Source organism: Amblyomma americanum, chromosome 4 (genome assembly GCF_052857255.1).
Source record: "Amblyomma americanum isolate KBUSLIRL-KWMA chromosome 4, ASM5285725v1, whole genome shotgun sequence".
NCBI lineage: Eukaryota > Metazoa > Arthropoda > Arachnida > Ixodida > Ixodidae > Amblyomma > Amblyomma americanum.
Window position 1 is genome coordinate 198,930,931 of NC_135500.1, and position 72,089 is coordinate 199,003,019.

Genomic DNA, 72,089 nt, shown 5'->3' on the forward strand with positions numbered 1-72,089 from the left:
CTTTAAGAAAGGAGACAGCACCTCTGCTCAAAATTTCCTCTATACCTATTTCCTTGAAGGGACACTGAGGACAAATCGAAATTGGCGTGTATCGATATAAGGCACCGTGTTTTAATCAGTGTTCTAAACAACGAAATGCAGGCGGTGCCATCATCGGCCGATTTTGCAAGTAAAAGGTATTCATCAACACCAAATTTTTTACGCGGATCTCAGAGGCTACGCTAGATCACTATTAACTTCAATATGGTGGCAACCTGTCCTTTTCGGTAAGGACGTCACGAATATGAATCGGCTGGCGGGAATGTTTTGAAACCTGTCTTTCTCGGCGATAAACCTGTCTTTCTCGGTGATAAATGCGAGATTTGGTGCGGGGCAAACGTTAACACATCTAGAAAGAACTATAACGAGTCAATTTTTACTGATAACAATAATCGCATCGAGTTGCACTCAGTATCCCTTGCCTACAATTAATTCCTTTTCAAAACGTTTCATTTCCTGCACGTAAAGCCCACGTCCCTTATTCAGTTGCTCATCAATCTCACAGCAATCTGCTCGTTAATAAACTTAATAATTCAGTCTCCTCTTTTCAATTATATTACTGCAGGACACTTATGAGCATTAGGACGTCCCTGTCCGTGTCTTGCAAATCCCCTACGGTTGATATGTAGTATTTTCTATACGAGAAAAACAGCATTACCACTTTGTGCCTGACCGCCTCAGCAAACTAACCCGCACTGCACGCACCCGAAATGTTGACGACTCAGTCAACTGCATAACGTGTTCCCCTCCTTCAGCGATAAGCTTCCTTCATCGTTCCAATGTTTTGTCTTTCTAAAGGCAGTCGCTGGCCTGCTTTCTTTTCTCAGTTTTTTTTTTCGTTTTATTGGACTCTCATATTTTTTCATAACCCTGTTTTGAGGGTTGCACAAATGAGCCGGCAGCTTGCTTTGCCAAAGTACGTGCCAGTTGACGCTGTACCAAAGCAACTTTCGTCCCGCAAAAAATAAAGTTTCTGAATTCCGCGACAGAGATGAGGAAACCATTGATGAGTCTTTTCATTCAGAAACTGCACTGTAACTTTACTGAGGTTCAACACCTGATCATGGTTTCAGTGCGTTTCTCTTATACCACAGTCGCTATGATTAAAGCCACCAACCATTAAACGCCGAGGCACTGTGCGTCTCAAGGTCATACTCTGGGAGAGCGGGCCTGTTAAATACCTTCTCGTAGCATCAAGTTCTAGTGCACGCACCTTACGTAACCGAGGTTCGCGCATTCCCGAAAAATGTCCCTGTCTCCGTAGCTGATCGCAGGACTATTTCCGCATCCCGTCAATCACGCTAATGAAGTTCGTCGTCTTTGCGCAGCGCTACCAAAACAGTGGCAGGAGGGACTGATTTTCTGCTCAAATACGCGTCTTTTTGTTTTCTTGGGTTTACAGCGAGAGCTGTTAGGCGCCCGTCCCTGGCTTTCTCGTCCCCATCGACGTCGTCACCGTCAGCGTAACTGGAAGGTTCTAGCGCACCTACCGGTTGCGCCGGTCAACATGGTTCGCATAAGCCCACGGGTGGCTTTGTTTGGAACAGCCGCCTGCCAATGCAGGGGTGCATCACGTGACCACTACACCAGTGGCCACGTGACTAAACGCCTAGACAGCTATCGCTGAATCTCGCGTTACATAGTCGTGACCGTCCTGTATGTTTATTTTCCCCCGCAATGAGTCATTAACAGTGAGGACTCTTAAATAAAAAGCACTGATGAGTTGCGGCGAAAAAAGATGTTTCCTTAAAGGGACACTGAGGAGAACTCTATCATTTTTTTTGTTAGCAAAATCTGATAGTTCGGCATTTCATGGCTTTGTTGCCGCTTGTCCGGGCGCAAAAGATGCATTTATTTCAAAGAAATTTGGATTCGAAGATGAAAAAGTTTTTCCCGCCGCTCTGATTCAAACTCAGGGAACTCTTATGACGCCACGGCAACTCTTATGACGTCTCAGAACGGAGTGACGTGATACGTGACGTAAACGCAGACTCCGTGATTTCTGACGGCTAGCGGTGCGGTGCGCAACCTTCTTTTGCCAGCCTCAGAGATTCGTGGCTCCCATGAAGTAAGGAAAATTCCTTCAAGATGGCGCCTCTTGTCCTAGGAAGTCATCACGCTTGTACTTGCGAGATTGGCCTGTGGCGGCGACACCTGTATTTTGGTTCTTGCTATTTTCTACATTACAAGAGCTTTGTTTTCAGGAAGAGTGGCGTTTTTGTGATCAGGAGCTGCTATTCTATCGATACAAGCCAACTTCAATTTCTCCTCAGTGTCCCTTTAATGGAGACATCGTGCACTTCCACACTCTTCCTCCCTTCAGTGCTTAACACTTGCAGGTGAAGACGGTCGGGCGCAAGCAATTATGGCTCGTGGGTTGTTCCGCGCAGGGCCCACGGCGATAGGGGCGGCCGACCAGAGCCGCATGGACGATACCCTCCTGGGCAGGCCGGGCCCCCTGGCTCCGCCGACGTATGGCATCGGGCTCAGGGGATACCTGGACGGGCACGAAATGGCGTCCAGGGTGCCGCCTCCGCCACCAGGGACCGCCAGCGACCGATGTAGGTCCCTCGCTCTGCCTTCGAATCCGATACACTTGGCTGGTTCTTCTACAGCGAAGCGATGGTTACGTCAACTCCATACTGTCTTATCAGTTGTGCGACGACAAGCAGTGAACAAGTGAATGGGAAGCTTACCTGGCTAATGGTATTATTAAGCAACTAAGGTGGCTTGCGCATTGCTGAAACCGTTTCTGTTTGCATCGTTCCGGGAAGGGCACCGAAATTTGCATCCCAAGCCCCATTTTGTTGTGGTAGGCGGTGTAGCCTAGGCCCGTGTATGGCAAGCCGTACCTCCTTACGGTGTTACGATTTTCATATTAGGGCAGCTATTACAGTTCGCATTGACGCGATGCTGCATCGTAACTACAGTAGGGCTGCAGAGTAAGGAGCACTCGTCAGCTGATTCTCGCAAACGAAGTAAAACTGAAAAATAAAATAAAGCAATACGTAAGGGAAGGGATAAAGGAGGGAGTGAACGAAGAAAGGAAGAAAGAGGTGCCATAGTGGAGGGCTCCGGGATAATTTCGACCACCTGGGGATCTTTAACGTGCACTGAAATCGCACAGCACACGGGCGCCTTAGCGTTTTTATGGAAGCAAGACGCTAAGGCGCCCGTGTGCTGTGCGATGTCAGTGCACGTTAAAGATCCCCAGGTGGTCGAAATTATTCCGGAGCCCTCCACTATGGTACCTCTTTCTTCCTTTCTTCTTTCCCTCCCTCCTTTATCCCTTCCCTTACGGCGCGGTTGAGGTGTCCGCCGATATATGAGACAGATACTGCGCCATTTCCTTTGCCTAAAAACCAATTATTATTATTATTATTATTATTATTATTATTATTATTATTATTATTATTATTATTATTATTATTATTATTATTATTATTATTATTATTATTATTATTATTATTATTATTATTATTATTAATTCGTATTAACCCAATCAGCGCTGAATAACAGCGAACATTTCCCTGGGCAGTACAAAGTTCCTTCTGAGCGAAAAACAGCCCGAAAGTAAAGCCACTGTCCTAATTTGGTGTATTCACTTTTCGTGCTTTCTCTATCTCCTCCTCACCCTCCCATTTTTGGGGTCGCTCCATCGGAATAGTAGCGACTGTCTCCGGATAAATTATGCTAATAGGTGGCATACACGTAATCAGGACACGATAGCGATCCTGACAGAAAGAAAGGTCGTAGTCAAAATGGCCTCCGCTAATTCCCACTGGGTGCTTACTGCTGCAAGCAGCGACAACCACGGCGGCATCTTGAGTTTTAATGCGAAAACATTATATGGCTCATGAGGCGGAAAATCCGGCATTGTCGCAGTCGTCCACGTCAGTCAGTCCAAAAATTCACGTGACCTGATGGCAAAATTTCTCCCGAAGTGGATTTCGAACCCCAGCCGGCGCGAATAGATAATCTTCGCTGACCACTTCATTAGAGCACTGCGCCATCACCGCAGCACAACACCTCACACGCTAAACCGCCACTTGTTGTTGTTGTTGGTGGTGTCCTCATACTATGGCACATGCCCACATAGGGGGATTGGCCACGAATTGGGGGGCACAGAGAATTTTTGAGGTAAATAATTCCTGAACGAAATTAAAATGAATGGTGAGGTCGGAAGAAGTAAACAAAAAGGAACAACGAAATGAAACGGGAAATGCAGAACGCAACTTTCTCGCGCTTGGTTTGGGTGTCGTCGTCTTCACCGACTTCCATTCGGGCGACGCAACAGATCAGCTTCGTTGGCCACTGCATTAGAGCAGTACGCCATCACCGCAACCGAACACCCCGCGTGCATGCTTTCGCATTCACAGGCATTCACAGTACGTAAGTAGACTTAAGTGCCCACCGTAATTTTTATTAGCAAGCTTAGGGAACTGTAGGATAATTCCGCCTTTCACAGTAATAATGTTAAAGGAAGCTGAAGAAGAAACATTTGTTTGATTGTTGGGGTTACGAGAGGCCCTGCGTTCACGGTCTTAAAGTGCCCAGTAGTTGTTAGTCTTCGTGTATCTTCACTGATTGTTTTATGCCATTGAGAGATATTAGCCCGTCGGCTGAAGTTGTCGCCACAGTCAGCCTCACAGGTCTGAAGGCAGAGTTATGTCCTCTCTTCCTGCAAAGGAACTTTTTGCGCAGAAAGGGGCATAACACTGGCGCCATACAGGCAATTCCTTTCTGTTACATAGATACATATAGTACGCGCATTGCGCGTGCCGTGCTTCCCTGGAACACAGACGGACGCTCGGGATAGAAAAGCCTTTATTCGTACTGACCAGCCAGCTTATATAGCGTGACCGGTCGAGGGTGAGGGGAGGAAGGAAGGAGGGAAAGCGTGAGAGACACGCGCTTGGCGTTCGCCACAGTGGTAAGGCAGAGCGTTTACAACACTCTCCGTGTAAGTCGGTCTATTGTCCTCAATTTAAGTTAAGTTGAACCCTGAGCCCTTTTCGTTGGCCTCCGCGTTTATGCCTCATAGGGGAGTACCGTTAAAATACGGCTATTATATAATTTTCTCTCGGGAGATACTGGTAAGCTGCTAACAGGGAATGTTTTCCTTATTTCTTGTTTTAATTCTTACGCTTCTTACAATACCGCAATCCAAGACAGGATTCAAGCAGCACAGGCACGTAACAACGAAAATTCAAAACAAATCAAAACAGGGTACAGGCACTGGCATTACGGGGAGGAGGGGGTTGGGCACGCTTACTTTACACTCAGTAGCCGTGTTTATTTTTACTTCTTCGTGGAATTTAAAAAAATATAATATTGGGGATAATATTTTTCAAGAGGAGAGCAAAACGCTTGCTGTTCCCTCCTGCTTGCAGCAGAAAGATTAATATAAGTATTAATATGCGCACAACTAAAGCCTGGTCCTACAGTATTGGAAGAAAATAGCAGTTTGCGGTAGGCAGACAAACGTTGGAAGTTGTAAGGGAATACGTTTACATAGGGCAGGTAGTGACCGCAGATCCAGACGACGAAAGTAAAATAACTACGAGAATAAGCATGGGGGAGTGCATTTGGTAGGTACTCTCAGATAATTAATAGCATCTTACCAGCAGCTCTCGAGAGAAAATTATATTATAGCTGTATTTTAACAGTACTCCCTTATGGGGAAGAAACGTGGAGGCTAACGAAAAGGGTTCAGCTTAAGTTAAGGACAACACTGCGAGCTATATGGAAAGGAAAATGATAGATGCAACGTTAAGAGAAAAGGAGAGGGCGTAGTCGGTCAGGGAAAAAATGCGGGTGAATGACACCCTAGTCGAAATCAAGAAGATATGAGTACGGGCAGGGATCTAATGCGCAGGCAACGTAACTGATGGTCGTTGAAGGTAACGGACTGGATTCCAAGTGAAGGCAAGCGAAGTGGGGGGTGGCAGAAGGTAAGGCGGGCGAATGAGATTATGAAGTTAGCGGGGATAAGGTGGCCGCAGCTGGCAAAGGACAGGGTGATTGGAGAGATATGGGAGGGACCTTTGTCCTGGAAGGGGTATGGGTAGGCTGATGATGATGATAGCGATGGGAGCAATTGTGGTCACGTGAAAATCAGGACTAACCGGAATGTATGGAGTAAGGGTCGATGACCGACTCCACTCAGATATCACGCACCCAAACATAAAAAAATGGCAGTGGCTTAGCTCGGCTATGCTAGGCTATACGTAGCGAAAGCTAAGGCATAGTTTGGTTAGCCTTGGTTAATCTTGATTGCAAGTCTAGGTTAGTCTGGTTGTCTGGCTAGTTGTTGTCACGTGGTTCGTCACGTGGTTGGTCCCGTGGCGCGGTGCGACCACGGTGGGAATGCGAGCACGGTGGGAATGCGAACACGGCGAAACTGCGAGTTCGTCGGCAATGTAGCTTTCGTTACAAAAAAAGTCATATAGGTGGGCCTAGGCTTCTTCAGTACGGGATGGCGGCAATTTTTGTAGCGAAAGCTACATTAGCCACGAACTCGCATTCCCACCGTGCTCGCACCGCACCACGTGACCAACCACGTGACGAACCACGTGACAACAACTAGCCAGACAACCAGACTAACCTGGACTTGCCATCAAGATTAACCAAGGCTAGCCAAGCTATGCCTTAGCTTTCGCTACGTATATACTGGCATAGCCGAGCTAAGCCACTGCTAATTTTTTTAAGGTGCGTGTGTGTGGGGGAGAGAAGAAAGAAGGTACCTCTCGGTCAATCACGTCCTCAGTTTTCTATCCATCATAAGCAAATTTAAAAACATAACTCTAATGTCAACAAAATTCCGATTTCTGGCAACTAGGATCCGGAGAACGGATGTTTACATTCTGCTGTGCACGCACACCGGGCATTGTGCTATCAAATTAGAGTGGAAGTGTTGTCAATTGAATACAATGTGAGGTTAGAGACTTTATACCCTCCGCAACATGTAAACAGCCAACCCATTAATATCACTGGCACTGTCAAGTTATTTGTTTGCCAACAGATAGACAAAATTCAATTCCTTAGATTTGACTGGCTGCCTTACCGAGCATCAGGCTGCTAGCCATACACGCTGTTTATTCGTGAATGATTGTTTACAGCAGATTGAATAGAACGTTCATCGGAACATGCCGGATAATTAAACAAATATTATTCAGAAATATGTTTGAACACGGTATCCGCAAGATCAGATACCGCAACCTCGAAAGCGGTGCTGTGTAGCGATTATAGCGCTTTTGTAAAAATTTTGCACTATTTAAAATGAAACAGGTTATATATAGCAGCACTAGAGGCGCTTGAGAGGGACGCGCAGAGCGCACAAAAAAATTAGCGTCACTTTTATGCGCCCATGAAATCCGAAACCATTGCCCGAACCCGGCGAATCTCGATGTCCGCCGTCATGTAAGATACGATCGATGTTTCGGCAAGACGCCGACCGAAAAATAGTGTAGCCCCAGCTCAGGAGGAACAAGGCTAGGCCATGAGGAGTGTCAAGGCAAAGGCTGCCGATAAAATTAAACAACAAGTGCTTCGACGAAGAGGATTGGGGATACGTAGCTTCTTCGATTTCCCACTGACGAATCCCTGGAATGAAACACACGAAATGAACAAGTAAGGAGAAAGCCTCGGAGCGCTTGCCTACGTTTCGACAACAGGGCTTGTCTTCGTCTGGGCAAAGCGTTCATCACTGGCGGGCTTTAAATAGGCCCTTCTCTCCGAGGAGGAAAGCCCGGTGAGGGGGGTGCTAGGATGGCGTTCAGAAACACGAGCTTTCTAGAAAGTTGGCTGCTTTCTTGAGACATAAATGCAGCGCAAACCACGAACACATAAGCATGAGACACCAACCAGCAGCGATTGTCCTTGTCTATTGGTGTTTCTTCCTTAAGTGTTCGTGGTTTGCGCTGCAGTTGTGACCCCAGTTAGGATGGGAAGTGTGAATCTTGTCCAGGCATGATGGCAGCTAAGGAGGAGTAACCAGCTGCCCTGCAAAACTGTGAAAAATACTTCAGCTCAGTACAAAGGAATCCGAGGGGTGGGGAGGGCGGGGAGATAGCGAATATGGGCTTGAAGGGCTGTGTGTCCACACATGGGGAGCTGCGACAGGTGACATGACTGATTTGGCTGACCTGGAATAACCAGATCGCAATTGAACAGCAAGGCCGAAATAAATAGCTGGTAGCGAAGAAAAAGAAAGGGGGTGCAGAGAAAGGGCGGAAGGAGAAGAGGGGTGGGGGGGGGGGGGGAGTTTGAAAGCAAAGGATTCCTGAGAAATGGTAGCACGTGGTGCTGTGCTTAACAGGGATATGCAGCACTAAAAAAAATGGGGTATTCGTTGTTGTTTTTTTTACCCTGACCACGTGCAAGACCTTTTTTTAAAGAAATCTGTCAGCGCCGGAATGTACCGAAGAGATTCTATGTTTCCTTTGGAGGTGCTGATCCCTGTTGGTTGTAAGATTCTGAAATTGTGGATTAGGAATGACTCCCTGTATTTTCTATCCCTTTCAGATTTAAAGCCTGGTTTTAGAATGTATAATTTTATGAAACAGGTTATATATAGCAGCATTAGAGGCGCTTGAAATAGACGCGTAGTGCGCACAGGGGAATTAGTGTCATTCTTATGCGCCCATGGATTCAATCAAATTTTACTTCAGTATTGCGGATACTGAGCAAAACGCAGAAAAAAAGCCAAACCAGGCTTGACGAGGTCTGCGCTCCCTTACAAGGCAGACGGTTCACATAAAGGATAATTGTAGCTGACAAATACCCGGCAACGCTATATATATATACTGACATTTATGGTACGATACAAACATATGAAAGCAGTTATACAGCAGGAGAATTCAGCGGTGTTGGTAATATGTAGGACAGCATTTGGTGCCCATAGTTAGTGCGGGCTCTTGGACCTTGCCAGTGTGCATTCATTCGCAAAGAGCGGACATGTTCTTTCGCACTCAAGCATGAAAGATGCTGTAGGAATCTGTCGCTGTGTTTAGGAGATGCCTGATAACGGTTTAGCAGCGTATTGTCGTGCATACATAGCATTTACGGGTGTCAGATATAATACTTTTAAAATGGGCTCAGTGTTGGCGTCGTAGGGTTTATTGGCGACAATACGTACCGCTTTCTTTTGCAGCTTGTATAGTTTGTCTTTGCTTGCTTGTGTCGTGGTGCCCCACACCAGGAAACAATAACTCAGCTGTTGAGGCCCCCCTGCCTCTGGCCTGGAGGTGCTAGTGCTGTGTCGTTCGGGCTAAAGGTAGCGGACTCACTCGACGGGCTCAAGGTCTCGCAGGGGCAGGATCTCCGACGGACAAGAAGGATAAGCTTGACGCCAAGGACCCAACGGCAGCCGTGGCGTACGACGGCGGAGCCGGCGCGGGTGGCGGAATGCTGTGGGACCGCACCCTGAACGAGCTGAAGCTCGAGTACATGGACCTGGACGAGTTCCTCAGCGAGAACGGCGTGGCCGGCGGCAAAGGCGGCGCCGCGCTCTCGCCACGCCACAACCCGTTCAGGCAGTCCACCGTCGCCCTGGCAGACCCACACAGGCTCGTCCCGGATCCCGGAGGCCTGCAGCAGCCTGATGAGCCAGGGCTAGCAGCGGCACCCCCCAACGGAGAGCTCGGCTGCGCCCAGCAGAGGCTCACCCATAACTCCAGCAAGTGAAACGCCTTTCTCCACCTTAACCCTTTGTCGCGTATTACCTAAGGTTTCCAGAGCTCGGAGCGCTTGTTGACATGCTACTTTTAATGTGCTCGAGACGAAATCCGGACGCTCACTGCCAAACAGGCTCGTATCAAAGCCACCCTTCCTGTTCTTTTGGCAGCGCTCAGCACTGCGTCCCTCACCACCAACCAGAAGTTACCTTGGACCCTCCCCCCCCCCCCCCCCCCCCCAAAAAAAGAAAAAAAAAATCCTGGCTACGTGCCTGCTGCCCAAAGTGGCGTTTGTTTCACGCGCCATTTCCGCCTTCCTTCCCTTAACAGGCGGGGGATTTGACGCGACAGATTCTGGTGAAGGGTTGGGGTTTTGGGGGGTTTTGTTATTTATTGCAGTGATTTCTCATACAGCTCCGCACAGAACGATGCAGGGCTGTGGCGAAGCTGATGCTGGTGCTTTGGAATAACTTTTTCGCCAGTCCTAATACGAGGGTTGATGAATGTGCTTAGCCTCCCGGGCTGACTTTTGAATTTAGCCACGAGATTGAAAGGAGTTGCAGTGAAATGAAGGTCTGGAAAGTTCTCTTTCCCAGGAGCACAACCCATTCTTGACATACTGTCGACCAGAGTAGCACTTAAAATTGTCCTCAGAATTGTACCTTAAGATAACATGTCACACACTGATTCGTGTAAATGAAATGAAAGCAGGCTTTCCCATATGTGTCAGAAGTCAGAAACAATATTACGGCCGTTAATTTCTGTCAGCGGCGAATGCATTTATGCGTTAATGTAACATATATCCACCGTAAATCTCTAGTTACGGAAACGCGAGATCAACACTGCCATACATACATTTCCAGCGTTATTATCTATTCACCATTATTAAATAGTGTTAAGGGCAGGAGGGAGCGGTGCGCACCACTTCCTTCAGGAGAGAGGTTCGAATGCCACTGCATATTCGGTCCAGGAGCGGAGGCCACGGGGGTCAGGACATATCTACGAGTCGCTGAGACTTTACTGACTCCTTCCCCAAAAGCACATTTCACATTAGGGTTTCAATAAGTATCGTGACATGCAAAAATGGCGGTGTTGCCTCATCATTCCCCTACTGAAAAATTTCATACGAATTCATATGTGTCTCGAATTAATTCAGTTGTGTTAAACATGAGCTGTATGTGTCACAAATGCATCTCGTATGAGTTCATATATGGGTTGCATACGAGTTACTATATGTGTCAAGAAATATGCCTCGTATGAACTCATATGGACTCCATATGAACTCATATGGAGCCGTTGTAAAGCTGCGTAACGAATAACGTCAGGTGTCTTCGGTGCCCAGCTCCGGATGCAGCACGCATATGAAACGTATATGACACGTATTCCATAATCTCGTAAGGACTAGACGAACGTGTACGTACATATGCGATTTTTGGATAGGCTCCTGAGCCAGGCTTCGCGGGGCACGTCACGACTCGCAGCCATGAGGCTTGTTTGGTAATTGAGCCCAGCTGGCACCCCCTAAACATTTGCTGTGCATATGTTGGTGCACAGCGGAAGAAGTTGAAGGGTATACTCACAAACTACAAGTGGCGGCGGTAAGTGAATCCCTGCTCCAGAAGTTGAAAGGAAAAGAGCGCAAAAGGGCTACAAACAATGCTACGAAACCTGTTGCGATGCCTTACGTACGCAAGATCGAGCACGACCTGAAGAAAGTGGCCAGCAGGTGCGAGGTACCGATGGTGTTCTCGGCGCCAAAAAGGCTAGGCCAGCTGTGTGCTCACGCACGGCAAATCATAAAGCCCTTTGTAAAATGCGGGACAGGAGTTGGTCACAAAATACTAGCGACACGTGGAAAGGCCTATACAGGCCAGACAAGGCGCTGCGTAAATGATCGCGCGGGTGAGCATGAGCGTTTATTAGGCGATAAGGATAGCAGGGCAAATTTGTCTGAACATTGCAGAGTTTGCAAATGTCTACCGTGTCTTCAGGAGATATTCTTGGCAGGGGCAGTATTGCCAATGCACGCGAAATTTTAGAAGCGTTTCTTGTAAATAACGGTAGCAATTGTGTAAGTGATGTGTCAGTAGGCTTGTACAATAACGAGTTGGCATTTATGGGCTCTGTCTTTTAGGGTATGATGAGTGCACACGTGTATCAGGGCTTGTCGTGAATGTACCGTGCGCACATGCGCGTGTTTTTTTCTATATTTAGGGGCTCGGCCCCTGAATAAATAAGTTGATAGTTAGCGCTCGTCCTGTGCTATGCTTTCTTCTCCTTTGTGTCGTAGTTTTAGCGCAACATAACATGGCTTATGCGGATGATCACCAACTAGCCCGACAACAGCTCTTGTTAAAGAATAAGCGTACGCCAGACGAGGCGCAAGGTAGTGGCGAGTCCTTAAGGAGTTTAAGGTCTAGGAGGCCCACGAACCGGGGTCTAACGTCGTTTAGGAGGCCTGTGTCGAGCTCCCTCCCTCGCTTTCTCCAACGCAGCGGAGGGCGCCTGCTACTCGATGCAGTCTCTGGCGGAGCACTTCCGGGGCGAAGAGTCGGCTGCCAGGAGGCCCGCGTGCGACCCCATGGCCGCGCGGCGCCCGGGCTCACCGAGCACAGGGTCCGTGGTGCCCATCGACTGCGGCTTCACCAAGACGGACCTGGCGCTCGCCAACCTCCCGGGCCACGACGACTTCGACCCCAGCCACCACCCGTTCTCCGAGGACGAGCTCAAGCCGCAGCCCATCGTCAAGAAGTCGCGCAAGCAGTTCGTGCCTAACGAGCTCAAGGACGACAAGTACTGGGCGCGCCGCCAGAAGAACAACATCGCGGCCAAGCGGTCGCGGGAGGTGCGTCGCGTCAAGGAGAACCAGATCGTGCTCCGGGCGTCGTACCTAGAGAAGGAGAACATCGCGCTGCGCGAAGAGGTGCACAAGCTGCAGCAGGAGAACGACATGCTCAGGAAGCGACTGCACGACTACGAGCCCTGACTGGGGCTGCCGGCTCGGGGGCACCAGGGCCACCCTCTAGGCGCAGGCGTTGCCTGGGCTCAGCGCAGCAGCGCCGCGCACGACGAGTGGCAGCCGCCACAACCTCCTCACCCAGCGGACGCCAACGCCTTCGGCTCCCACCTCCTGGCGTCCTCCGGGGTCCGGTGTGCCCCTGGATGCGCATGAAGTGCCGATCACGGAGGCCACACTGTTCCACTGCGCTGCGCCTTGCGGGAGTTGTTTGAAGGGTATAGCGAGTCTGCCCGTGAAGGAACTGTCCTGGGCGAACGGCATTTCAGGACTTCTCTGCGTTATCCCCCTCGGGTGCAATGGACTTCTCCCAACGGGGCACATCTCTAGGCGGTGTTGTCACTCTCGAAATGCCGTCCCTTCGAATTTTGTTCGAGTGTGAGACGCAAATGGAAGTCTGAGGTAGCCAAATACGGAGAGTAGCGAGCGCAGATTTAACCGTTCAAAGCACAGAGGTGCCGAAAGGGGTGACGGCGCTTTCTCAGACGTTCGTCACCCGTGGACCTCGTCACATTGGGTGACAAAGAGCTCACGCTTACCTCGCGGCGCAGCTGAACCAATCGTCTTGATGCGGAAATGAAGCAGCAAAGGTCGTTCGCCTGGGAAGTTTCCTTCCGTTGTGATAACCGATTCCCGGGCACAGGCTCACTACTTGTCAAACCTCTCCTGCCGACCTCCAATGAAATAGCCGCACTTCGCAAGACGCGGGCGAAAGAACGAGCCTTCACATAAAATAAGCCTTCATTATATGCCTCCATAAAAAAAAATCGCGGTGGCTTAGCTCTGGTTAAACCTGGAGTGACGCGATAGCTACAGCTGGCTGAGTGGAACTTGGTCACGTGACCAACCACGTGATCAGTCACGGCGCCGCGCCGCCAGCAGCTGCTCCGCACCACGTGACTAACCACGTGACAGCGTGGCGCCACAGCGTCACAGGGTGGCGCGCCGCCACGCTGAAGGCTCGGAATGCTACCGTAATGTAGCTATCGCTACAAAATGCCCATCTGATTGCATGTGGGTCCTTTAGTGTGGCGCATTTGTCTCCTAGGTAACTTTCTGTGGTTAGAAAAAGTTTATTTGACACTGACAATTGCATTGACATTGACATTAGAACGAGCGGTAACGAGACGCAAGACTTTCTGACCTCATTTACTAAAAGACCAGCGTGCTTTGGTGGAGAGATTGCTGTTTAAGCTTCCTTCTGCCTTAACGCCTCTTTTGGGTCTAGCTGGTGTATACTTGAATTGGTGAAAAAAAATAGCGAAAAACCATGCAAACCACAAAACAGAACGAATACCAGACACAGGCGACTGTGTCTCGCCTTTGTTCTTTCTTGTGGATTGCGTGGTTTAGCGCTATTTTTTCACGACTTTGTTCTGGCACAGAGTGCTGACAGCGTTATAACAAGACGCGAGAACACAAGGCAGAAATATTCCTTCTTATACCACTGCGCAGTCATCTTGTACTCCTGCACGTGCACTACATATTCTTTGTTTTATGGTGTACGGGGGTTGAACGTCCCACTGTGCACTTACATCGCACAGTACATGGGCCTCTAGAATTTCGCCTACATCGAAATTCGCCCGCCGAAGCCGGAATCGAACCCGCGTCTTTCGGGTCAGCAGCTGAGCACCATTTTCTTTGTTTTAGGTAGACTGTGGACACTCGAAGAGCGACCAGCTGCGTCCTATTTTTATTTATTAATCAATGACGCTGCTCGAAGGCCTCCTCACTGTTTCTTCTAGCCGCAGGTTCCGGTTGGAATCGCCCCTGCAAATCAGCCTATACGAAGAAAGGAACTAGGGTATACCAGCTACTGTATGCAATGGTCTTTTTCTCTCTCGCGATCTTATTTTTAGCTACACATCTATACCAACAGTCAGGAACCATCCGAGCGCATTCAGGCTGTGGGTGCTGCACACGACGTATTTTTCGCGAGTCGTTAGTATGTATGCTTCCTTACTTTCTCGTGAGCTCGTTCCTTCGTATCCTCTGCTTTTGCGTGCAACGACAAAATCAGTTTTAAAGCTGTGGAGACGGTGATCATAGTAACGTTAGTAGTCTGGTTCGATAAAAGTGCCAGCAGTTCCTTCCTCAATGAACAGCAGTGTATAAAGAATTGGCCACTGTCTTCCAGCTTTTTCTTTTTTTCAAAAATAATTATAACGTAGAAAAAAATAGGCACATAAGAAATAAAACAACAGAATTGAGCACACGGCCGCTTCATTTCGAAAAAAAAAAAACATGCACGTTGCTGACTGGCGTTCATGGGTGGATTTAAAAGGAGGCGGAGGTAGTGAGAGAAGCGCAGAAATTAAACAATGAATTTATGAATTTGTACGAAGCGAGAAATTTTCTGCTGAAGAAAATTTCGCTGATCTTTTCAACTCCCCCCTCCCTCACGTTTTTGCTTCTTCGGAAGTTAAAGATAATAATTGTGCGTATGGGCCCGTCCCCTCCAAGAAATGATAATAAATCCACCACTGATGGCGTTACGCATGCAGTATGGCCAAGAGGGTTTAGTGAAACCTCAGCATTACAAAGTAAAGGCCGCGATTTATCAAAAGGGATGAATAATTACAGCGATATAGTTACGCTTTCCTTAAATTGCATTATTAGACGATTTTACTGCACTCAATAAGCGACTGGTACTTTGTGGCACCTAGGCCCTCCCCTATAATAATAATAATTGGTTTTGGGGGAAAGGAAATGGCGCAGTATCTGTCTCACATATCGTTGGACACCTGAACCACGCCGTAAGGGAAGGGTAAAGGAGGGAGTGAAAGAAGAAAGGAAGAAGAGGTGCCGCAGTGGAGGGCAAAACCAGTATTCGCGACGCCAAACACAGCACATTGTAAACCAGGATGGCAAGGGAGGGCGCTGATAAGTTTTCAGCATACGTCACTACGCGTAAGAAAAGTTTGTGAATGCACTAGGGTCCCTGTCGCGACTTAATGAAATCCAACTCGCGAAATCAAATAAGCTGCTTAAGACACGTGCACAACGCTGAAAACAGCGCAAAGTAATCCAGTAGCATTGCCTTCCGCCGCTGGTGTACCACTCCATAGGCCTGTTCGATTCACCTGCACTACGTGAACTGGTTCTCACCGTGCTGCACTACGCCATTCGTTTCAGTGGTTCAAGATGGCGCCGTCTGCACGACGCCATTCGTTTCAAAAAAGTGCAGACGTTGTGCAGGTCTAGTTCAGGAAAAATGTGCACCTCCTCAGTGGGTGGTGCCGAAATCGCGCAGCTGCAGCCGCTATGGAAGCAGACTCAGAGCAGAATGTTGTCAACCATCACAGCAGACTTCAGCAAGACGCCGCGAGTTCTTAGGTCTGGACTGAAAGGCGAGATATAGCTTCTACTTTAATCTATGCCGGTGTGATGCATAGTGGTCTTACCACGGCAGCTAACTAAGCGACCACGCTCTCGCAGGTTAAGTCGTAGTACTGTTGTTTAGCGTCGAACCAATACTACTGTTCGTTAAGTAATATGACGAGCGCGCAGCTCCAATTTTACAGAGATACAGTGCGCAAAAACTGCACCACCTTCACAACGTTACCTACCTCATGACCACTGCTGCTGAAGCACATGAGCGCCTCGTTGCCGTTATCGATAAACTTGCCAGTTCCTCCAGGTTGCTTGTTATGCTGTGTACATCTGTGTACGTGCTGTGTCACGTCAGTGCCATGTAAATTGAAGCGAACTCGATGTACTTATCCTGTATAGCGCGTACACCTGAAAGGTCGCAGTGTTCATGTAATTAAGGTACTGCATTCTGAAGAGACTCTTTTGTCATATGATGCAATGTGTTATCATGGGCGCTTGTTTGCTGTCCGGATTTGCCGGTTGTTCTATTAAACATGAACAAAATCATTTGCGTCAGCGTCGATTTCTGGCACTGGAGCAAGTAAGATCCGTGTCTACCGGCTGTGGCATCCCCAAATCCTGCCGCCGATAGTAAGCAGGCTGAGGCCTACGCTCTCAAGGCACCGTGGCAGGCGTCTGTTCTGCTGACTTGCATGTCATGTCACCGGTCGAGAAAATTGTGCATCTTCAGCAGCTTCAACACATAGAAGCTTTAATTTCACCTCTCGGTAATTTATTTGCCTGCACAGTTGCTTTAACATAATGCATGTGTTTGTTCACCTACACGTATTTTACAGCGGTATAGCTCTACACAATGCAAAATTCGCTCACCATTCCGTGCCTTATTTGACCTTGGTTTAACCTTGAGACAAGAAAGCAACATATTGACAGATTTACCAGGGCGGACTTGGACCAAAATCGATGTCCAACCATAACTGAGCGTGCCCGACACGATGGTGACCTCCAAATCTGGCCCGGGTCATTTCCGAAATTTGACCCGGGCCAGCCCCGAAATTTGACCCTGGGCGATTTGTACCAAAATCGATGTCCAAACATAATTCACAGTGCCCGACACGATGGCAACCTCCAAGTTTGGCCCGGATCATTTTCAAAATTTGAACCGGGTCACCCCCTAAATTTGACCTTGGCCGATTTAAACCAAAATCGATGTCCAACCATAACTGAGCATGCCCGGCGGGATGGCGACCTCCAAATTTGGCCCTGGCTATTGCCAAAATGCTGTCACTTGACCTTTGGGTACAGCCATGGTTAAACCCCACCTAACTTCATTTTTGTTTGAATTCGAAGGCTGTCCTTTCAGAGATAGAAATTAGATTCAAACTACACTTGGTTTCCTGCAACGGAATCGATACAGACAGGGGGCCCTTCCCTGAAGCGAGAATTTCGCATAGAAAAATTACGCTGAATCTTATTTTTGCGACAAAAAAAAATAAAAAAAATACGTGGGTTTAATAGGACTGTGCTACAGCACCCCTCTCCAAGAGCGACCAATACATCCGTCACTGCTGCTGACCAAACTGGTACTCAGGTTTTATGAGACACAATGCAACGCTTGCCTTAATGTACAAAGACAACATGCAGGATAGATACTACATGGGCAGTTCGTTAAAGCGAACGAGAGGGTGCTCGCCAACAGATCAGTTCACGCTGCACATAAACCCTTGGAAAAAGGCTAGAACCGCATGACCGTGGTTTGCTTTGTAAACGGAAACTGACTCATGCAGGAGCCGTACAATCGCAGTAAAAACCGTGCAAGTGACATAGCAAGAATATACGATACATGTTTGGCGCGCTAGGGACCGGTGCGACTCTTTCCACCTTTCGCTGGCATTCAATTTCGAAAATTAAGGAACCATCCCAACGGGCATTGAAACTCTGTTGGCTGTCCTCTGGACATCCCATGGACGTCCTAAACGTCCACAGGAAGTCCAGGGCAGTTTCAATGCCCATCGGGATCAAATAAATATGGGCATACGTTAACAAAAGTGAAGAAAATTTCATAAATCAAGAAAAAGCGTATTTTGGGTGCATTTGATTGCGCAAAAACGTGCAATGGACGACTAGAGCGTTTCGCAGTAATGTCGCCCTGGTAGTGTCACAGATTTAAAGAGAAAAACAGAGGCGGGGAGCAAGAACTTTACAAGGGGTTAAAGATGGGCCGACATGACGTACAGTATTCGTCAAAAGTTCGGAGCCCATCGCGATCGTGGCCGGAACGGGAGCGCTGTTATCGGCATCGCCTGCCGGTATACCGAGGTTGCACTGGGCGACGAGGCATGCGTGACCTCGACATCAACAAACGCCTGAGAGCGAAACGCACATGTATACCTCATTGTTCGGCGCAACCTTGATACCAGCGAGCGTCGATCGCCGCATTCCGGCCACATTGGGCTCCACACTTTTCACAAGCACTCTACGTGCAGCACGCTTTAACTCGCAGGAACGGCACGTTTTCTGCATACGACAACATGACACGTGCGCACAGGTCAATGTCAGTAGTGAAATAGAAAACGCCGCCCGAAGCACTGGGAATCACGAAATTAGAGAGCTGCAGCATAGCGCTCACCACTTCCGCGGAGAGCTAAGAGCGCATGCGCAGGCGGCCCCGACGAGCCAGGAGCGGCTTGTTAAGCCAAATGAATTACTTGATAAAGTTAAATCATTCGAGACATGCGGCGACCTTCAATTCGCATTACGTGGCATGTTTTAATCTCTCTCATTCCACGCGTGGCATCACGTTTTCACGTAACCGTTGTCGCATGTTTGAAATTCCCACACGAAGTCATGTGGCAGTGACGTCATTACCCTATCGACCAATCAGGATTTTTGCGAGACAACGCCACCGACGCTGTCTTTCGTGCAACACGAGCTCGTAAACGCTATCGCGTTAAAACCAAGCACGTGCTTGTGCCGAAGCCAAACAATAACTATGCCCAAAGAAAGAAGACAAGCCGCCCTGATTTGTAACGAAAGAGCATGTACAAGTCACGCGGGTTAGCGAGCACAAAGGAATCCCCTGTGGTGCCCCCTTCGGGCGTCCCCATGAATGAGCCTCTAATAGTAGTAGCAATTGGAAGCGCAGTTATCCTTCAATATCTTTCGAAGAGCGGCAATAAACATTTCAAATCGATCCTCTCGTCAACAAGAGCACAAATTAAGCAGTAAAAGTGCAACAGGGCGTACTAAACGCGGCCGGCGCCTCCTATATAGCTCTCCTCATCCTAGCTCTCCTGGCTCAAAGGCTTCTGCGGTTCCGCGAAATTTTAATCCATTACTGCGACAGCCACCGCCTCTATCCGGTCCCTGCCAAGAGGCTGAGTAAGGCGGAGGAGCGAACTCTGCGGCGCCTGCAGACAGGAACTCTTCTCTGTCCTGCCGTAGTCAAACATTTTGATCCTAACACAGATGGGCGATGCCCGCACTGTGGAAAGACCTGCGATATCTTCAACATAGTGTGGGCATGTACTCAAAATCCCCACCTTCCCCCTTCCCTTACCCCTACCCGAGAGGCATGGGAGACTGCCCTCCTCAACTGCTCCTCGCTCGAGTCCCAAAGGGCTCTGGTAAAGCGGGCGCGGAACGGGGCCTCGTCGTGTGGTGTCCCGGACTAAGGATACCGACCATGTAGAGGGGCCTTCCGAGTGTCAAACTCTCTTTTTGAACATTAAAATTTTAAGTTTTTCACTACCACCACCAGTTTACAGGATGAGTGTTCTGGGGGGAAATTGAAAATTGGTTTTTGGGGAAAGTAAATGGCGCAGTATCTGTTTCGCATATTGGCGGACACCTGAACCGCGACGTAAGGGAAGGGATAAAGGAGGGAGTGAAAGTAGAAAAGAAGAAAGAGGCGCCGCAGTGGAGGGCTCCGCCTGGGAATCTTTAACGTGCCGTGACATTGCACAGCACACGGGCGCCTTTGCGAACCCGGGAACTCCGGCTCAGAAGCCGAGCGCCCCTACCACTCAGCCACCGCGGCGGGTTCACACCCGCACCCTGTAAACTTTTGCTGCCGATACCATATAGTTAACTATTAGTCCAGAGCTTAAAAGAAATTCCCCAATGTCGAGTAAATTACAATGGTGCAATTACTCATTAGCGTCCACCCAAGAGCAACGAATTGTGAATTTTCAAGAAATCGACGCCATGCTGTGGTACTTAGATAGGTACTTATACAGCGCTCGGGACCACGCCGTTTGCTCCGTTGTGTAAGTGGTTCGCCGGCACACTCAGACAATTGTTCTCAGCGTCTTACTGTAAAAATGCACTCTAAGAGCCCTGTTATGTGAACGAACAAACTGTACATACGTTTGAAAATTACCACTCAATATTTAGTCGTTTAATGCCCAACTATTTTCAGCATGGTAAAAAAAGCGTTTTCCTCTTATTACTAGTCATCTCAAACCTTCCGAACAAGTGTACGTTATGATCTAGAGTTGTTCCTCTCTATGCACAAAAAGGAATGACTCACCGGACATTTTGTTTTTTGCAAAGTCGAATGTAGCCAAAAATTTGTAACGCGCCCGAAAAAAAAAAAACGAAGTTTCATGGCATGTTTCAAGGTCTCGACTCACTACATCATCTAGTGAACGCGGCTGCATTTTTAAACAAATGACTGAAACCTTAAAGGTGCTCTGAAATTAGTGATTGAGCGAGTTGATGTGCTCTCCTCGGAAGGTGTTTCAGAGCGCCTTTAAGATAGGTAACCGTATGGCTTAATTGGGACTGCTGCGCCCCATTCCCCCTTACGAGCCCTTTAGTACGGATAACAAAGTGGGACGTACCTGTCCCATAGTCCCACAAAGGGTTAATTGCATAATTAGTCGAGATTAATTATGCAACTTAGCAAGCAACGAATATAGGCGAAAACTTTCAGCGAGATAGTAGTAGAACGTTCCGCAAAACGTCCGAGTGAACAGTCTCCAACTTTTTATCTATTAGCTTTTCTTCGCTCACTGCAGATGCCCGCAAATACAAAATGCCACGCGACATGTGAAATAATGTCATGTGGCAAGCTGCACAGCAACAAGTGGCAAGGTGTTGAAATATGCAAAACCAACCAGCCGGTCAGCTCACCTTGTTCAAGTGACACGTCTGCCTGCACGCCGCGATTTCAGTGCTCTCAAACGGTCCGCCCAACGAACGAACAGCTCATTCAGCCGGGAGCGCAACCGTTTAAAAGGTGACAGGGCTGAGACGCAGCACCTGGCTGTGCGATTTACACGAGCGCAAGCAGTAAGAGCAGCGTCTTGCTTATCTCCATCATGAAGCGCCGCAGGGGAAGCATACCGCCGGAGTAAATCGCACAGCCAGCTGCTGCGTCGCTGACTGCCGAAAATTGGAAACTATTAGCCTTTCAATGGGCACGTCTCCGTGACAGAGGAAGCTGAAGCATTCAACCGCGAGCATACGACAGATCGTAAATGCCTAAAAAATTACTCATTCTCACACTCGCGTGGCGACACGTGTGTGGCCAGGTTTCCGAGGTTAGCGAACTGTGCATATTTATGATGCTCCCGCAGACTACGCATGATTGCATTTGGTCAACACACATGCAACACCGCAATGAAAGAGGAACGACGGGTTCTCGCGATCTGCTTTCTTTCCGGCCAACCACTATGATCGGCTGTTTCAGCTTCTTCCGATTTGAAGTCAGTTGCACAATCATGGACAGCTAGGAGTATGAATATGAAGGCGTGGCGGAATAAAGTTATTTCGGACATACCTGCTTGCCTGTCTTTTTACTGTTTTACCTTGTATTTGGCACACTCTTCACACACACATGTATATATGTGTGTGTGTATATTATATATATATACATATATATAATTTACAACCAAGCAACCTCCCCATTACACTGTTTTTGTGTGTACATGCAAAAACAATGCCTTCATGTGGGATGCTGCACAAGCGGCAAGGTGTACGGATGAAGTTCCTTTGCGGACGCTTCAATAGAGAGGACAACCCGCAGAAGGTCAGGAAATCCAAATGCCAACCACGCAGTGTAGAAAAGAGACGTTTAACATTTCCCAGGCAGTGCCAGCAGCAGAGGTAGTTATTCATTTTAGGCGCTAGCGCAATTCAGATACTAGTTTTACAGTTCCTGCTGCATCCATTTGCAACTGGCTTTCCTTTTGGCGCACATCTGTACAAGATAAATGCTTACCTCAAAGGCAAACCAACCAGCAACAAAAAAAAGCACAATTCTACACTCCACAATCAAACAAGTCAAAGTACTCCTGATGACTACTTCTGTGAGCTAAATCTAAGGCACCTTTTCCGAAGTAGTGTGACCAGAGTACATATACAAACACACACCCTTGCCAAACTTGCTACGGACAGCCAAACCTATCAGACTACCCACCTTAGCAACAAACACATTTAATGAGTGAACTGATGGAACATTTGACTGCACGGCACCCCTTTTGCCTACTAACTATTCCGAGAGATTCACTTGTATGTCAGAGCACATAGAACATCCGTCAGCAAGGACCATTAGGCAAAATAAAAGAGCACGTTCATTACCCGCCACGATGGCTCAGTGGTTGGGCCCTCGGCTACCGAGCCGGAGTTCCCAGGTTCCAACCCGGCCGCGGCAGCCACTTTTCGATAGACGCAAAACGCAAAGATGCCCGTGTGCTATGCGATGTCAGTGCATGTTAATGACACCCAGGTGGTCAAAATTATTCCTGCGCCTCCGTCTTCCTTTCTCACTCCCTCGTTTATACCTTGCCTTACAGCACAGTTCATGTGTCATCAAGATGCAAGACAGATACTGCACCATTTCCTTTCCTCAAAAACTAATTTCCCAATTTTTCATTCACATGAAAAATATGCTGCACTTACACCCCACTATACTGCATTTTAAGTGTCACATGCAATGCTGCCAAAACTAGCATGCCTATCAGCACTGGCTACACTGATTCTCAAAAACCAGTTGTGCTATGTACAAGAAACTCAAAAGTTGACAATGCCATACTTCATCAGCAAGGCATCTCTGATTCCGACAATGTGCATGTACAATGATTTGCAATATCTGCACATACATTTTAAATTTCAACACGTTCTTGTTCTGCCCCTTACCGAAGTCTTAAGAATTACGAGTGATATACTTTTCAATGCGCACTAGTTTCACAACTTCCACAGCAGTGCATACTAAGAGCGAAACAAAGAACAGGCCATGCATAAGTGTGAGATATGCACTGGAAAAGTGCTGGCAATTACCTTCTGGCATGATAGCAATGCCGAGAAGAGAGAACACTTCCACACAAAAATGCCAGCACCTGAGAAATACTTTGAGAAATACTTTTATGGCCCCTTAAAAGTCAGAAAATTTCTGCAAATCTTCAAGACTTGAGTCACTAGTGTATGGACATTTTTTTTTATTCTTTCGCCAGCAGACGGCCAATGCTTAGGCAGGGGCGGAAAGAGCAGCAGCCTTGTCGGCAGCCGCCTTCTCAGCATAGTCGAGGCCAGTGGCGTCCTTCTTCGGCTCTTTCTTGGGCTCCATGATGGAGACGTGGTCAGGCAGTGGCCTCTTGGGGCCAAGCTTGCCGTTGGGATCACATGGCAGCATAATTTTCACCTTGATTCCCAACACACCTGCAGTGCGCAAGAGCAACGCAACACTACCTTTAGTAGGCCATGATAGGTTGAGTGCACTATAAAGGCCTCCTACATTAACAAAATCCTTCTGCAATTTATGTCAATCCTTCAATATCTTTCAAGCATACAGGCACTTACGAACTATTCCTTATACCTTGATTAAAGGTTCTATTTAAAAAAGAGGCACTTAAACACAGCAAGCACTTAAAAGGGCCACGACAGCCTATTTTCACGCATACCCTGCTTATTGCATTTAATTCTCAACTTGTTAAATTAAAATTCCCCCAAGTTTCAGTTGATTCTGTGCGGTAAACATTTTTAAAAACGAATTTTTTCCATTTATTCTGCGAACTGCTTGCTGGTCTGGCAACCTCTGATCGCCGATGTCAAGAAGGGCATGCATACCCTCCCCGCACCATCTGCTGCACACTGTTGAGGTGCTTGCATGCACACCGTAGACGGCGGTCGCTCGAAAAGTTTTCTTTTTTTTAGCTTATCGAAATAAAATGCATTTTCAGTGTTTTATTATTTACGCTCATAAACATGTTATTTTTATGTTATGAGCGTGGTTTCTTTTGAGCAGTCAAGTACTCCCGTATGTGATAAGCGGCAGGTGCCGTGCATGCCTTCGCCGATGTGCGCCGTGAACGCCCCGGCGTTTGTAGCTGGCTACTAATTTCTTGTCCGCTATTCATTGGCTCAATAATTAAACTCAAATTATCACTAGAGTAACCTTGAAGCATGAAAGGAGGAGAGAAAAGTGCCGAATGAGACGACTTCACCGCTGCACGTGTGCATATATAAGTCGAACATACATTCCCTTCGGCTCGTAGAACCCTTTTGCAGGAACCAAGCCGCTTTCAGAACCCTACGCGACTCGAATGCTTTCACTGCCTGCACCGAGGAATAGTCGCCGCCGTCTACATGAGTGCTTGAAAATAATAGTACTTCATTTAGCGTTTGCTCTGCGTGCGCATTGTGGCCTAGGAACGCGACGATCACAACTGCAGCCCCACGCTAGGGTTCTTTACATAGCTGTGCGCAAACAGTACTGCTCGTTTGCTTGGAATAAAACGCAAGGTGGGCTCTCCTTATCTTAAATATTAAGCAGTATTGCTCACAAATTGTAGTTTTACTCATTTACACGCTATGATAACACTGCAATAAGCGCCGCTGATGCGATATCGCCTGCTTGAGGAACGCTTCGCGTAGGACCGGCGCTTCCCGCTAATTGTATCTGATTCCTCTTATGTCATCAGTATTTGATTTTAAAGCACTTTAGCTAAAAATACGTTCGGACATTACTTGAATTAATGAAAACAACAAGATTTGTTGTCCACAGTCGACGCTGACGGCTGCTGCTGGCTGCCTTGAGCACATAGCACATGCTGAGCAGACTGGGTTACATATCGGCACTTCCTCCTCATTGTACTCGTGCCCTGCGAAGTAGGCAGCCGTCGCTTTGAGGGCACTGTGGCCAAAACTACGCTCGACAGCTATTTTCAGGCACTAAAACTTGTGAATTTGCTCTCCGCAATCGCCGAAATCGCACGCACGAATCCTGCGTACTCGCTAGGCCTCGTCACGAAAGAGGCCGGCGGTCCACCGTCGGCCGAAATTTAAGCATCTGGCAGGAGTTTCCCGCTGATTAGTAAGAAAGTGTGAAGATATGAAATGCAGTCGCTCGTTTCGCTTTTTTTGAAGGATAAGGTACACAAGCGCAGTTTTTCAGGCAGTCTATTCACCGGGTGTGAAGCTTTCGCTCGGCCGCGCAAGCCCAGGCGACGGTGACGAGCGCCACCGTCGTGCGGAGCTTTCTGCCCGTATCGCTCAATTGCCTCGCCGATAGGTTCTATGCGCAGGCACCGAATGAAAGCACATCTTCGCTGGTGCATGCACATCGCGTATGTCGCCGAGGCTACCATCAGGTACAATAAGTTTTAAAATTCTTAAGTAAATAGAACATCACACCAACTAGTCCCCCACCACACTCTGCCAGTTCCCACTAAGTGCACTCTTTACACTACTGCGATACGGGGTCATTGGTCATGCTGGCGTCGTGTCGTCGGTCTAGCTTGACAGACCAGTGCGTCAGTGATGACATTTGCATACTGATCAGCCAACCAACCGCCGATCGCCGGTCCGATCGGCCTAGTGTAACCGGACCCTATACCTATACCGAAGAATAACAGCGTTACTATTATTAACGCTTTTAGTTTTAAATCATAAACTCTTACGCTAAATTGCCCCAGAAGCCAGAATGACAGCGCGTGAACTAAGTTGTTACATTGCAGTTTCTGTATGCCTCGCGTGATTTGGTGCTCACTTATGACGTCACAGTTGCCTTTCAACAGCTGAAACCAAAAGTGCATGGAAGAATAAATTCTACTATAGGTTAGGTACTGAGTGTAGGCGAACTTCACATGGTGATTTATATTTGCTGATGCCTTACGCATCATTTGAAAGCAAAAATACATCACGAAAATTTTGGTGTCTCTACCCCTTTAATGTAGGAAGGATTAGTAAAACTTCCCATTACTTTTCTCACGTCACGTATGCACTGGAATAAGTTATCAGTGATTCACCATGGCACAAAGCGCACGCATGCCCGTTGAAACATGAAAACTACCTCATGAGCTCAACACACAGCCACCAAACTGCAGCTTTCCATAGTGGTAAGAGATGCCTAAAAACTCTTTCGGGCATGTCAATGCCTCAAAACTCTCTCCAGCATGTCAAACTCATCTGTGTAGTGACTGACCATTCATAATATGAGTTGGTTCATGCTGCCAGACATTGCACACGTTCATGATGCCAGACTCTCCGACAGCAAATTGAGTTTTAGATGCACGCATGCCATTTTTTATACACTACACAACCATTTTGCTGACATTATACTGCATATCTCATCACCACATTTAGTTCAGCATAAGCAAATGCAATGATAACTAGCCACAGCAGTGCCATCTGATTTTCAGAAAGTGAACCATTTCTGCCAGCAAATGAATGTTCCTCATGAGGACTAGGAGCTGCCGAATTGTCAAACAAAAGAAAAAAAGAGCAAATTTATCGCCCATCCATTTTGTTATAGGCAATATAAGATGAAGTGAAAGCCCTGTGCACTATATGTAGGCAGTTGATGTGTCGAACAACGCAGAAACACTGACATATTCACTCCGAAGTGAGCGGCTACTCTTCAGAGTGCATGACCATGTTTGCTATGCTATCTTCTTGAGCATCCACTACAGGAGGGGACGCCATCTGTGTGGCATCCCTGTTCGGTTTCTTCAGCACTCTTCACTGCCTCTGAGCCGCTATATCCACTTCCAGTGTTCCAGCCAATCGGGTGTCACAGCAACACTTTCGAAAGACTCAACTTAGAATATACGAGCCCTGACCGACTAGCCTGATAGGTGGACAACTGTACTGACAACGGTCCTGTAATTTGGCATTCCAGCAGAATGCATGAACCAGAGGTTACTAAAACCTTGCTCTCATGTTACTGCTCATCCAGGACAGTGACTGCCACTGCTAATGAGCTGGGTAAACAGCTACAGCAATGCGCAGTTCAAATTGTTGCTAGTGGAACCTTCACCAGTGACCTTTGGAGTTCCCGTGCTAATGAGAGCTTTTTAAGCCTAACCTGCCACTTCCTCAGTCCGCGGTCCAAGGTGACACAGTTCACCTTGAACATGCGCCATATGCCTGAAGCTCACTCATCTGTTAAGGGAGGACGCAGGTCTTGAAATCGCGAGAAATGGTCAAAAATGGCAATTTTCATAAATTGCGATTTTGAAGTCTTTAATGTCCCAACTATGCCTCTACGAAATATTATAGCTGAATTCCAATTTAGAAACGTCAGTGAGCCGAAATTGAACGCCAAGCGCGAAGGTTTGCCCCATTTTCAAGCTGCCGTAGCTCCGCGCGACGCGAACCGATCGGTGCCATCTTGGTCTCGTTTGAAAGCTGGTTTCCCGCTCTCCATTTTAGCACCTCTCTGCACGGTGTAGACCCTCGCACAGCGGAGCCATCAGCACCCGTTCTCAAGGGGGGAAAGCGTGGCAGCCGCCGATTGGGTAAAACGGGCGCCTCCTCGAGGTGCAGCCCTCCGATTGGCCGTGACGCATGCTTTGCCTCCCGCGGCCCCGCGGCCGCGTTGTTCGGCTCCTTCCCGTCTGCTTTCGCCTGCACGCCCGTCATTTTTCGCGCTCCTCTTTGTTTGCTAGTATTTTTCGTTGTGCCTTTTTCCTTATCGTTCTTGTAGATATTTTGGCTATTGAATCACTTCTTTTAGCCTCGAATTTCATGCTTTTGCGTGTATTTGCCTGCCTGGTGTCTTTGTTCCGTGTGTCACGATGGCCCGAGACGCACGCTTGAAAGCAAGCACGCGAAAAGCAGTCAGCAAAAAGAGACGCGCATGGAATAAGAAGAGCGCTGCATCGTCGAGAACTGCAGCTTCGGTGATGCCGCAAGCTGCTGTGCCCTCGGTGGATGCTGTTGGACTGAGCTCGCCAACAACAGCTTCGCCAGTGGACGTGGCTGAACAAACTCCGTTGACGCCAGCTTCGCCGGTGGACGCGGCTGGACAATGCCGATCGGCGTCAACTTCGGTGTTACCGCAAGTCTCTGCAATGCCGGTGGATGTGCCTGGACTAAGCCCGTCGAAAATGTCGACTTTTGATACGCTGCAGGTCGCTTCGAATTCCGTGTCGTCGGAAGCGGCCGAGCCGGCTGACCTAAGCCCAGCGTCGACTTCGGCGTTTCCACATGCCGCTTCGGTGCCGAAGGACGCGGCTGAACCGAGCTCGCGTGCTCAACGCTTCGACATGGGTGTTTTTCACGGAGGCGGAGCGCGCGGGGCGTGAAAAATACGCCGACAACATCAAAACTTCATTGGCGAAGAGGTCCGCGACTTCCCGCAAGTTTGAGCTAATGAACATGAGCAAAGCAAATGAAGACGACGATCGCGACACAGAGTATATCATCGTTGACCTCACTGTGCTAAAGGTGCTGTTTGCGTCCACAAGCTGCAGCAAGTGTGGGATGGCCACTCTCCAACTCACAAAGTGCAGTGAGAGAGAATATGGCCTAGCAGTGAAGTTGCAGCTCACATGCTCAAATTGCGATTTCGCCGAGCGGCACTTCTCGTCGCCACGAGTGCCCGGGAAATCCAACATCATGCCCTTTGAGGTGAATTTGCAGGCAATGAAGAGTATACAAAGTATAGGCAAGGGAGCGACTGCCTTAGCGGATTTTTGTGCCACCATGAACCTCTCTCACCGAGGACTTCACCACAAGACTTTCAGGGGGCGTATGGACACCATGGTGAAAGCTTGCCAGGCAGTCGCTACTGCTACAGAAGCAGCAAGTGTCAAAGTGGTGAAGGATATGTATAAGAACTTCCTCAACCCGCCGGGAAATGTAGATGTTATATTTGATGGCACATGGAAAACACGTGGTCACAATTCAAATATTGCAGTTGGCTGCATCATAGAGCTATACACTGGCCTAGTACTGGACCACGTTTTGCTCTCGAGGTACTGTCGTGGGTGCCAAGGGGCACCTGATCCCAGTGATGATGTGTACTGCGACTGGGCTGTGAACCACAAGTGCATGAAAAACATTGACTGCAATGCCGGCCGGATGGAGACTGAAGCAGCTATCACTTTATTCAACAGGTCACTGGAAAAAATGGGTTGCGGTACACAACTATAGTTTCTGACGGTGATAGCCGCACCTTTCATGCATTGACCTCGGAAGGCATGTATGGATATATATCCACTGGAAAGAAGGACTGCTTGAACCATGTCCACAAGCGGATGGGGACGGCTCTTCACAACTTGGTTGAGAAGAAGAAAGCACAAGGAGAATCTCTTGGCGGAAAGGGAACCTCACCCAAGATAAGATAAAGAAAATTACAAGCTACTATGGGTATGCCTTGCGGAGCCACAGCCATGACGTTGCAGGCATGAAAAAGGCAGAGCATGCCACGCTGTTGCACATGACCTCGACAGATGAAGCCCCAGACCAAAGTTGCTGTCCTCAAGAGGTTGATTCGTGGTGCGCCTTCAATCGTGCTTTGGCGAACCAAGTGGAGCCGCCACCACACAAAACCCTCTACCAGGACACGTTCGCACCGCTCTTGAGCCAATCTTTGCAAGGCTGGGCGACGAGGCCCTCTTGGAGCGCTGCAAAGATGGCATGACACAGAATGTCATCGAGTGCCTACACTCTGTCATTTGGAGCCAAAGCTCCAAGAACACGCATGACTCTTTGCTGGCTGTGGAAAGAGCTGTTGCAGAAGCAGTTTCTCGCTTCAACCAAGGAATGGCAGCAACCAGCAGAGCTGTTGCAGCACAGCTTGGTTACAGGCCTGGGAGCTGCCCCATTCGTAGGAGCCTTGAAAAAGACAAACAGAGGCTGTGCAGGTCTGATAAGGGTCACACCAATGCTGAAAAGGTGAAGAACAGGATGGCCAAGAAGCACAAGTCTGACAGCACCCATGACTTTTTGCCCAGGACTTTTGTGAATGTGTGGCAGATTCAAAGAAAATAGCAAGTGATTTTCTAAGCTTTTTTTTTTTTGTCAAGTGCCAATGCAATAACAGAGGTTTTCACAATCTTTACATGAATAGATTTCTGTAAGTTTGGTGTTACTGTGTTCAGCGATGACTGGGCTGCATGCTAAAGCATTAAATTTTTCCATATGATCAGTAAACAAAAATGGCAGAGTAAGCAAAACTTTGAATGCAATTTTCTCAGCTTTGCTTTTTCGATCAAATGCCTTTGCCTTATGTAACTTTTCATAATGTTTGCATCAACTAATTTTATTGAAGTAGGTATCATTTTTTTCAGCAACATTTCAGCTACATCCTAAAGCTTTCCAATTTTAATTAAACCCAATAGACTAGCAATTAGGTCAGATGTAAGCTAATTACTCCCACATTGTTTTTTTCCCTACTCTGTTATTCATTCATGACCTATGTGATGACTTTTTAAAAATTTCTTTAGCTTTAGGATGTGCGATGGGCCCTTAGAAATGACAGCATTACTTTAAAACTAGTTTTTTTAATTCAGAAATTACCATAATGGCCCGTAAGAAAAGACCTAAGTGGCATAAATTATTTTGCCATATCTTCATTTCTAGATGAGATATATAAAATCTGAATATATATTTGAGATCAGCATTCAAAGACATATCTGCATGCCAATTTTCAGGAAGATATGTTAAGAAATAAAAAAAAGTTTTCAAGACCCTCATCCCCCCTTAACATTGCTACTTTATCGGATACCCACCGACTGTGTGAATTACATTGTAACAGACAATGGCCGTAACATTCGAGCTGCTGCCAGAGCGTTGCCATGGTTGGAGCGGGCATGCTTTGCTCACACACTTCAGCTAGCTATCAGTGACGCCAAGTCGTGTACACCAGCCATGAGTAGGCTGTGCAAGAAAGCAAGGACAATCGTCGGACACTATAAGCATAGTCCTGCAGCTCAGAAAACGCTCAAGGACCGGCAGAAGCAGCTGAACATAGAAGTGCATGTTGTTCAGGACGTGGAAACAAGGCGGAATAGTCAGTACCTCATGCTTTCATGGTTGCTTGAAATCAAAGAACCCATCACACTCGAGTTTGCTTCGTCCGACACTGCTGTTGATAGTTTAGACTCTTCAGAATGGAGAAATGCAACTGAATTTGTGGAGGCCCTAAAGCCATTATATGAGGCAATTGTGATTGCAAGTACTGAAAAGTACCCTTCACTTTCCTTCCAGATTCCAGTTATCTTTGGCACACTGCATTGCCTTGAAACTACTGGTGGCAACCATAGCTTTGCCGAAAACCTTGCGAAGTCTGTCAAGGTTCGCTTTGCCGACTATCTCTTTGATGAAGTTGCCAGTATGGCTACGTTCTTGGATCCACGATTCAAGGCAACAGTTCATGATGCATCTGGCCATTTGATGTGGCTCAAGGATCTTGTGGCAAGGGAAGTTCAGGCAGTTGAAGTGATACCAAATGAAGACTCAGTCAAGGCGCCATCAACGTCGTGCCCTTCGGTGGCATCCTGCGTGTGGAGTGCTTTCGACTCTGTGGACATGAACAAGGAACAAATGCAGACAGAAGCTGCCCCTAACAAAGAAGTAGCAGCTTATACAGAGGAGGTTCTACTGGAAGGGCAAAGACCCTTGTGGATGGTGGCAGTCCACTGGCCGCTTCAAGCACCCCCATTTGAGCAAACTGTGCATGCGGTACCTGGCCATACCTGCTACTTCTGTGTCAAGCGAAAGAGCGTTTTCAGCTGCAGGGGGAGTTGTGTCTGCGTGTAGGGAACGTTTACTTGCCGAACATTTTGAGAAGCTGATCTTTCTCCATACAATTTGCGTACAATTTGCATTAGTTTTAGTGCCCTTCTAAGTCATGTTAGGGTAAACAAATTTTGCCTGATCTGTTTAACCTTGCTGCCACGTGCGCGAGTTGTGCACACCATTTATTTGGTTGTCGTGCAGCAATCCTGTGTCAACTTGGTTCATTTTTTGAGTGTGACTGTAATTTATGCAGGGCGAGATCACATGCTTGCTAGTCAAAGGGTATACTACATGTCTGTGCAATCCTAGTTCAATTTTGTTTGCAAATGCCATGTGCAATTCTGAAATAAACAAGAACAATGCTTTCTGGCTTCTTTTCTCACTAAGCAAGTATTCGATATTCGAAGGCATTTTTTCTGCATATTCGTATTCGAGAAATTCAATATTCGCACACCCCTAGTAAGAACTCAATGCCCTAAGCGACCACTAGCGACGTGGCACGGCCACTCCTGGCAGCCCACAAAGCTCTCCCGTAGCGTTACGCAGAAGCTTCATGAGCAGAAAGCTATTGAAGGACTCTGATGATACCGTAAATACCTACGATGCAAACACCGTGAAGCACGGTCGGGTTAACCCCGATGCCGCTTTCAGAACATCTCACAATAAGGATTTCAGTGGCATTTGTAAAGCCAGCACCTGAGGCATGTAAAAGTGGGCACGGTAAAAGCTTGGTGCATACCTTGCCGCAGAAGCACGTGACGCACAGCTGTCTCGACATAGTCGTTGGTCGGCTCTCCACTGTGAATCATAAGGCCGTCCACGAACTTCATGGACTTGGCTCGCTGGCCACGCAGCTTGCCAGAGACAACCACCTCGCAGCCCTTGGCGCCGCTCTCCATGATGAAACGGAGAACACCATAACAGGCTCGACGCACAGCCAAGCCTCCGATCAGCTTGTAGCGCAGAGACTCGCACTGTGCTATGGCGCAAAGGCCACGAGAGGCCACCTTCTCGGCATACAGCTGCACGGCAAAATGCGAGAGAATAGTCAAATGGCACTTTGGGGCCTCCCATTAAGGCGAGTCCATATAGCTCAAGGGTTAGTTGACACATCCACCACAGACCACTAGGCACAGTCTGAAGGCACACACAAGGACAGCTTACTGCAGTTGTACAACAGAAACTACAAGCACGAGTCTAGTTGACAGTCATTTGCTCTAATGCTTTTGCGGGCCAACCATGCAAAATGTCATTTTGAACCCACAGCCTCCACTGCACATAGAAAGCCGCAAGGAGTAGCCTCATCTAAGGCAAGATAGACAGTTCTACCTTTTAAAATGCATAAACACACTTTACCTTACACAGCAGCTATTGCACAGGGTTCAAGTGCTTGTAATAAATGTCTGCCATCTGCCATGTGCATAACAGCTATACTCCGAAGTAGTCCCTTGCAGAGTTACCAAAACTTCAATTTGTGCACATGCAATGTTCTGACACTGCAGAATGTGGCGCCAGTATAAAATAGGCATACGGGCATATGGAATAGCGCGCTTTAAACTGCACATACGCCACATGCTATTTGAGCCTTAAGGTATGCTCGTATCGCGTACCCTCTTTCCAGAGTTCAGAGTGAGCGACACTTGCGTGCTCTAAAACACTGTTTCCAAAATTCGTTGTTACTGCCGTCTTCAGTACGTACAACGGCCATAAATGGGGCACTGGGCTTTCGCTTCGCCTCATCTCAGCAATAACAAAATGTATGAGCAATAAATTTGCTTTATTTTTAGAGCCATGATTCAGCCACTTCTAGTCTTCAAGAGCGTCGGTTTGTTGACAAATATGCTCCTCGTTCTAACAAAAAGATGGTGCAACTAGGCTGGACGTATAGTTGCACTTCTGTTTGCATACGCTGAACTAAAGGTGTTAACGTCACAAATGGCGTAACAGCCCACAAATGCTTGCTTTTAGTGCATGTAAGCATGCATACACCTGTGGTATGTCAACAGCATTTATTTATACTTGAACCATATCTGTGTACTGTGTACTTATTTATACTTGAACCATATCACAAGCAGATGACTAGGCGCAGAGGAACACATTGAATGCACTCTTCTGATTGGCTGGGAAAGTCTCTGCCTTTGGTAGTGCTGCAAGTTATGAGATGGAGTAAACACAAAAGTAACACACATTTCACACTTAAAACTGTGCATCCAGACTCAAAATATCCACTACTGCGACATCATAACTCCCAGCTTGGGTGTGAAGTAATGTACAGCTGCTTATCTGCATGTACCACATGTTCATTGAATCGGAGACCAATCCTGCTGTTAGCTTCGTCAAAGGTTGCAATTGCAGGAGTGTCAAATGTGAACTTGCACATGCACACTGGCCTTGAGCCCTTACTGCGTACTGCACTGGGACTAGATCCGCAGTATCATGCAACTCTTATTGCGAGGATGCCCTCCATTTTGCTGCTCCTTTTTTTCCTCATTGGCTGTTCATGAAGAAATTTACAAGAGCAACAGGCAACAGCCTGACCACTGGAATGCCCTAAAGTCAGATACTGCTCAAGAACAAAGCAGCTTTTCCCTGTCAAAGGGCTCCCTTCCAGCCAACGGTGCTGGGGGATCCTCATGAGCCTGCTAGCGTGACAATGCAGGAAGTGGCAAATGAAATGTGATAGTCCCCTCCTTCAATGGTTGGGGATAGTTCTCTCAATGCATTGTCATGCCACTCCTTCCATTGTCAAGCTAGCATGTTAACAAGAATTCACACATTCCACAGACTAGACTGCAGATGGCAGAAGCTACAGGCCAGCTATGAAAGTACCATGCACCAAACCTGGAAGAGAAAACTAAGCTTCAAGAATGATAAGGGAAATCAAACCTTTCACTAAAATTATGCACAACTGTCAAATACTGATGCATCTAAGCTTTGTCTTCCCAATATATGGTTCAACAGCCTAATTTAACTCAGCGAAAGCAAGTCAATGGCTGGTTATGTCACTCAATCTAGACGCCTTTTAAGCAAATAACCAGTAAGAAGTGTCTCCACACACAGCACTTGACAAGGCAGGATGACATCGAAAGCAAAAGGACAAAGAGAAAAATTCCCGCTTGTGTGCAAATCTGAGCACAGTCAACAAAACCGTCTCGGACTTGCCGAAAATTCATGCATTACATTTAGGCTGGTGGAGCCTGCCAAATCGTTAAATATGAAGGCTTTCCAAGTTACTTTTCAGTTCCACGCTACAGCGACTCCACAAGGTACTTTCGACAAGATGAAAAACTTGAAGGCTTTACACCGCGCTGCTCCAAGAAACACGAACATTCACGCGAAGCATTCAAAATCCATGCTCCTCTCACCTCCACAGTGCCTTCGGGGAAGTTGAACCTCTTCTGGACAACGGAGGTGAGTTCACGAATCCTGCGTCCTTTCTCTCCCAGCACAGACTGGGTTCGAGTCGCAAGGATGATGATCTCTGTGTTCTGTGGCGTAACGCGGACCTCCACACCAGAGTAGCCATCTTCGGCTAATTCCCTCCTCAGGAACTCATTAAGCTCGGCCTTGAAGACACCGTCCGCGACGAACTGCACACAAATCCAACAGCCACACCAACATGTCACAGAAAAAAATTAGCCTCACTGCCGTCGCTGCTCTCTCAACCGACCGAACCGCAATACACAAAGGTGTTGTTCAACGATGAAACTGACATGAAAAGCATGTGTATATTTGGGCGTTAGTTTTAGCAACGCCATATCGCAAGCAGCCAAGTGTCGACCACGCCAGTCAACGGGCCAAACTACATGAACTCCTAAGCCGGCGAAACAATTTCCCGCAGCAAAATTTTGCCAAGGCAGCAAAACTAGGTGGTTTAATAATGTGCACAATGATTAGCAACATTACAGAAGAGTCACGCGGAATGTCCCAACATAAACCTATTAAATTAAGGATATCGCAGCGAAATGCCGTATTCCCAGTGGTAAAGGTGGGCCATTGCAATCGCTTTTTATCCCAACATCTGCACAAGTCCATAGCACAACAATCGCTGCAACTGAAAGACAAGGCATTGCTGTTGCTATTCACACGCGTATTTTGCACGTAAACATACGAATATGCAATAAAAATTCGTTGTATACCTTTCGTTTCTTACTGATCGGGTTCGCCATGTCTGCTGAGAGACCGGAAAAGGCTGTTTACGGCGCGGGGACCCACTTCCTTTTCGCGGGCAGGCTTGCTCTCAAGAAAATAAGAATTTACATACCTCTAGGCGGCGCTAGTTACAAACTCACTGCAAACATGCTATGCGCGCGCCCCCTAAAGCCATTTTGTCTCGTGGCGTCCTCTTTCGGCGCGTTAAAAAGCGTTGGTGCAAGTTTACTCTTCTGCTCAACAGAGGCCAGTAGCGTCGCAGCTTTTAGCTTGAGATAGCTTTAGTACGTCATGGTTCATCACAGTGTTTAGTGAGGCGCGCTCAGCTTGAAATCAGTATGATTCTGATTGTGCGGTGCTCAACATATTCGTGCCGGTTGTCGGCGAAGACTCCTTTTCGGAATTGCTACGAGTAAATCAATAACAAACTATACATCTAATATCGTGTACAAGCAGCAACTGACGTTGCGTATTTTACTGGGCGTGCTTGATCTTTGCATCTCGCAATGATTGCATTGGGTAGGACGATGTGCAATCGTGAAAATGAAAATTGGTTTTGAGGAAACTAAAGGCGTTTTCTGTGTCGCTTCTCAATCGACACCTCAACCGCGCCCTGAAGGAAGGGAGGAAAGTGGAAGTTAAATAAGAGGCGCCGTAGTGGAGGGTGGTGGTGGTAATAACTTTATTTGTACGAATATTTTAGATGACGGAGTGTGAGTGGTGTCCTCCGTCCAAAACTTCATTCCGCAGAATGGGCATACGTTCTGATACGTAGTCAAGGGCTCCGGAGTAACTGGACCAACTGAGGATGTACAGCATACTTACATCGCACAGCACACGGGCGCCTTTTGCGCTGCGCCTTCATCGAAACGGGGCCACCACGGCAGGGTTCGAGTGCAGTCGGGAGGAGGCTTGCCTAGAAGCTCGAGCATGTGCTTCGGAACAAATAAAGCGAAATCTTAGCGAATCTGCTCTGTAGCAAACAGGAATGGCGCCAGGATATTCGCAGTGAGATAAGTTTCGCAGAGGGGCGAATAAAATCACCTCGTCAGGGACTGAAGGAAGCTCCCGGCCACTCCCGGCAAATTTCTGGGGTGGCGCCCGCCACATACAGTATTGTGCATCTTTATCGTGAAGACTTTTAAATTTTTTCTCGCCTCAACCGCTGGCTCGTTTACACTGAAACTGCACACAGAACTTTGGTATTGCGGTAAATTTTGTATCGTACCAAGTTTCTCAGCAGTGCTTACGTGGTTCAGCCGCGCATGATGCAAAGCCGTAATCGTCTGCCTCGAAATCGACGAACCGAAAGCCGCCAACTCTTCACTTATATATATATATATATATATATATATATATATATATATATATATATATATATATATATATATATATATATATATATATATATATATATATATATATATATATATATATATATATATATATATATATATATATATATAGTATTGTGCGTTTTTATCGCTGACACTTTCAAAAATTTCCCCGCCTCAACCGCTGGCTCGTTTGCGGTGAAACTGCACACAGAGCTTGCGTATTATGGTAACTTTTATATCGTAGCAAGTTTGACAACGGTACTTACTTAGTTCAGGCGCACATGATGCGAAAACGTAAGCGTCTACGAGAGATCGGCGAGCCAAAACCCGCAGACGACGCTTTTTCGCTGAGAACCGGCAGTGGCGCCATCTGTTTTCGGCAGCGGAAAGCGTCACGACTAGGCCGCCGAGGCGAGCGTTGCAAGGAGCGCGGGCCCTTTGAATATGCCGTTCGGCATTTGCGTCTGCTTCAACTGAAGCGCTTACAACGTTTTCGGCTAATTGAGCGGAAAAATATCAAAACAACTGATTTAAAGAGGCTTTACCTTAATAAGAATATTGTTTGCAACGCTCGTCTCGGCCATCTAGTAACGTTGGTCTCGGCGGCCTTGTCATACGCTTTCCACTGCCGAAAACAGATGGCGCCACAGCCGCCATTCAGCGCAAAAGCGTCGTCTGCGGGTTTTGGCTCGCCGATCTCTCGTAGACGCTTACGTTTTCGCATCATGCGCGCCTGAACTAAGTAAGTACCATTGTCAAACTTGCTACGATACAAAAGTTACCATAATACGCAAGCTCTGTGTGCAGTTTCACCGCAAACGAGCCAGCGGTTGAGGCGGGGAAATTTTTGAAAGTGTCAGCGATAAAAACGCACAACACTGTATATATTAACCACAACTACTACTACTTTTCACCGAAGGGCGTCAGTGGCGCCAGCTGTTGCATGCGTGGGAAAGCGCCATGACGCGAAGGGCGCCGAGATCAGCATTACAAGCTGCGCAGATCTTTTGATGGCGCCACTGACACCCTTCGCAGCAATCCGGTGCTGGCGGCTTTCAGTTTGCCGATCGCTGTTGCATCATTCGCTGCTGAATCAAGTAAGTATCGTTGCAAAACTTGCTACGAGACAAAAGTTACCACAATACACAAGCTCTGTGCTCAGTTTTACCGCAAACGAGACAGCGGTTGAGGCGAGAAAATTTTTTGAAGTCTTCACGATAAAGATGCACAATACTGTATATCTCCTCGCCTGCACTTGGCGCAATGCCTGGTCATATCGAATGACCGTGCCCTGATAATGGGCCTTTGTCGTTCATATGTACCTGCGGGCACGCACGAACGCAAGCGCTGTATGGGAAAATTATTGCCTGCTCTAATTTCGGTTTGCTCGACAAAAAAAAAACTCTCCAGCGCTCTACACAAGCTTGCTCACCGAAAAGAGGTTGGGGGCTATAGAGATCGAAGTTTTCTGTTTAACTTCGCCCATAGGCATAGGCCGTAATGGAGCACTGTATGGGGGCAATCCATTTCCTGCTCTGCTCCTGCAGGTCTACCAGTTCGCACCAAGGTCACAGTGACTCTAGCTAGCACTACTCCAACCACTTAAATGCAGCCTTTGTCAAAAATATACAGCCCACCTGGTTTGATTCTGGGTCATGTAGTGCGGGCACTTGGCTAGTTTTGCGTCGGCAGTGTTCTAAGTTCCTTGAGGGCAAGGTCAACTGTCGTCCTCACCCTTCAAGAGCTTAGGATTTCAACCATTGCTGGAAGAGACAACTTAAACTCAAAAACGAAGTGACAAATGCCCCTAAAAGGAGACCCTCCAGCCAATGTCGTCGACCGGTTCTCATGACGTCTTGGTTAATCCCCATTAACACCTGGTAGCGTAACATCCCAGGAGGCTAGTAGGTGCTAGAGGATTAACCACGCATTAACCGAGATGTCATGACAATCGGCCGACGCCATTGGCTGGAATGGTTCTTTTGAGGGGCATTTGTCGCTTTGTTCTTGAGTTTTAACGTGACAGCGCTAGAGAACCCGTGTCGCAGAAAATCCGGCGTTGTCGGCGTCTGCGTCGTTGACCGTGAGAGGAAAATCCACGAAAAATACCCGTAGAAGCAGGTGGGCCACCTAGGTCACGTAACCTGTGACGTCATCATCACCTGCCCACCGGACTGTGAGCAATCTGCGCACCGGGCAGGTGGTTGGTTGCGATAGGCTGCGCGGCAAGTGCATCCTGGGACACTGAGCGGTTTACGTGTCAGCCATTGTTATAACCGAGAAGTACGTGCTCCCACAGATACGTTTGCACAGTAAGGGCGAGCTTTGAGCTACCTATATTTTCTGCCTTTTTTAAACTGTTTCAAAAATATGTGAACCCGGCAAAGCTCCCAGCAGTGTCGGGTGGCTCTTGCAGCGTCATAGTGAACGGAAACCGCGCTTAGCTTAAGAACTGATAGTCACCAGAACCGGCTCTTTAAAAAATGAACTTAAAATTGCAATAGTTGGTAGATTGTGAACAAGGGAGCCGTAGCGCTCCCGAAACGTCATTTTTTGTTGACCTTGGTCAGTGACCAGTGAACCTCATCAAGTTGGTAACGAACTTCCGACGGGCATATAGAGGCGACACTTCGAAGCTTGGCTGCATACTACAATAATCTACTACCCACTGTACCTAGTGTTAGCACAGTTCTTTAACAACACAACACCTTAGCAAAGCAGTGTATTCCTTCCTAGCCCCTTCTCTGCGCTGTTTCTTCGAAGCTATGCTGCATACTACAATAGTATGATACTAAAGCTTCGAAGCCTATAAAGCTCCCAGCAGGGAGCAATCAGTTAAAAATAAAAACGGCGGGACTCGGTGTCAAACCCCCCAAATTAGGGGACACTCGATAGCCTTGCACGGCTCCCCTTTATTTTGAATTTTCTGTCTTTTTCTACGTCACGTTCACATCGCGTACGTATTTCACCGCGCTTCAAACCTGCTCGGCAGACTGGCCACAAGCGTGGGTAAAGTGATAATGAAAGTATTGACTTGGCTGTAATGGAGCAAAACAACTTGGCCAAAGAGCGCCATGGCTAACGTGCTTTTGGTTTACACGATGTGGAGCGCAAGATGCATTAGTAGTAGCCATTTTTTATAATTTTTAAAACGCGATTACCCTTGGCGTTCTGACTCGACAAAATTTGGCTTTTTCGACTAGTTAAGTGCACTGGAGGGGTTGCTTTGCCTGCATGCTTTCGGAAGGGTATGTATTTTCGCACGATGCAGCCAAGTTTTGTCAAGCCACAGAGCCGAGGGTAATCGCGTTTTCGAAATTCTAAAAACTGGTATGGCTTTTACTAACGGCCGGCGACAAATCTTTAATTGCAACCAGTTGCCTATATCTGATAGTTAAAAAGTTAGTCGTCAGAAATTAGTTAACCAGCTTACTACTTAAGGCCATTCGCCGGCTTTCCGGGGTCCGCCAACAGTGGTAATACTATGCCGCAACAGCCATATTTTTACACCAAAAATCCTATTTTTGAAATTTTTTTAAAGTGTTCCCTGAAACACCTGGCACATTACTTGCCGCAGGAAATAGTCTTTTTACTGTTGTTGCTGCTGTAGTGCTGTTGTTGCTGCTGTTGTACTGTTGTTGGGCAACGTACAGCTGCTATGGTTTTGTTTCCTAAGATCAGAACAGACTTGCATTCAGATCGCACAGGGCGATCGGCAATCTCCCATCGAAGGTGCAGATACCACCAGAAGCAATTATTGGTAGCTTTTGGAGCTCATTGGCTGCTCGAAACCAGAGGCTACTGTGAACAGACAGAAGAAAATATTCTGCATTGCGCACAACAGTTCGTGAACGGAGTGCTCTTTCAAAGATGAATATTATTCACAAGTCTATAAAAATATCACGTAAATGATTATTTATTGTGATTGCCTGCGGATAAAAGAGGACAGCAGCGCAGGAATGTCAGCTCCTGCTGCCTCAACGACTTCAACAAAAAAAATAAAGAAGCAATCGCGAAAGCGTGGAAACCACGGACTTTTGCGGCGCCGTTGACTCCCTAATCCTTTATTCCCCCCGACTAGATGGGCTCGCCTGAGCGGACACACTGTCTTCGCTTTGGTCGCCGCTCTCGAAGGCGCCGAGGACCCTACGAGGCAGCAACACCTGGTCACTGCGCGGGCCCGCTCCTTTCTTGCAGAGATATACGCGCCAACACAGTCGCCGAGAGAGATCTCTAATCGGATCTGCGGCCCAGGCAATTCCCATGACCTGCGGTGGCCGGGGGTCCTCGCATCGAACGGTGCTCGCGGACACCCCGCTGGGCCTCAAAAGGCGGCGCTGTGTGTCGGAGGAGGTGACCGGCTCTGACCCTTCCGCGGGGGTCCGCAAACAATCCAGCCCCCGGTTGCGTTTCTTTTGCGCACCTTCTCAGGAGGACCCTGCAAAGAGCGTCCGAAGGAAGCCAGCTCCCCTCATCCACCTTCGCCTTTGTGCCCTCTGCGCGACTCGCACACCCGTCGTCCGAGCTCGGTGGGGTTACAGTGCCCCGGCGACCCTTTCCCCCTTCCTGTCCTCCTCCTCAGAGTCTCCGTCCAAGACGCGGGGTTGGCTTGGAGCGGTTCTTTTTTTCACCAAGAACGGTTCTCGGGGTTCGTTGGTCCCGTTGCGACGCGCCGGACAAAGTTCGAGACACCGGAGAAAATTTCCCTGGGCGTGCAGCAAGCAGGCAACGGATTGCGCGACTAGGGAGGGGCGTACCTCGCGGTGCGGCCGCCGAAGGCGTCCATCGAAGTATACAGAAGGAGGCTTCTTGCGTGGAAGCCCATAGAGGAGCTCGGAAAATGAAACCCGTAGAGTTACGTCACGTTAGGAGCAGCAGAAACTGGGGGGGAGGCTACATAGTCGAGCTGCGCGCCACCCGCAGTGCGAAGAAGAATCGCCCCGGAGGAAAGCGGGAAGCTTGGGGTGGCTCTCTGCGGCAACATCTGTGCGCATACCACCATTTACGGAATAAACGGCCCCGGCGTCTTAGTATGTCCTAATCGTTCACTCACCGACCAGTGTGCTTTGGAGTGGGATCGATAACGATGTGCAAGAAAGAAAGGGGGGGCGGGGGGTAGAGAAAAGCGGACAGGATTTTGTTGGTGGTCGAACTCCCGTCACCGCGGTGTTAAACCATGCGCGATATAGGCTCGACTTAGCAAGTGAAGTGCTTGAAGTTACTGGTTGATTTAATGGATTGAGCTTTTGGAGTTATGGATATTCACAGCGACAGCTCAACGCCTGGTGAGTTTGTGGGACTTACGGCGGCGTCGTCGTGGTAATGAGCGCTGAGGGAGCAGCAGGTATACTGTGACAGCAAACAAAATGGCGTGAACTCTCAGGGTTCCTGTGACAACCTTCTGACCAATGACAAAAACGTTGCAGTGATCACGTGCAAGTGAAATAGAACGTGAAATCTGTGGCCATTTCATCCAGCTCTGCGGTCTGTCTCCCATTTTGGGATCTTCCGAGTGGAGGAAGTGGTAGATTTCTTTCTCATTTTTCAAAACGAAAAGCTTCACTACGCGGGTCAGAGCCGAGCTTCGCGTGAGCCGAACTGGTGAGTTATGCGCATGCGCGAAAACGAGTGACGTCACGCGCCGCGCAGGTGGTCGCTCCTCGCCGATGCCGCAACTCGCCGCCGACTCCGTCGCCTGACCTTTCGGCGCAGCCGCGCGCTACTGCACATGTGCGTCATGTGCATGCGCAAGGAGGCTATATAATGCGCTTGCCAGAGAATAAGCGTGCGCGCTCGACATGGAAGGGAAGGAGAGTGCGGCTGCTGCTAGACTACGCAGAAAAGCTGAGAAATTAAATTCGTCCGATCCAGAAGTACTCGCTTGGGAGTTGGCTGCACAACAGCGAAAAAATGATAAAGCCAAAGCTAAACGTGCAGGCGAAACGCCTGAACAATGGGAAATACGCCTTGCTAAACGACGTCGGAAAGGAGCCGAAAAGCGTGTCTTGGCCGCATCTTCAGCCAGCAGTAGCCAAGCGAGTGAGGAAGAGGAAACAAGGGAGTCAGAAGAGGAAAACCCCAAGACTCGCTGTTACAACGACCACGTGGTACGACTTAGTGAAAGTGAGAGTGCGACTTATTCGGCCTATAGATAAACAATGTATACAATACCAGCTAAGCTACGAAGCATAACTGAAGCTTTTCGCTTGTATATCCGGGCTTAACCAGAGCTAAGCCACAGCCTAATTTTTTCTGTGGTGAGGGTGAAACGTTTGAGAGTTTTTTGGAGTCGCAACTTTGTATGGCACTTTCTACAGCGTAACCTGTGTCAGCTTCGTGGTATGCGTCAATGGCTAAAACCCTCGATGAAAGTGTCCCTGAAGGTGGACATTCCTGGTAAAAAGGGAGGTTAGCTTTCATTGCCACTTCTTCGCCTTGGTAGGGAGTATTTGAGCGATTTTAATTGCTCAATTCAAGTTCTAAAAGCCCCGAGAAGTGTTCAAAAACTTGAAGGAGAGGAAAAACAAAAAAGCCGTGCTCAATATTTTGCCTTTGCGACAGTAAAAAAAAAAATGGCGATAATATCGAAGACCTATATGATTCGGATGAACAGCAAAGCCAGCGTAAACGCTTTCGCATTGGCATGAGCTTGTCAGCAAAGTCTGCAGTGCTGGCAAGGGAATGCTTTTTTTTTAGCGAGATTTATTGCCTCAGGGCATCAATGATGGGCGAAGGTGTGATGAAAGATGTAGTAATGATTAAATTAATGGAAAAAGGCAAGCTGATTTTGTGAGTAGAGAACTATGGTACAGTTTCTGCATCCAGGCAACGTATGAAGCAGAGTTGCTTGGTGAAACACCCGCTACCTTCATGTGCCGGATCCTTGTAGGTTTGAGAGCAGGGCAGTCCCACAGTAAGTGGCTTTTTGAGAGGAAACAAAAAAGCTATCATCATTATTAGCAGGCATACTAAAGCTTTGTGCGCTGCATCATGTGTTCATACCAACGGTATTTCTTTTTACTCGTATTCACTGCAAATTTTGTCTGAAAACTTCTATATTAGTTACACAGTGCCGCTTCTGAGGTTGCCTTACCTAACCGAACGGATGCCTAGGTTAAGCAGATTTTTCAGTGTTATTTATCAATTACCAAGCAGTTCTAAACAACTTTGCAATGAATCCATTATAATTAATTTGAATTAGAATGCGCTTATAAAAACGCCGCAGTGGTTATAAAACAGCCCAGTATAGGAACAAGGCGGCACACGCACGAAACCTGCGTCACGTAAAATTTAATTCGGATTTCTCTTCTTTCCTTTTTCTTTGTTCCTGTTATCATACGAAGATCATGGAACGCATATCGATCATCTTTAGTAGGGGTATATACGCGGCAAATGCTGATAACAGAGCCTGCGCCAGCAGCCGACGTCACTGAACTTCCTTCCATGGCAAGAGCGCAACCGACAGCCCCTCCTACCGATCGCCCGTCGCTTTACCAGACGGCGCGCAAAGATTCCAGGGACGATATTTGCGCGCCATCCGATGCAAGCTGTTCCAATTGACGTGCATCTCCCCTAAGTCCCCGTTCCAAGCGCAGCTCTTACTTCGACGAGTGCGCACTAGTTGGAGGGTCAAAGTACGCCAGCCATAGGAAAAGTGAACGAGTTTTGATAAGCCTGCGACGCCAGAGAAGGCATACCGAAGAAAGAGGTTACAGAGGAGGTATACGCGGCGTGACGGAGCTCGACGGCGGAGATAAGATCGCTCTCTATACTTTCTATAGCGGTGGTTGTACGGATCTCGGCAATATAGCTTTCAACGGGAAACCTGATAGTGCGGACACAGTGTCAGTGGCGTTCTATAAAGTTCGAAGCCCTCGGTATAAGATCCTTAACGGGCAAGCTATGACCGATGCGCTCTCTATCGCCGCAGGAGCCTCTAGAACTGAGGAGCAGCTATATAACCGCAGACTCATCTGCTCACGTCTGTGAAGAATGTAGTTTTTACTGCAGTTTACTGTGTACACTGCCGACTTGAGGATCGTTTCTTTAGCTCAGCGGTCACGTGATGCGCAGTGCTGACATTAGTAAGATTTCTGATAGTGGTAATCCGCGTGTTTACGACCAGCAAATGAGCGTTCAGCGCAGAACAATGTGACCATGCACTGACGCCTGCATGAGCTTGCGTAAAACACTTTTTGTTTTTGCTTTCTTCTCCCAATACCGAATTAGTTTCAACTGTAGAATGGTCTTTGGCTACATTTATATCTACCGAAGTACCTATGCTATGAGACAAACGTACATAACTATGAAATGAAATGTACCTTAAAAGGAAAAAAGTCGATATGAACTGAAATTGCTTTAGGTTGCTACCGCTCAATGAGGGGAGCGAAGCTGCGCAATTCCTCCAGTCGCATTTTGAATTCCTCTGTGGAGAACTGCATTCAAAAGGGCTCCAAAATAGGAAAAGGTTTGGTTTATGGTGCTTTAACGTCCCAAAGCGACTCAGGCTATGAGAGACGCCGTAGTGAAGGGCTCTGGAAATTTCGACCACCTAGGGTTCTTTAACGTGCACTGACATCGCACAGTACACGGGCCTCTAGAATTTCGCCCCCATCGAAATTCGACCGCCGCGGCCGGGATCGAACCCGCACCAGAATAGGAAAGTATGTGGCATGGGCAGTGATATAACCACCGCAAATCAAGACACACGCTGCCTTCTGAGTTTTAAAGAACACTGTGAACTGCTGCGCAGCGCAATTCATTCGTCATCAGTTGGCGTGTTCCAAAGAGCTCTGGGAAGAAAAAAACTACTAAACAATAGAGGGCGTTAACAGGCAACCAGCGTTGGTGCCCATGCGGCGTTCCATGCGGCGCTCGTTATATGTGCCTGGCTAAAATTAGCAGATCTGCTGAAGTGTTGCCGAGTCAGCCACAGGTCCGAAGGCAGAGAGAGATCTCGCATTCGGGAAATTCGCTCCATTCGGAGTGGAAGTCTTGCAGATTGAGGTGCCAGTAGCCAGGGCTGCATCTCATCTGCAAAGATAAGTAAATTCTTTCAAAAACAAATAACCAGCAGCCATTTTATTGCTGCACTTCTGCGTGTACTCAATGCTATGTTGAAAGATCACGACATGCTGAATCTCCCCCCCCCCCCCCCAAAAAAAAAAAAAAACGTTTCCGACGGGCGCCATGCGACAAGCGTGGGACGCGTCTGCCGTATGTTGCGCGTTAGTACCAAAGAGTGCCGAAAGCCGAAAGTGGCGGTTATAGAGTTATAGCATATCGTTACCGTGTTTACGTTAGCGTTTACCGGGCCCGGCAAGCGACGTCTGCGCATGCGCCGCCACTTACCGGTCCGCAAACACTTGACGGAATCCCTTGTAAACAAACATGGCGGCGCCCTGCACGGCCACTTCGGACCAAATACAGCACCGCCGCCGCGTTCTTCGGCGCCATTTCTCGCAACACATGAAGGCATTCGCTTTTAATTTGCAAACTCTCACTCATACGTTGAGGTTTGAGTAACAACTAGGCCATGTTTTTGAGATTACTTGCGATTTTTGAGCAGTTAAGCCTGGCTATATGTCGTGTACATAGCCAATTAGCAACGACTACACTGCAGCTCTTCAGTTTTGTGCCCGATTTAACATTTTCTATATTTTCATGATTTTTTTCCTCGAAAAAAAGACTGGTAATTCTCTTGATATATTCATCAGTAATTTCAGAAAATAAAAAAGTTTATCCGGCCCGGTGTTGGCGCGCTTTAACTTACTGCCACTAGATGGCGCCACAGTGTTCACATCCAAACACACAAAGAAGCGACGTTGCGGCACGGCGAACAGGTGTCGTAGTTGTGCTTTTTTTACAGCGCTCGCAACGCAACATGCGCTCTGTATGCAAGCTTACTGAGGTCTACGTAGTGAAATTGTCTACTGGCCAGGGTAGGCAAAGGTGTCTAGCTTCATGGGCACATTTGAAAAGCCGCTGAGTCGGCTGTTAGCTGAAGTGTTAGCGGTACAGTTGACTGTTAGTGGTACGTCTTTATATGCAGAGAAAAAGATTATTAAAGCGTAGCATTTCACTTTATAGAAATGATTGCAATGCATCCATATTTTTGTTTTTAATAAAAACTCGGCATCTGCCATCATCATCACTCATTTTAGCCCTACGGTAACTTGTTGCGGGAGAGACGGTACGCTAAAACGACTTCTGGCGTGCGCCGCGCTAGCCGGAAAGTCCGGTAACACGGTAGCGTAAACACGGTAACGATATGCTATAACTCGCTATTCTAAGAAGCAGCAGGGAGTTTTTGCAGCGATAGCTACATTACGGTAGCATTTCGAGCCTTCAGCGTGGCGGTGGCACGTGGCCGTGGCGGCTACACGTGACGGTGGCGGCGCCGCCACCGTCACGTGGTTGGTCACGTGACCAGCCAATTGGTGCGGAGCAGCTGCTGCTGCCGGCGGCGCGGCGCGCCGGCGAAACCGAGCTGCAACAGCTGTGCGCATGCGCCGTGTCAAGTGGGACGAAGAGGAAGAAGGAACGCCCAGAGAACCGAAGCGGGGAAAGACTGACTCTGCAATTCAACTGAGCAAGTTCCACTCGGCCAGCTGTAGCTATCGCGTCACTCCAGGTTTAACCAGAGCTAAACCACCGCCAATTTTTTTTAAAGTGGAAGTGCATTTTTACAGCCAGTAACCTATACAGTTTTCCATATATACGTGCGCACTTACGGTAACACTCTCGCATTCGCACTTAAGGACTCAACCGGATCACGTCACTAGCTTATCTGGGACCGTAGTCTATAAGGATCCATTATCCATCTTCCATTTCGAATCCATTTGGTCCTCTGCCATTGGTCATCGTTGTTCGCTGACATTGGCGTGACTTTCAAGCGCCTGTGGGAAACAACTCGACCATTGACTGTTTGGCGACCGGACCTCATCACTGGCTGCATGTAGCAACCAATGATAGCCAAAGATGATCTTTTTCATTTGTTTCATTTAATATACATTTAAATTATTTTAGTTTTACATTATATTTTTTTGAAATCCTTGACCACCGTTCTGGTGAGGACCTGCAATTTTTGTGACTGGCCACGATTCGTGCCGGCGCGACGCAAAAACCTGTTTCGAGCCGTCGCGGCTCATCAAGACGCGAAAACTTTCGCCGCGACGCGCCGCTCAATCGCTCAATTCGCCCAGCCGCTTTAATGCGAGCCATTCTTTAGTCATCTGTGACCAACAATGTTTCTTATTACTCTCCGCCTCATATTTTCATAAGCGCTTCTAAAGTCGTGCATACAACTAAGCTTGTAGTGACGCTGCGCCCACAATCAGTACCTCCGCACAGAATTCCGACATGACAGAAAAGTAGTCCGCTGTTAAAACATTTTTTTTGTTACCTGAATATAAGCTCAATAACTTTGATGCTCCTGACTTGTGTAACACAGTCAAGCATTAAACAGCTGCTTCCGTTTACTGCTTTGATTGGTCAGCGGATAAATACGGGACACCGCGGACCATGGCCCATGGCTACCAACTACTGTATTTTGAAGTTGTATCCTACCATAGTCCAGCAAGTAACCTATATGTAAATATAGGTTGAGTGCCTGGTAAGAACAGTGCTGCCGTAATCCTCTAAGCATTCCATCGCAGTGTGGATTCCTTTTCGCTGATGCGATGGCTCAGTGGTTACGGCACTCGACTACTGATAATAATTAATAATTGGTTTTTGGGGAAAGGAAATGGCGCAGTATCTGTCTCATATATCGTTGGACACCTGAACCGCGCCGTAAGGGAAGGGATAAAGGAGGGAGTGAAAGAAGAAAGGAAGAATGAGGTGCCGTAGTGGAGGGCTCCGGAACAATTTCGACCACCTGGGGATCTCTAACGTGCACTGACATCGCACAGCACACGGGCGCCTTAGCGTTTTTCCTCCATAAAAACGCAGCCGCCGGAGTTAAATCGTTAAATTGGTTTTGGGGGAAAGGAAATGGCACAGTATCTGTCTCGCATCTCGGCGGACACCTGAACCGCGCTGTAAGAGAAGGGGTAAAGGAGGGAGGGAAAGAAGAAAGAGGTGCCCTAGTGGAGGGCTCCGGAATAATTTAGACCACCTGGGGATTCAGTAAAACACTCTCCGGGGCATGTTGGTTCATAGCTAACAAGAATAAAAGCGCAACAACACGACACAAAGAAGGTCAAACGGTCATTAATACATCGCCCCGTTTGGCCGATGTAAGTTTTACCACACGTCAGTGGGATGCTATACACAACTCCAACCGCACAATCTACAAAAGGATTAGCATGCTTCGTTTGGCAAACTTTGTTCTTGTCCTTATCCGGGTTAGTCATTCGGCACAATGCGGCGAGTTTCCTGGGAGCAGAAAAAACCACTGGCACCTTGTACTTGGAAGCAACATGCTTAAGATTATGTGCAACTTTATGCGAATACGGGATCACAACTGGTCTAATTTTCTTTTCTGAGGTTCCACTTTCGTCTCTTTTTTCTTTTCGTACTTTCTTCACCTTTTTTAGTAAAGCTTCGCTGACTGAGCTCAAGACCGAAGGTGGAAAGCCCGCCTGTTTTAGCCCCCCCCCCCCTGTGGTTGATATATACGCGGCGGTTTATGATGACAGTAAAGTGTTGCAAGTTAGCGCCTGTCCTGTCGGTTTCCTCCTTCTTTGTGTCGTGTTGTTGCGCTTTTATTCTTGTCACCTGGGGATCTTTAACGTGCACTGACATCGCACAGCACACGGGCGCCTTACTGCGGTTCGCGTCCATCGAAACGCAATGGTGCCCGTGTGCTGTGTGATGTCAGTGCACGTTAAGGATCCCCAGGTGGTCGAAATTATTCCGGAGCCCTCCAGTAGGGCACCTCTTCCTTTCTTCTCTCACTCCCTCCTTTATCCCTTCCCTTACGGCGCGGTTCAGGTGTCGGCCGAGATGTGAGACAGATACTGCGCCATTATGTTTGTAATTGCAAATTCGTTGTTCTAAAAAACCAATTTTCTGATTTCCTTGTATATAGCTTCCACCCCCCCCCCCCCCAAAAAAAAAAATCACGCAATGACAATCGCAGAGTTTCTCCTGCACATCGTTAGCGTGCGAATATATCCAAGTAACAGAGCTCCTAATATTTATTTTTTCGGCACAACTGTGACATCTCGTGCGCAGGCGGCCCACTCAGGCAACGGAGAAAACGAAACGGTTCCAGCAGTTCGCGGCGCCGCAGCATGGCGTGACAATCTCCAACAGGAGCAGATTTGGGCAGTAAATGCAGTTCCGAAGGAACAGATGATAAGGTCCTTGTGTCCACGCTACTCGGGATGCCGAGCTGTTCAGCTAGAAACCCTTTACGGCCAAGTGCCGCTCACACAAAGGATAGCATACAAAGGGCTATCTGGCTTTACGGTCGTATACCATCCGCGGTGGGAAAGATCGGAACTGCGCTGATAACGAGGTTGGCTCCGAACGTCTTTGCGGCTTATTTGTCCCCAGACTATCTCGACGTTTTTTTTTCCCATGGCACAGCGTTCGTGTAAGCGAAATCTTTTAGCAGTGCAAGGTCCCAGGACAACTAGTCCTTTTTACACACAAACTGATCAGCTTGTCACACAGTTGTAGATACATAAATGACAAGAAGAGAGCTGTGCATCTACAGATGTCACTATATTTGGGCTATATTTTGCGATTGCTACTAACTGTCCCCAGCTGTTTTCTCTTCATTTAGTCTCATTTTCTTTGCAAAAGAGGAAACCAGTTTTAACTTTGCAAGGAAGAAGATATTGATGTAGAAAAGATAGATTTAATGAAATGTGAGAAAACGCATCCGTTATGATGACAAATATGTCACGAACAGCATGATATATAAGTCACAAGGGTGTTCGACGTCAGCTTTATACAGGCCCAGTCTTTGTTAAATGTAGGCCACTCGGCAATGATCCTGGGTAGTTTCGGCGCTACTTTGGAAGTTTCCTGGACACGTTCGTACTCGAAAGTCCTATCATATACCCAACAATTCTGGATGAAAGCATTTTGAGCTGGAAACGATTTATGAACGCCATTTTTTTCATATAACGTAAGGTTTCATTGTAATAATCGATATATCCGCATATCGCCCGACGGCAGTCTTATATTTTTCTCTCTATTAATGTTCTTGCTATCGTCGAAAGCTTTCCCAATTGGTTTCCTACGTCAGTTTTAACTGTTCGATGCGATTGATGGAAACACTTTAAAAGAAAGATTTTGTTAGATATCATAAGAATGGACCATTACCTTCAATATTTCCATAACAGTGTATTACAATTTTCCAATTTTGAAAATTTTTGTCCGAGAATGTCGGACATGATATGGTGAAAAAGGCCCTCTTGTTGATGTTCTACAACTATATAGCAGCCATAACAGTATGCCGCAGAAGACTGAGTGCAGTGCAGGACTTATCAACTACTTGAATGAATCAAGAGGCGGCATGCGTATATTTTAAAAACGCTGAATTGCCAATCATTGACGGTAATTTGGATGAACCGACGCTCTTCAATAATATCAGTTACGAAACTCGTCGTGAAAACACATATCAGAATATGGCACTCCGATAGGTTCGAACAACCGAGGTCACCTGACCGTCCCTGCACTTGTGGCATCCACATAAACTGCCCTGGGCATAGGACACCTAATTCTACCATGTGTTGGCAAGAGCATTAGCAGTTGTTGATGCTTTTACTGGAAGTGACGTCTCATCCGGTTTGGTGACGTCATTTCTTTCCAGCCAATGGGAATGCTGCGGTCTGGTTGCGCCACTACACAGACAATCAGCGAATTTAGCTTCTGATAACACATTTTCTTCCTGATGAGTCTTCTAGTGCTATCACATTAAAAAGCGGGTGGGGTGGAGACAAAGAAGTGTAAAGGCCCCACCAGTAACTGACTGCACAGCTGACAGGCGGCGTTTCCGTCTGATAACCTTGAGAGGCGCGGCCACCGGCCATGGGCCGATTTTAATTCGGAGTTTCACAACTCGTCGGTGGGTTTAAAAAAAAAAGGAACTCGCCGGATTAATTGCCATATTGGCGGCTTCTGTGGGCGACGGGTTTCGGAATAAACGTCCCAGGAAAAAAACGTCTCCGTAAAAACGTCCCGATTTGCGAAGTAAGAAAAAATGTGCCCAAACGGGTGTAGTCAAACGTCTCGGTCCCCGCAGTGATTTGAGCACCCGCCTCGCATGGGAGAGGTGCCACTAGTGAGCGTTTACCCCATAAGGCGGATTCAAGTTGTTTGGCGATGGAACGAATCAGTGGTTTATCCCTCAAGGGTCGGAAGACTTGCAACAGAACACTAGATGAGGAGGACGTTTATTGCTGGGCATCGTATTTATAGGTTAATGATAGCGTGACACAAGCACTGCGCATGTCCTGTGCCCCCCTATCGCTAGAGCCCGATGCAATGTATAAGGGGTGGTAGTACAGCGCCTACGAATTGCACCTGGAGAAAGCAGCTTCGCACTTGCACCAGCGCCTGCAATTAAGGTAAGTGTACGGGCTAGCAGTCGTGGTTTAACCGTACGCAGAGCGCTAAAATTTGAATACTTCTCCCAGCATTGATTTAAACGCTCCTATATTTATTTTCAGAATGGAAACTGCATTGACCTTGTACTGCAAAATAGGTCATGCTTACATCTATTCTCAAATTCAAAGAGTCCAATAAAGAAAGCATTTTTTTTTCAAGTGGGATCCGGAAGAGTCAATTCTTTTGGTAATTTTTCACTTGGGGACATTTTTTTCTAGAGGGCGCTTCCTCGAGAGGAATTTTTTTCCGAGGACCTTCTTTCCGGGGAAGTATCTTCCGGGGACGTTTCTACGGGGAACGTTTTTCCCACACCCGCGGACAACAGCCCAAAATTTCGCTTTAGGGTAGAAACTTGGGCTGCGTGATGACGCATATTTTGTTGCGAACAGCTCAAAAGGGGACCACGGACGAAAATGAGATACAGTACAACGTTGTTGTTTCGCTCTTGGAAAACGAAGCATAGCTATACGGCAACGTGGAATTTACCACAGCGGTAGGAATTTAAAGCATAACACTACTGTGCAGAATTTGGGATATAAAAAGAAACGAACAAAAGTTCCTCTATGATAACGCTTTCTCATTATTGCGTTTGACCAGCGCTGCGTTTCGTGCTTTTGTCATTTGCACTTTTATGATTAATCAAATAGATTCCACCAGCGCCTGTCCCGGGAGCGCTCGGATGTCTCTATAGGTACCAGTGAGTCACCTGTCGTGTGCCGTCGTATGACTGTGACGTCACGGTCACTCGATGTCACGTGACGGCGTGGTCGCAGTCGTTACACGTTACGTCAACGACGTCGCTTAAGCCACAAGTGAACAACTAAAGGCTTCGCTGTAAAAGTCGTATATAGGACTGTTACTGTGTAATGCTTCAACGATAGCTGCTTGCGATGATAAATATAATCCATTAATTGCCATCTCTGGAAGAGAGCACATGACTTCACTATGCTGTCGCTCATGACGTCACTGTATTCGGCCCACTCAGCGTGGTACGTTGTCACAGCTCGTTGCAGTGACGTCACGCGTGGCGTCACTGCATGTTGACCAATAGCATGGCGCGGCGTTTGGACGACAACGACGCCGCAGGATCGGGAAACGTGCCCTTGGCAGCCGTCGCTGTAAAGGGAATGTCAGTGTCACACCAAAAACAAAAGCAAATATAATACGAGCTTACAAAGACGACAGAAAAGTTAAAGTAGCAGGGAATCCTTCCAGAGGCAACGACGAACTTGATAACAGAGAAGCAAAGCACCCCGTGGGTTTGGTTCAGCAGAGTAGCGTGAGACGAGAACACATTTTTGTACTGACCGACTCAGCCTCAGATTTTGGAACAGAACTTGAAAGAAAAGTTTGCGGAGGCGAAGCGAGCGGACGTATAGCAAGAAATTGGTTGTTAGTTAACACTAGTCTTCTGCTTCTCATTCTTGTCCGTCGTCGTCTTCACGCGCTGTTCTCAACAAAAATCTCCCCCACCATTGTTCGCATGAAATTACGAGCCAACGAAATCATCACAAACATCGCCGATAATACGCAGAGGTGAAACCTGCCACCGCCCGCGCAGATCGTCGTAACGATCAAACGCAATGATCAGGGCGCACGTCGCGTCCGATCGCGTGCGCACGTGGCAGCTCGGCATATCAAGGGGGGCGCAGGTGGTCGCTGCTCTGACGCAAGGGGTTCGTAACCCCGCGGCCGCGAGTGAACGACCTTACAGGAGAGAGAGAGGACAGTCACTTTCGCCTCCCCCCGCAGTGGGTGACACGGCCCGAGGGGACGGAAGCGCTCCGCGGTCGCCCACACCAGTGACGAGGGGAGCGCGGAATTTGCGTGATGGGCGCAGGTGTTCGAAGGGATCGACGCTGTGTGCGGGGCAGCGAAGAAGTCACGACATCTGCACGGAAGCGCCGACGCCCCACGGGAGGCCACTGTCCCCGGTTGTTTACCTCTATCGGAGCATACCCGAAAGCGTCAAGGGGAATTTTGCCGTGTTAAAGTAAAAAAAAAAATGGCACTGGCTTTAACTTGGCTAACCGTGGAACTAAGCGAAGAGCAAGCACGCTTGCTAAGCGTCTGAGGCTCGTCCACGGCAGCTCCGCTACAGGCTCGCGACAGCCGTTCTATGCATACCCACACGACCACGTGGCTATGACGTGTATCACATGGTCTTACGACACCCCCATCGGACGTCATCACGTGGCTTCACATCACCGCATCGGATGTTCTTAAGGTCAACCTAAAGGTCACTCAATGCCAAAGCTCAAAAGTCGGAGGTCAAAGGTCAACTAAAGGTCAGGGGTTCGACACCATAACCGTACCACATATTGGCATACACGGCTGACGTGGTTGGGCTGAAGGTCGTTCAAGGTCATTCTCCGGCCTACGCAACGACCGCTTTACCTAGCGTAGTGAAGCGTTTCGCTTCAGTAAGTAAAAATCATAAGATAAAGAATTCAAACGCATGGAAATGGTACCGATAGACGCGTGCTGAGCGGATCAACAGAAGGCATGCAGTAAAGTAAGGTGAAAGCTGTGGTTGACTACTCAGTTGCGCAGCGGTGTAGTTTAACCGAATGTACCCAAGTCCACCTTTTGTTTGTTTTCTTGTCCTCTTGATTCCGCTCTGTTCCTTGAGGCGACAATTCAACAATGAGAACGGGTAGTTTATTGCTGGCATTCGGTTGGGGGGCGGCACCGAACCGTTAGGCATGCTCTACTTTGCCACCCTTTCATTTATCCAATGGTTTCGAATTTTCCTGCGCGCACATTTTTTTTCCTTCTTCCTTCGCTCCTGCCTCAGGGGCCGCGCAACTTTCTTTTGGAGAAGTTCCGCACATTATTTTCTTTTGGAAAAACATGATATTAAGTGGATTAACTTGAAACGAAAATTATTTAAAATGAATTCCAAGAACACATCTATACAAAGCAGTTCAGGTACATTCCCTGCGAGAGACCAACGAATGTGTTTCGCTGTACGTCATTACTGTTACATTGAGTGAAAACTCAATTTTAGTCACCTTTGTAAATAAGCATATGGTGCATTAACATGAAGGAAGCCATCACTCACAGAAACCAGGGAGAGGTAAGGGGAATGTTTCTGTGCTTGTTAGTTTGTGGCGTCGATGAATGGGAAATGAGTTGTGTAATCATTTTATGGCTGAAAGATAGATTATTAGAAAGTAAAGAAAAAAAACAACCAAATGCTGCCAGTGGGTTCGAATCTCACTGGTAGCTCATGGTTGTTCTTCCTTCTAGTCAGTTATCCTTTAGGCCGTCAATGGCTGCACAACGTATTTCCCACTAAACACCGCAAATTAAAAAGAAACTTCCGCTTTCATTCGTTTCGATGACTACTGTTGGCTTCCTTCATATCTATGTCATAACGAGCCTCTCATTTCCCTGTCCTTGTCTGCTCATGTGTTCCATTGTTACTCTTCATTTTTAGCGGCTCCACACCATAGTTTATACTCTTTCCAAGGGCCTTTAAGCAAATAAAACTGAAATGAAACGATCCAAGCAAATGAAAACGCCCCTACAACTGTTACAAAGAGCTGATTCTTAAGCTGGATACGATGCCTAAATTTAAGCTAGCGGTTGCTCAACTACGCTGCTGCAATGTAACAAAAGTTTTCTCCCTACAGCATGAAGTGAGATGAATTACAAACTTTTGTGACTTTCTAATTCTTATAGCGCTCACCGACTTTGTGGTTGACAGCTTCTATGCTACATAAAGTCTGTACACATCCGTGTGATCTGACCTCCTATGGTGACGACCTGAATTCCCCTGCAGGCACCTTCCGCAATTTTTTTTCTTTCTTTGCGAATCTTGCCCTCCCTGTTTGTTTGTTTTTTTGTTCATAGTTTTTTGCTTTCCTTCTATTTAGTCCCTCAAGTATTCTTCTTTAATGGCGCTTCGTACGCCTGCAACATCGACAAGAATCCCAAGAGGAGGATTGATAGTTTTGCGACGTCTCCCCCGAAGCATGAAGTCCCACGCCTTCCAGCTGCTCGACGAGAGACCTGCCGGCATTAAAGGGCCTCGCCCAAATGCCGACTCAGATAAGAATCGCGAAAGCGTGCGCATCGCGGTCGTGCCCCCACTCCGGGTCCTCATCCCCACCTGCCCTCACAGAGCTAGGATGACGCGCCTCCAAACACGGAACTGAAACGATTTCGTCGCCGGAATAACATCCATTTGCAATTTCTCTTTCGTCCCAGAAAACAAAGGCATGTCGTTTAGAACTGTGTCGATGAAACAGCAGCAGCAGCTGTTGCACTTCCTCGCTGGCAGCAGAGATGGAGGTAATTGCGAGGCACGTCTGATGAGAGAGAGAAAGGGAGGGGGGTTGCAAAACGAGATATGCAAACTGTTGCAATACATGGCAACACGGATGCAGCATTTTGATATTTGGTTCAGCGAGGCCCGTGCCGCGAATTCCCATCAGGCCTTCAGATCAGAGGCGCTGATTTGCTTGATTGCAGCTGCTGTCCAAGTGCCTTGTTCCGACTTGTTACATAATATGCATAAATCTCAAAACATGGAGTGGCACCTGGCAGCCTGACGAATCCGTGCACGAACCAGAACGTTCCAAATGGATGTCATTGGCTCTAGCGTCATAAATGACAGCTTGCATTAAATATGCGACGTTCCGGGAGCAGTCAGGGCGCCGGACGTTCCTTCATCTCGATTGAAGGGAATGGTTCGGTATGCAGCCTCGGTTTCTATAAAGTTTATATATATATATATATATATATATATATATATATATATATATAGGTGGTGCGCAAACACTGCGAAAGACGACGGCCCTTTTGTTGCAATGTGAACTGCGCACTGTGAAGCATCTGCACATTTATATATATATATATATATATATATATATATATATATATATATATATATATATATATATATATATATATATATATATATATATATATATATATATATATAGGTGGTGCGCAAACACTGCGAAGGACGACGGCCCCTTTGTTGCAATGTGAACTGCGCGCTGTGAAGCATCTGCACATTTTACGCTGCGTACACTTCATTGTCCTCACGAGATGGGGAAGCAGTCAAAGCGCGCAGAGCCGTGCTCCCGAGTCGGTCTGTGTGCGCTCTCAAAATGAAATTAACTTTACGCATTCATCGCAGCGCTTCGCCTCACGGCTCATTTCACCGACAAATAAATCCGGGGCCGCACCCAGTGGCCCGCTCCGCTCACCCCTTTCAGCACCCGAGAGGGAAAGCCCGTGAAGGACAAGGTCTGCGAACAGTGCCAGCAGCGGCTTCTGCGGGGGCACACAGAGTGGAGCGTCACGAGAGCTCGCCGACTCGGAACAAGGAAGGCCGTGTATGCAAACGGCGGTGGCCATAGAAGCGCGGCAAGCCTCCTTCTGTGCGCACTGGCACTGTGTACTAGAGTGAACCCCGCATGCTATACAGTGCACTCACGACGACGTATGCTATACGTATATTTGTCCAGCTTGCGGGTACGTGAGCCGGTCCGGTGGGCACGCGTCAGCCGAACCCCACGAGGCGTGGACACCTCGGCGAAAGGGTTAGGGGCCCTCACAATGGCGGCGCGTCAAAATCTGTTATCGCCGGACAACGGCCCAGGGGGTTCAGGGGACATTGTCCCTCGCGGGCATCAGGGCCCGCCTAGGGTCCCGTAGGGTCCGCCGCGGGTGCAGTGGAAACCCGATGAGCGGCACAAAGCACCGCCGCCTCCTTGCAAGCACGCACGGCTTCGAGTCACCAGGGAAAGGAGTCTCGGGCGCACGCGGTCAGTGGAACGGCAGCGCCTCCTTTCCGGCCTCCTCTGGGTGCACCGGGTCTCCCCGAATAGGAACGAGAGGCGCTTTTCAGCGAGCCCTCGGTCAAGATTCTTTGAGGCCGCGGGGGCTGAGTCCGCAGCGGGATTTAAAGCCGGCAGCGCTCTGGAAAGTGAAAGGGAACAACGCCGCAGCCGTCACTGTCCTCCGCTTCGAGGACATCTTCACGCCCGCGCCGCTGGATCTGAGCCGAAAGAAAAGAGGCGGCTGCCGAGGTTGGCCCATGGTCGGCCGGCGCGCGCCCTTCGGTCTTTGGAAATCGAGAATAGGAGGCAAGGCGCGAGTGGGCTTTCATGCGTGAAATAGGAGACGCTAATGCCGGCGCACGTACGGCCCGTTTTTCTGCCCCCTGGCCGAAGATTTCCAAGCGTGGCGCGTTGTGGACACCAGCTGGCGCTGGTTTGCTCGGATCAGTCGACGCGTAGTGAGGAGCCTGTTCCTTAACACAACGAGCATCGGATAAGCCGCCTGCGTTGACGAAGTTTTCTTCCACTGAACGGGAGTGACTGCATGCTGACGAGGATGCACAATACACACACAAAAAAACTCCGCCCGCAGTACATTGCGAGACTAAGTTTGAAAATTATCATGAAACGATCTATAATCGGTGTTTTCCTCAGCGCAAGGCGAGACGGCCAATGTATGGGTGTGTTCATGTCGAGAGGAGATGTGATGGAAATTATGTAAATGTGTGCCACGAAAAACACTTTCTAGTGAACTCTTGTGTTTATCGACATTCACAGTAAAATTCCAGGTCCAAGGAGCAGCCACACAGTGGGAAACTCTCGCAACTATTCTGTGTTTAGTACTCAATTACAACCACTTTGAATTTGAGGGAAGGCACTTACTTCAGGTGGACGGTACGGCGATGGGGACCAAGATGGCACCTGCCTATGCCAATATATTCATGGCGGCCCTCGAAACACAATTTCTGGACACTCAACCTTCGAAGCCACTCCTCTACAAGCGTTTTCTGGACGATATCTTCATCATCTGGCCTCACGACGAAGCTAGCCTATTAACATTTATAGGAAACTACAACAAATTTCACCCATCGATATCGTTCACCCACAGCATCTCCAAAATATCTATAAACTTCTTGGACGTGACAATACAGAAAAAAGGAAACGTACTTAAGACAACGCTGTACAGAAAGCCCACCGACTGCCCGCAGTATCTACACTTTAAGAGCAGCCACCCGCACCACTGCAAGACGAGCATACCTTACTCTCAGGCTCATAGATACCGACGGATATGCTCTGAGCTCGATGACTTTGACCGCCATGCTGAACAACTAAAGACAAATCTCTTGCTGAAAAAATATCCCACTTCCATCGTGGAAGACGCTATTCGGAAAGCTCGCGGTCTAGACAGAAATAAAATACTGAGTCCCCAAAACTTCCAGCAAGGTGAAAGGCAAACCAACCTCGTTCTCACACATTCATCAAACATGCCACGCGTGAACAATATCCTCTCAAAGCATTTTAACATTATCGAGCAAAGCAGTCACCTGTCCCGCATTTTTAAGCAGCCACCAAGAGCGCTATACCGGCACAGCAAGAACCTCAAGGACATTTTAGTTAAATCCAGAACATCTCCCAATGCTAACCCAAACCCCGGGTGTCAACCCTGCCGAAAACCACGCTGCAAGGTTTCCTGTCACATGCTGACAACAGGAATTGCAAAAGGTACCTTCTCTGACTTTGCATTCACAATCAAAGAAACTCTAAATTGCGGCAGTGCAAATGTGGTCTACATGCTTCACTGCAGCGTGTGCGGCATGCAGTACATCGGCCAGACAGAAACTCCGTTCAGGTTGCGATTCAACAACCACATGGCCCACATTCACACACTGCCAAACCTACCCTTTTCTAAGCACCTATGTCTGCCACAGCACTCATTTGAAAGCATCCGGGTCATCCTCCTACAGTCGGGTTTTCAAACCGGCCGCCAAAGAGGACAAAGGGAATCGTATTTCATACATAAATTTCGGACATTAACCCACGGCATTAATGAGAACTTGGGCAATTTTGCCTTCCTCAAAAACCATTCCAATTGAGAAAGAAGCTCCCGTCTGTTATTTTCCATTTGTTTTCCTTTTATCCTGCTCACCATGCGCCCCCCCCCCCCCCCTTCTTTAAACTCCATGCCGGTTTCCCTTTTTCCTCCTTGTCCTGCTAGCCCCCTTCTCGGAATTGTCAGCGGTGGGACGCGCGGCGCAGGCGCCCTCTGACGAACGGCCGGTGGTTGCTTTCTGCGGCGGCTAGTTGCGGGATCGGGTTTCCACACGGCGTCTGGACGACCGCTTTTCCGCCGCTGAGGCGACACGCTGCCCTCGTAACGGTCACTGGTGCCTCTTGAACAAGGCGTAATGACGCGGCCTTGACAGCTGACAGTAAATTACATTACAAGAGTTCTTAACATCTGCACCGCTGGGGAGCGGGTCATGCTATGTGCGCCTTTGTGTTTTGTTTCAGTGTATTCTGGTGTTTTCCTTTTTGTTCTTTTCTTGTTTTCTGTGTTTTCGTTATTTTCCCCTTGTGCTCGAACTTCTCTCTTCCGCAGAAGGAAACCTTTCTTGCTTAAGTCTTCTCGGCGAAAATCCAACCCTCTCAGCTCTGCTGCATGTCTGTCACCTCTGTATTTTAACTAGCTTTTTTTAACTTGTTTCACATCCATTCTCCTTTTCCCTTAGTGGACGCCGACACAGAGAGAGAGAGAGAGAGAGAAACTGCCTCCTCTCACTCTGCATTTAGGACCGTAAATGCGCACATCTGTGTATTCATTCGACTTAACCCTGACGAAGGACGGTCCACCGTCTGAAACCGTTGGTGAATAAACCTAGATAATCGAACCAGTTGTGACCGTTTCACTATATATATAAATATATATTATAGGGACTATTTTTTGTGTCCCTGCAGCCCTCATTGGACGAGAGAGCTGTAGCGCCCACAGTGCTGCAGACAACTTGTGAGCTGGAGTACAGTGTCTATACACCATCACGACACATATTACCTCGTCAAGGCCCCAGTGCACCACCTCGGCACGTTTAATTCACTTCCGTCCGCGCCTTTACGCGCGAGTGTACGCCGAAACTAAATAAAGCCATTCATGCGAATACAGGGATACAAAAAGAAAAAAAAATTCTCATTACGCCTTGGCAACTCATCACAACGCCGCCGAATCACTGTGGCCGTGTCTGCGCTCACGAAGCATTTCGAGCGTGGGTGGTAGTGGTGGTGGTAATAGCTTCGCGATTTTTTTTTCTGGGGGGTGGGGGGGGGGAGTTGGAAAGTCCAAAGATGAGACCATTGCCGGGACCAAGCAAGCCGCGCGCGCGGCACAGTTTGGCAGGTAGGTCCGACGGGTAATCCGGGCTCGTGGAGGGTGGTACATAATTCAAATGGGCGGCAAGCTAACCGAGCCCTCCTTGCCTAGCCGCCAGGGCGCATCGCGTGGTTTGCGATAATTGGTGCACGCCGCAAACCGAACGAACCCGCACGATCCTCCTCTCCCCTGCGTCGCCATTAGGGCGATGTGCGCGCAACCGCCGCTCGATGTTTTGCATCTCGAAAATCGGGCGCAGTGAACTCCGTCCATCGAACCGCGGGACGCACTGCCTCCCCCTCCTCGCTTGTTTTGGAAAAGACGGCGAAGGGCGTCGCCGCCAGGGGGCTCTGCGTACGCATACACCTGTCTCCCTTCCTCCGAAGGGTGGCGGGAAGGGGACCGCTTCTGATATAGGCTCATCTTCCTCTCGTAGTTACACGCAATCGACGCTGCAGCGGGCGAAAACGTTGGCAGCGGGGATCCTCCTCACCCCGGTGAGGAAGTCCCGATACGCTCCGTCGAGAGGAGCCACTACGAGTCGCGGTTGCGCCTTCCCTTTCTGCGGCCGTCGGTACAAGAGCGAGCCTTCATTGGCCCCGAGGAAACCACGTGCCAGCACAGCTAGGTAGAACGCGCCGGGCTGCGTTGAAGTGAAACAGAGTGCCCATGAGAAGGGGATGACCGTTGCTTCGAAAATAAAAGGCTCTCTTCGTTATACGACGATGGAAAACAAGAAGTGGTCAGTTCTGCGTTAATCATGCGCTGTAAATGGTGGCCTACAAGAACAGAGTGTAGCCTCCTGAGAAAACATCATGTATTACTTTCCGTAACCATCAACAGGATATCTGCAGAGCGCTGGGCAAGGATGAGATTTTTTTTTTTTTTGTCAGCGAGATATCAGTTGCATTAACGTCGTCGGAAAGCTTGGTTGGCTGGAGAGATGTGTTTGCGTTCAAAGCGCCTCTTCGCACGAATTGTTCAAGCTTCAGATATATTAAGATATACTATCTTCCATTCGCTCTCGCTATCTAGGAAACGCTCAAACCTCCGCTCCCGCCGTGCGGTCTAGGTGTCCCCTTCAAGAGACAGTTACTCTTTCGCGCACAGCCTTCCCGTTTGATCTAATGCTGCAAGTTTCGTGACACAACCACCCTCTATTAATATCTCGCTCTCTCACTTTAATGGCTCTAAGATAGCACCTTTCTTTTTCTTTCCCCCGCAAAGTTTCGACCATCACAGTTTTAGCGGACAGAAGCCCGAATTCGACGGATGCTTTGCCACGATGCACCAAGGATCAAACATGGCCGCCACGAGATAGCGGTCAGGTGGCGTTCTGCCCGCCGCCGACCGTGGAGAGGCGGGGGCCCTCCGAACGGGAGGCGGCAGGTAGAGCGATGGCCTCCCACAGCGGCGCTCCCGTTCCGAAGAGCGCACATGACAACGCTTGGCTGCGCCCCAGCGTTCGCGTCCCGCGGCACCCCTCCCCAGCTCTCTCTGCTGCTGCTGCCTCATCAGTCAGTCGGCGTCGCCATCCGTCAACAAACGCGCGTTTGTTTTTGCCCCATCTCTCCTAGAGGGCGCTCGCGAGAGGAGGCGGCGGCGGCGGCTCCTGCACGATTCCGCCGCGCGGCTTCCAGAGGATGCAGCCGCCAGAGCGACGATAAAACGTGACATCTTGCGCGATCATGCACCTGGGAAGAAGCAGCTCTCACTTTCCGCCGCCGCCTCCTTGTTGTGTTTGTTCGTCTTTTTTCACTCGCGTCTGCTCGTATAAAGCGAACGTGCGTCGAATAGACGCGCCGGAGCGTTTCCATTCGTTTTTTTCCTCGTGCGCAGAAACTTTGAGTGACATCCTCTGCTGAGAGGCCAAAGACAGAGGTGGCGCAATTGCTTACATCCGCCACCACTGAGGCCTTTACGGCCACTAATGCTTCTGTGCTTCTTCTACACTCCGTGTCTCAAAGGTGAACAAGAACGCACAAGGACTGAACACAAGATAGTTACAATACGCAACACGTAATGCAATCCAGAACACGCAACACGTTAGAAAAAGGGGACCCTTAAAGGGAAGCACTTGACGAGGACCCGTAAACTGCAAAACCTATCAAGCTACTGATCCGGAGTTCCCGGGTTCGAACCCGACCGCGGCGGCTGCGTTTCGATGGAGGCAAAACGCTGAGGCGCCCGTGTGCTGTGCGATGTCAGCGCACGTTAAAGATCTCCAGGTGGTCGAAATCATTCCGGAGCCCTCCACTACGGCACCTTTCCTTCCTTCCTTTCTTCTTTCACTTCCTCCTTTATCCCTTCCCTTACGGCGCGGTTCATGTGTCCAACGATATATGAGACAGATACTGCGCCATTTCCCTTCCCAAAAACCAATGATTATTATTAACCTATCAGCAATTTGTCAACAACCAATTTTGGCGCTGAGATCCTTTTTTTTTCGTGTCAGATTATTACTGTTCCAGTCTTCTGTGAATAGGTCTTAAATCGCTCACAAGCAGTTCCTGTCAGTTGCTCAATGATGCTGAAGGTACCTCTTTAATTGGCTCGCCTTACATGCTTAGCGTCATGTCTACTTGTGAATGTCAATGTACCCGGTAGCCTTGGCATGTGTACATATGCAAATAAAATTTTTTCCAATCATCAACAACAAAAAGTTCAGGGTTTTGATAACAGAGTGGATGCCAGCAGGAAAAGAAAAAAAAAGAACGGTGGTTACTGCGAAGGCCTCAGAGCGAGTCAAGCGAAAGGTTGTCTTTTTAATTTTTATTATTGGCATGGACATGGAAGGAGACGTTGGTGCCTGAGAGCGGCGTCAGCTACTCAGTTATGCATAAGGGGATGAACTACACTGGAGCCGGCGAGATTATGCACAACAAAACACGGCTACGACATACAATACTCGACAGAGAGAACATAATGCGCGCTCCAGAAATGCTTGCAGTTAATGGAAAATAAACTCAGTGATAATCACAGCCAATGATAAATAGCCTATAGATACAATAAATGAAGAATAAACAATAATCAAGGACATAAGGATGTAACAATAAGGTCATAGTATCTAGGACACATATGATACTCATATATAAAATTGTTTGCTGCCAAGCGATGTGCCACATGTAACACGTAACAAATAAACAAACCCTGAGGAGCACGAGTGGAGTCGGGCAGTCAAGCATGGAATCTAAATTCCTGTAAATCAAGCTAGCAAATTGAACGATGATAGGAATGACTGCAGTTGGTGATCCTCCCTCTCTCTTGATGCTACTGAGAGGGAAAGAAATGATGATGGTACTAGTATGCAAAATGTTTTTCAGGTTCGATTTGTTCGATCACATTACTTGAAATCAAATTCGGGACAGTTAACTTCTTATTTACACTTGAAACAAAAACAAACCAAACAGAATGGAAGAACAACACGGAGAAAACTACAAGTACAGTCAAATGAAAGTTAGTCAACCCACCCCGCGCAATAATGGTTCGGTTCATTATCTGCGAGGCATGCGTGTAGCACAGAGGCATCTCTCATTCACGAATCTTCCCGCAGGTGTGAGGAGAAATGTTCTTAATGCTTTCATATACTGGATTGAACACGGATGCGTGACATAATGGACGCTGCAAACTTGAACAGCATGGTGTCGCGAGGCTTTCGACAGCCGCAGGTGTTTCCCAACAAGGAATTAGTCGCTGTATGGCTGCCGTGTACGGTGAACATTGCACTTTATTGGCTTCGCATTGGAGCAAATAGTCCAAAGAAGGACGCGAAAGTTACAAAGACGACCCAAGAACGGACCAAACCCACCGTGCAGTAACACAATTGCAAATGTTGATAAGCTGATTAGACAAGAACGGAGGATGAGCATCGATGAACTGGCAGAGCGTGTGAACATCAGACACTGTTCGGTTCACACCGTAATTCATGACCATCTCGGTTATCGGCTCTTGTGTGCGCAATGGATGCCCAAGATTTTGAACGACCGCCAGAAGACGGAGAGGTTGGCGCCTTTTCCGTCCACATCCGTGTCTTTTTTGCGTTATGTTTTCGAAAAAGAGAGGTTCGGAAAAAGAGATGTGTCGGACGATGACGTGAAAGAGTCAGTCACAGGCTTTTTGAAGCACCAACCCAAGGAGTTTTATGAGACGGGAATCACGCGATTCGTTACAGTGGGATAAATATCTAAATGTTCATGGAGACTACTTTTAAATAAAGCATCCCGCTTGTCATATATTCGCATTGGCTCACTTTCAGTTGACTCGCCCTCGTATATAAAGATAACTGCCTCGAAGATATACGTGGCGAAACCAGGCCCCGGTACTTTCAAAACAGCCTCTCTTAAAACCTATGTCCCCGCCCTCAGTGGGGACAGCAACCAATTAGGTAAAATCCCAATCGCTCGATGAACCGCAGTTTCGGGAAAGGACGAAACAGCAAATCAAAGATATACGAAAGAAGATAAATCTTCTCCATCCAGTACTGCACAAGTCATTTCACTCTCCACTAGCTCTTCGAACATCATCGCGTTCCCACGCTTCGGCATAATTACACGCTCACAAAAAACAAGCATAGTATGCACATTTTTGCCGAAAGCCCAAGGCAAACTGCGTCATTATTTAGCCATCCCTGAAAAAATTGGCAGTGGTTTAACTTGGCTAACCCTGGAATTCAGCGAAAATCAGGGACGCTTGCTAAGCGTCTGAGGCTTGTCCATGGCAGCTCCGCTACAGGCTCGCAACAGCCGTTCTATTTAGACCCACACGACCACGTGGCTACGACGTGGTATCACATGGACTTACGTCACCCCCATCGGAAGTCATAACGTGGCTTCACATCACCTCATCGGATGCTCTTACAGTCAAAGATCAGCCCAAAGGTTAACCAATGTCGAAGGTCAGAGGTCAACTAAAGGTCATTGGTCAAGGTCAGGAGTTCGACATCATTTTTAAAATATGAAATCGTGCCAATCTATAGTTTAAACAATTATAGACTTTTAATGATATATAAACGCTCTTCACAAAGTGATGAACATTATATTAGTTATCTGGCAAAACTTGAGAAAAACACGCATATCCTGCATAAAGAAATTTGGTTAGTGCCGGCGCCTAGGGCATATTATACCGAGCAGTCTCTTTCTTATACTGTTCCAGTACTATTAAATAAATTAAACAAAGAATTGTTTGACCCCTTTCAGCATTCAAGTGTTGTTATTAAGCGATTTTTTTCTTAGCAAGATTACGTAATATTGCACTCAGTTTAAACTATACCTGTTATTAATTTTTTTCGTTTCCCCATGACCAGTTATTTGTTTTTCTAATACCTATGGTTGTGCTGCAATGCATAGCGCTGCTTTTTTTACAAAGTGTTTTGTTATTTTGTTTCAGTGTTTATTTTGAAAATTGAAAATCTCTGCCTGTGTACTGTACTGCCAAGTTGATAAAGGGGGCAGGACCTCTGTCAAAGCTTACGAGCTTTTAGTCCTGTCTCCTTCTCTGTCCAAGAGAAAAATAAAGACTGAATGAACTGTACCAAATATGGTCATACACGGCTAACGTGGTTGGGCTGAAGGTCGTTCAAGGTCACTCTCTGGCCTACGCGACGACTGCTTTACCTAGCGTGGTGAAGCTTTTCGCTTCAAAACCTCGGGAACCCTCGCATGCAAAGTCAACAGACAAATGGAGCCTGTCCGGCAAGGCGCGTCTCCCGAGTCTTGCTTCAGAAGAAACGAGCGCTCATTGTCACTTTCGAAGCTGTCGTGCTACCGAATTTTCGACGAAACGCCATTCCGAAATGCGCCAAGACATCCGCATCCAGCAGCGGCGCCCTCTAGTAGGGACAAAAGGGCGAAAAGCAAACGACTCGTTGCTTCCCACAAGTGGCGGCGCTTACAGTGAGGAAATGGACGAAGAATGCCTTCTCCCGGTTTCTTCGAATACTGCGCAGTCCTGTCCTCAGTGGCTGTGACTCGCTAATTCGTTCCGCTGTCAAATTTGACAGTTCAGCCACGGGGAGACGAACACACACACGGCGGACAAACATGTGGCGTTCCGTTCATCCGTCATCCGTAAAATTTTTACTCGCCATTCTGCGGTGACTTCGAACCATTGACTGCAGTGACGTCCTCAGCGCGTGCAAAATATTCGCAAGTTTCATGGCTACTGGCAGAAAACGGTAACCCAAAACCTGCTCCTTCACTGTGCCGCGTTCGCCGATGCTCGTCGCGATATGCTGGGCATACTACCAGACTCCATCAAGACGCTATTGTGGCCGCAGGGCAGTGCGCGCACTCGTGAGCGAACTTTGGTGAGCCTCTGTGCATTCCTCGAACACACGGGCTTGACGTCCCGTCTGTTCTCCGTCCGGTAGTTACACGCAGTGACCGAACGCTCCGCGAGTTCTACCTTGAACGATTAATAACTGGACGCCCCACTCCAGTTGTAGCCAACACAGTGCTGTGCGCGTGTGTGATTTAATTCCTCCAACATGAACTAATCACGCGCACAACCTGGACACATTTCTTATTGCGTAAATAGTTTGTACATATTACTTCTCCCCCTATCCTCTCTTCCTGTCCCCTCACATCTTTCATTTCATTTCTCCATTCTGTCTGCTATCCTTTATTTCCGCTGCCCCAGCTCAGGTGCTTCAGTATCGATGGCAGATGCCGGGGCTAGCAAAAATCTGTTCCTTCCCTTCTGCTATTATTTTAATAAACAACCACTACCACCACCACCAACATGGCTACCGAAGAGATGACTGAGATGAACCGGCGGCCGCGCCAGCCTTGTGCTGCTCTCAATGCAGGCCCTGGTTTGTGCTGTGACTGCGCACAAGCATACAAGCGCAGGCACGCAAGGGCGATAGAAAAAAAACCTGAGGCATGTGTGGCTGCTCTGGTATGCGAAACATTCGGCTGCTGACAGCGTGGAGCGGCAGTTGCGGCCCCTACCTCAGCGGCTCTAACCGCAAGAAGAAAGGCGGCGGGGACACGTGCGCCGAGAGAAAATACTGACACCAAGAAAATGTCCGGCTCGCGGACGCCAGCGTTCCAAGGTGTTCGCAGTCAGCGGCCCCGTTTTAAATCCGATTTCAGCACACACGCCATCACATCTGGCTGCCTAGACAAGCAAAACTTTAAAAAATCGTCGTCTAAGCGCAAGAAGTGCGCATTTCGGTCCCGCTGATTTATTTTGGAGCAATACAGGTCGGCAACGATTTTTACTAATGTATATCGTGAACAAGCCCTCACAGAAATAGTTTTTCCCCAGCCATCGCTTGACAAGCGAGAGCCGTGCTACTACTTCCTCGGTGCCACAAATGCTGCGGATGTAGCTCCAGTTAATTCGCCGTAAAGTTAAACAGACTCCGAATTTAGTGTGCATTCGGCGACTACTGAATGCAAGCGTTGCAGAAATTGAGTCATGCGAGAAACATCTTTTTTTTATTTTTTGAAATTTACTTGTACGGTCAAGTGGGTGCTGCCGAAAAATGTTGCCTTCAAGGGCGGTTCACAATTTACGTCCGTCAAGAGCGCTGCTCACCAATGGTACGCTATAAGAAATATTTGGGGAAGAAATGCGCACTGAAAACTGCAACAGGGTTTGCAGTGCGAACCCTGAAAATGCTGCAAATTTAAGGCCGCGCGCAAAAAAAAAAAAAAAATGGACGACGCTTAAGCTTCGTCTTTAAGCTTTTAAGGAAAGGAAATGACGCCTGTCTCACATTTCTCGCTGGACACCCGGATCGCGCCGTAAGGGAAGGAAAAATCGATCAATCTATCTATCGATCAATCAATCAACCGGTCGATCAATCAATCAATCGATCAATGATCAATCGATAACTCAATCGCTCGATCGATCAATGGTCAATCGATCAATCAATCCATCCATCCATCAATACATCCATCGACCCACAATTAATCAATCGATCAATCAATCAATTCATTCATCCATTCATCAATTAATCGACCAACCAACCAATCAATCCTTAACGCTGTCGCGTTAAAATCCCTCCCCTTACGGCGCGGTTCAGGTGTCCACCGAGATGCGCGATTTTTCGCTCACGGCCAAAGACGCCGACGACACCGGCTTTTCTGCGACACGAGCTCCTTAACGCTGTCCCATTAAAAGGAGGGCGATTGAAAGAACACGGCCACCAGGACAGCTACGCACAGCGCATGCGCTGTCGTTTCTGTGCTTTTCTGTCATCCCCGTTTTAACGCGCTGCTTTAAACTTTCACTATGAGTAACCGACTTGCCCACACTGCGATTTTAATTAACTTGATTATCCACTCCTTCTCGAGCTTAAAATTAGACGGATCATGCGCAGATTTATCTCGCCTCTGACCGGACAGTTAAAGCACTGCAGTAGATTGAAAATGCAATTACTTTTATGGCTTCTGCCCATATCGTCTGCTTTACAGGCCCGCTTGGATGTTACGCTAGCATATTCACGTAGCTGTGTGAAAAAGGTTACTCACAACGCAGTAACGTGCTAAAAACGCCGCGCGACCGATATAGTACAGAAGTTGGGCGGAGACGACGGCCCAAGCCGGACGCCTTCCGCCGGTATCATCTCTCCGGCAGTACTAGAGGCTGCCGCGTGGCGGCGGCGCTGTACGTGAAACTGTTCCTCTTGTGTGCTTTTCTTTCTCGTTTTCTTTTCCAGCAGAAAAAAAAAATAGTCTACATAGTCACGCAACAACTTGCGCAAGAAGCAGCTTTAGAATGACACTGTCGATAGTTACAAAATAACGACCGGTCATGGAACTGCCTTGGCACACCTCGAGAAAATAGCTGAAAAAAAAAAGAAAGGAAGGGTTTTTGGGGAAAGAAAATGGCGCAGTAATTGTCTCAAATCTGGGTGGATACCCGAACCACGCCGTAAGGGAAGGGAGGAAGGTGGGAGTGAAAGCAGAAAGAAAGAGGTGCCGTAGTGGCGGTCTCCGGGAATCTTTAACGCGCACTGACATCGCACAGCACACGGGCGCCTTAGCGTTTTTCCTCCATAAAAACGCGGCCCGCGGCGGGTTCGAACCCGGGAACTCCGGATCGGTAGCCGAGCGCCCGCGCGGGTAGATAGCTAAGCCGCGTCTCAGTTTCTTCAAGCCGTTAAGTGAGCGAGGGATACCAGTTTCTACGGCAGTAGATTTTCCCCTCCCATTAGTCTCTCCCCCCCCCCCCCCCCCCACACACACACACACACTTTTTTTTTACATCGAACAAAAAAGACGACAAAAAAGAAGAGGACTGAAGAAAGTATTGCAGTGCATAGAAAGGTGTCATCGTCTGTGAAGCCCGGCTCCGCAGACACGGGTGCGCTCCGGTGAGAACGTCTCTCTTCCAGTTTTCGGGGAAAACTGGTCACCGTCTCAAAAAAAAAAAAGATTGAAAACAGGAATGAACGGTAAAGGCAGTCGTGTGCCCAACGGCGCCCCATTGACGGAAGACACACCCCCCAGGGCGGAAGGAAGCCGAGCCCGTTAGCTGCCGCGTGGCACCCGTGACCCACAGCGGGCCCGTTTATGCATGTATATTGCCCGTAATGGGCACTGTACTGCCTCCAACGACCAGCAGCACACCCTGACCCGACAGCTTGGAGCTGCTCACCCTGCGCTGTCCACCTGTCCAGGGTGTACACGGGGTGGGGGCGAGGTGCCACGCCAGGCCATTTCCGGGGGCAGATCACCAGTGGCTCAATGCCTCCAGGCCCAACGCGCTATACATGGACACGTCGAGCGATTCTTTCTTTTCTTCTCGGTGGATATATGGCTGTTGTTGTTCCTTGAGTGTAGGTTCCCTGACTTGCTCCCTAAACGACCTGGTTTGCAACCGCGTGATCAG

General features: G+C 48.1%; 2 protein-coding genes across 2 annotated transcripts; one reads left to right on the top strand and one right to left on the bottom strand.

Moving 5' to 3' along the window:
* The first annotated feature begins 2,404 nt into the window (after positions 1–2,404).
* Positions 2,405–12,795, top strand: LOC144129967 (thyrotroph embryonic factor-like). Its single transcript, XM_077664020.1, has 3 exons — positions 2,405–2,600; positions 9,353–9,718; positions 12,212–12,795. The coding sequence occupies exons 1-3, from the start codon at positions 2,405–2,407 to the stop codon at positions 12,700–12,702; spliced, it is 1,053 nt and encodes a 350-aa protein (XP_077520146.1). The 3' UTR covers positions 12,703–12,795.
* Positions 12,796–23,487: 10,692 nt separating this feature from the next.
* On the bottom strand, positions 23,488–36,305 carry RpS3 (ribosomal protein S3). The gene is made up of 4 exons (XM_077662879.1): positions 36,171–36,305; positions 35,397–35,621; positions 32,771–33,053; positions 23,488–23,724 (listed from the first exon to the last, which is right to left on the bottom strand). Exons 1-4 carry the CDS (start codon positions 36,198–36,200, stop codon positions 23,534–23,536), a joined length of 729 nt encoding a protein of 242 aa, XP_077519005.1. The 5' UTR covers positions 36,201–36,305; the 3' UTR covers positions 23,488–23,533.
* Between the last annotated feature and the right edge of the window lie 35,784 nt (positions 36,306–72,089).

Bases quoted from the DNA above. Each gene is read 5' to 3' on its own strand.
- RpS3 (XM_077662879.1), bottom strand. From the start codon at position 36,200: ATGGCGAACCCGATCAGTAAGAAACGAAAG. The intron at 33,054-35,396 runs GTGAGAGGAGCA...TTTGCCGTGCAG, and splicing joins TCCCCGAAGGCACTGTGGAG to CTGTATGCCGAGAAGGTGGC. The intron at 23,725-32,770 runs GTATGCACCAAG...TGCGCACTGCAG, and splicing joins TCACGTGCTTCTGCGGCAAG to GTGTGTTGGGAATCAAGGTG.
- LOC144129967 (XM_077664020.1), top strand. From the start codon at position 2,405: ATGGCTCGTGGGTTGTTCCGCGCAGGGCCCACGGCGATAGGGGCGGCC. The intron at 2,601-9,352 runs GTAGGTCCCTCG...AAGGTCTCGCAG, and splicing joins AGGGACCGCCAGCGACCGAT to GGGCAGGATCTCCGACGGAC. The intron at 9,719-12,211 runs GCAAGTGAAACG...TCTCCAACGCAG, and splicing joins GAGGCTCACCCATAACTCCA to CGGAGGGCGCCTGCTACTCG.